Source organism: Adiantum capillus-veneris, chromosome 22 (assembly GCF_014529385.1).
Source record: "Adiantum capillus-veneris isolate H3 chromosome 22, ASM1452938v2, whole genome shotgun sequence".
NCBI lineage: Eukaryota > Viridiplantae > Streptophyta > Polypodiopsida > Polypodiales > Pteridaceae > Adiantum > Adiantum capillus-veneris.
Genome location: NC_140952.1, coordinates 135,386,503 through 135,458,591, shown reverse-complemented (window position 1 = coordinate 135,458,591; position 72,089 = coordinate 135,386,503). Strand labels below are relative to the sequence as shown.

The following is a 72,089-nucleotide window of genomic DNA, read 5'->3' as shown; positions in this document are numbered from 1 at the left end:
TTATGGTTGAGATGAGGACATCTCAAATTTTTCATGTTGGGAGGATGTAAGATCTCCACAACCCTAGCAGAGGGGGTCTCCATGCAAAATAAAATTATCAAGCCATTTCGGTCATAAATAGAAAGTTTCTATTTTTAGCAACTTTTCACCTCTGATAAGCTATCGATGTATGTATTACTGTAGGCTTCTCAAAAAGGAATTTAACTTTTTGGTCACTTAGTCCAAAAATAGTAAGTTTCAAGATGCTTGCACCTATCTAGACATGATCATCTCATCTAAAGCTGCCCCACTCTTAATTTCCATTAAAATAGTTGTCTACTCTAAAAACTGCTAATTATAGTAGGTGTGTGCATCTGACGCTTTAGCTGGTCATCCTCAAGCTCGTCTTTAAAAAGAAAATTTTAAAATTAAATTTTGATCAGCTAAACTCACCCTATTTAATTAGTCCTTATTCTAAATCTAATAGATTTAATTCGCAATTCTAAGGTATGCATGTGTATGCACATGCATGTGCATCTGAATGGGCATGTATATGCATGTGTATGGATGTTTATGGATGCCCATGGGATGACCCATAGTCATGGACCTATCTATTTTGGAAGGAATGACTCTAAACATGGGGTTACATGAGATGTAGCGCCCAAAGCTGGCATGGCAGGCTTAGGTAATGGGTACTTTTGACCTTTCTTGGCAAGAAAGTGATTTTATGACACCTCTACATGTGAGAATAACAAGAGGGGGAACCCTATGAAGCTAGGGGCTAGCTTGGGAAGCAAGGGACCAGCTTAAGTAGGGCCCCAACTTACTAGAATCAACTCCGAAGTCTTGTGAGACTTATGACTCCTAGGCACCTTACAATAATATATTTGGTTGCATCTATTCACTTTTACGTCTAATTTCTCTTCTCTTCTCAAGAAACTCCCAAAATGCTACTTTCATCTCTTATTCTTATTTATCTAAAGCCAGTTGGAAACAACAAAAAATCTACTTATTATAATCTTATACTATGATTTCTTTATATGCATGCAAGATGGCATCAATTCAAAGCAAGATTTTTACTTGTGCAATCAAGGTTGTGTTGCTCTATCTATATGCACTCCTTTGTGTTGGTATACACACGCGTCTTGTTCATTTTCCGTTGAAAATTGAGGAAGGAATTCAAAACAAAATAAGCAACTACTTATATAGAATGATAGTGTAATTCATAATGTGAGGTCCCCAACCTCGAAAGATTGGGACGACTTGATAGTTGGCCTTCCTTTATTCTCAAGTTCCGTTGACGACACCCTACTCCGTTTCCACAAAGTAGAGATATGAGCAAGAGAAGAGAGGAAGTCCTCTATCCATTGTGATCATGGACATAAGGCTCATACACCACAGGCCAGATCAATAATCAAAGAGTTTGAATGGAACTCAATTCCTATATGTGACAAAGATGAAATCCCATTGACATATTTAGAATCCATAAACAACGCCTTTTTCCCCATGTTTAAGAGGCACGTCCGCCATTCATAAACCCTAAATATGATGTGAGACTTAGTCAACACTAACTAGTAATCTTGTGAAAAGTACCCGACTAATCGGGTCCAACCGTCTGTAGACATAGATCCATTAGGATATAATCTCCCATTTTCCACACCACACTCACCCATTCCTGTTGTTTTTTAATTACTACCACATTGTTTTACATATACAAGGAGGGTTCCTTTATTAGTTCCAAACACAGGTTCGTTCATACAACCCTTCAAACATCACCAAAACAATTCAAACAAAGCCTAAGTTTGCCGCTACCCGCGGACTTTCTTTGTCTTACCAACAGAGCCTTTGTAAAGGATTTATTTATTCGCAAACCACAAATTGTGCAACCTTCCCATCTTGCTAACTGCGAGACACCTTGCTAACCTCTAGGAATATCACGAACTGCAAGGGATAAAAAGAGAGTTGATAATTTCAGCTTAATATCCGCTAACCGTAGGATCATTTCGATAACTGTGAGGCATCTTGCTATGTGCAAGGAACAAAAGATATTCTTTCAACAATTCGTCTCTTTAAATGATTCTTCAAGTATGATCAAGTAACTCTTTATATCAAACAGTTAGAACTTATCAAACAATGATAATTTATCAAACAATTCTTTCACTATTCTACGAAAACATATGTTTGTTTCTTGTGATAGAATCACGTTTCTTGGAAATTTTAAGGGAATATGTATGCTTGTCTTCCTAGGTCAACTTGAATAACAATGAAAAATTATAAATGTATCTTACCGCATTAATGACATGTTCAATTACCTCCCATGTTGGAGGTTGGATAGCTGCAACTTCTTTCGTAGCCGATACATTTGCTTGAGCTACAATTGGGTTAGATGATACCTTCTTTTGAACCTCTCTTGGAGATGGAACGGCAGGAGCATCCTTGGAGCTTTGAGTCACTTGCTTTGGGGCCATCGTATCACGAAAGAGAGGAGGGAAAACTTTGCCTAGGAAAGTAGAGTTATGGCTTCCTTGCTTTCCAAAAAGATGGCAAGAGAGAGAGCAAGAGAGCTCAACAATCTGAGGGACAACACGATGGTGGTAAAGATGGAGTTGGAGATGGAGATGGATTGAGAGTGAGAGGTTCAAGGAGAGAGGTTGAGGGAGAGAAGGTAACTCCAACATCAAGGCGAGAGAGCTTCTACTTCAGAGGACTTCTGGGTATTTGCGTTTTTAAAGGGAAGGGAGAGGGGTCTTTATATACACTCTCAAGAGCCAAAATCACAAGCTAAAAATAGCAAAAATCAGAGAGATAAGTTCGCGTGCATTTGCGGTTGGTTTTTTTTTTTACAAATACGCATTTTATTGTACGATTTTGAGTCTCTAATTTTAGGAGAAGCTTGTCTTCCAAGAAAAGAAGTTCTAAACTTGACTTACTTCTCTTTCTTCTCCAAAAATACTCCTTCTTTCTTAAAAATACTCATTCTTTCCTAAAAATACTCTTCCTTTCCTAAAATTACTCTCTCTTTCCTAAAATTGTTCCTTCATTCTTAAGGGTCAACTCTTATCGTTTGATGCTTAAGTTTTCCATATCGACCTATTGCTTCCAAGTGAATAATAAATAGTTTCAAAATCTGATTTCGGATCAGATCGTTCCATTGAAAGGCTCTATGACTTAACAAAAATTCGGATCTTAAAAACTTTTGCAAAGTAAATGAAATAGTCTTTATTCAAAAAATGTTGGGTACATTATTATCATCCCAACTTAGGGACTTAAGGTGTCCTCATCTCGAGAATACTATCTCGACAATCATTATGTCCAGAAGGGTGGTGTCCTTAGTTTGTTTCAATTGCTACTACTGCTCCATTAGTGAGACATGGACAAGTGCTCCGATAATGTCCCATCTCTCCATCTCTCAACATTCAAAGCATCACAAAAATTCAAGAGTGGAGGATCTTGTGCATTAGCGGCATAAGCTCCTTGTGGTTGTCTATCATTGAACATCTGATTCTATTCAATTTGTCTTGTAATCCCTTGCTCTTTTATTAAAGGTTTACCTCGTACTAAAGCATCTTGTACAGTGGTAGGTTTCAGGGCTTCCAATTGTGAGCTAGTTGGATCTCTTAAACCTTGACAAAAGCGAGATACATGCAGCTCTATGGTCATTGGTGGTGCATAATGTGTAAGCCTTACAAAATTTGAGTAGCACTCTTCTAAGGATAAGCTGTATTGTTTTAAGCTAAAGAATTCATTCATCTTTAATGCTTGATGGGTAGGAGGTAAGTATCTTTCCATCACTCCTTGTTTAATTTCCCACCAACTCTAGAAGTTCTCCAACACTTTCATGTCACGATAATGTTGTTTCCACCATAATTTCGCTTCTCCTAAGAGGCGAAACATCCATAGCATTGCTTGATTTTCAGGTGTGGTCCTTGCATCAGAAAAATAATCATCCATAGCTTCAATCCATACTTCTGCATCTTTCTCAATATCAGAAGGTGGTTGCATTTGTTTGAGCAACAATTTATTCTCCCAATTTTTTGTGTAAAAAGAATCATTCTCAGGGTTCTCCAATATAGGAGTGTATTGAGGGTTCCCCTGAGTGTACGCATATATTAATACCAATGTTTATGATAACCCAAAACACTAAGGTAATTTCCAAACTTAAACTTATCTAGTCCACTAAAAGCTCAATTGTATGACTTAACCAGTCATGACTTATCCAGTCCATCAAAACTCAATCACATGACATAATCAGTCATGATTTATCTAGTCCATCAAAACTCAATCACATGACTTAATCACAAGATTCAACTTGTCATGGCTTATCCAATCCACCAAAAACTCACTTACTAGTCTTAACTAGTCAAACAATTTTTTTCAAGAAAAACAACTCAATCTTCTATTCAGAAAGACATTGAAATGTTATATGGGATCCTACAAAAGATCTCTCTATGAGAAAACCTAATAAAGGTTTCAATCATAACTATGATACACATCAACTATCTTGTCATAATATTTCAATGGGTTTATGCCCTGGGTTTAGAAAATGGTGCACATGAGGAAGCTCGGGGTAATCAATGAAAACTTTTAACCTAAAGCTCTAATACCAATTGTGAGGTCCCCAACCCCGAAAGATTGGGCTACTTGATAGATGACCTACCGTGTTAATCTTAAGCTCCATTGATGACACCGTACTCCATTTCCACGAAGTAGAGATACGAGCAACAAAAGAGAGGAATTCCTCTATCCATCGTGATCATGGACATAAGGGTCATACACTACAGGCGAAGTCGATAATCAAGGAGTTTCAATGGAACCTAATTCCTATATCATAAAGATGAAATCCCATTGACATATTTAGAATCCTTAAACAATGCCTTTTTCTCCATGTTTAAGAGGCACCATCACCATTCATAAACCCTAAATATGATATGAGATTTAATCTAAACTAACTAACATAGATCTGTTAGGATATTGGCTTCCCACTTTCCACACCACACTCACCCATTCCTCTTTTTCTTAATTACTACCACACTATTCCTCTTTTTCTTAATTACTACCACACTCACCCATTCCTCTTTTTCTTAATTACTACCACACTATTTTACATGTACAAATAGGGTTCCTTTTTTAGTTCCAAACACATGTTCATTCATGCAGCCCTTCATACATCACCAAAACAATTCAAACAAGCCCTAATTAAAATAGTTCTATATTTCAACAAAAAAGAACTTTTCTAATTTCTTATGAGTTTGCCGCTACTCGCGAACTTTCTTTGTCTAACCAACAGAGACTTTGCAAAGGATTTATCTATTGTTGGGGTTTAACAACACATGTATATCTCTCACACACATGCTCTCAACAGAGAATGGGTACTCACTCCATGATCAGACTCAGTAAAACACATAATAGATAACTTCAGACAAAGCAAAACATCATAGATAGAGCTTAATACATCTCGTGTGTGTTATTCCTTCATACCTATGACTTCTACTCTTAAACACAGCCAGGAGCAAGTTTAGACACAGCAAGAAAACTTCATAGATAGAGCTTAATACATCTCGTGTGTGTTGTTCCTTCATACCCATGACTTCTACTCTTAAAGAGAGTTACAAATGTTCTAACTAAATATTTTTGGCATATACATCCGAGTCGGCCAAGTCCGACCTGGCAACATCCGACTAAGTATAATTTTGACTCAGTAGAATCCGATTCAGCATTAATCCAATTGAGTACCATTTTGGCTAATCAATTACCCTTTCAATACATGGCACATCCTAGTGGTGGATTTCATAGAAATCCAACCCAAATTTACATATCTCTTGATCCAGAATACAATGTGACCACAAAACAAGTTCAAAAAGATACATATGCTACTCAATCTGAAAATGCTAAAGCAGTATTTCATTTCTCCATAGCTTCAGAAATAGCACCACCTTCAGCTTCAGGAAAAGGAATGTCCACTTGCTCAGAAGCATTAACAGTTGGTACCGTAAAATCTACTAAGACACCTCCATCTATCTCCATTTCTGGCTCAGCACTCACCTTCTGTTCTAATTCTTGGTTTTCTATCTCTTGCAATGACTTTTCTAAACACTCAGCCTGCTCTGCATACTATTGCTCCTCTTCAATTACCAGATTCTCCTTTTGTTTTGCTTTAAGTTCCTGTACTTGCTTAATCCAATACTCTCTTTCCTTCTTGAGTTGATCTACCTCCATCAAAAAATCAGCCTCATGGGCACTGACAAAACCAGTTTTCACTGTTTCATATGGGTGCTTCAACACAATAGTCAACCTGTCTCTCATTGATTTCCATGTCTCCTGCATTCCATTCTTGAGTTGTTGCCTAAGCACCAGCACATCCCCTTCTGACATTAACACCCCATTAACATCTAACTCTTCTTGACTTAGTACCTGCTTTTCCATATCCAACAAGGGTTTAAGTCTTTAGTCAAACATCATATTCTGCACCTGCAATTCTACATTTTTGCTAGCCAACTGCTCCAACTCATTGTTCACTTTCCCTTCCAACATCATGGTCCACTCTTTGAACATCCCTAGAGACATTTTAACCTTTGCCAATTCACTTTTATGTTGCATCAAAACATCCTGCATCTCATCTTTATGCTTGCTCTTCAAATCCTCCATCTCCAAACTCAAATTCTTCACAGTGTGAGCCTACTCTTCACAATGTCAGTCTTCTCGTGCAATAACATATGTGCTTCCCATGTTTTAGACATTGACTGCATTTGATTGTCCAACTGCATCTGTTTCCTGCTCATAAATTTTTGAACCTCAGCTAACATCTATATAGCCATCCCTACATCCTCAATGGCAACATTCCCCTGAGCCTTCTTAACAGTTCCAGGTTCACAGTCTCACTGCTTTGCACACTTGAGTGTCTACCTTTCTTTCTTTGACAAAGTAAAGACCTTTCCCAATTTGGTTGGTGTTTGTAGCTTTTCTTAGAGTTAATGATTGGAATATCCAACTTCTTCACGGAGTCAACCATTTCTAAGTTCTCGACAGCCTTCAATGCCTCCTCCTCTGAATATCCAGCCTATACCAGAAATCTAAAAGATGATATCTTTTCTTGATCCTCCTGCATACCTGCTAGCAGCTCCTTTTTTTGACTTGAAGTCTGATCCATATACAACACTTCTGTTCTTCCCAACAAACTTGTGCATGCTTGCTCATCTCCATCCTTATCTTCAATGAGTACTTTGTGAGAAAAATTAAACAAAGCTGCTAAGAATGTAGATAACCTGTTATAATTATGAGCTTTCCACTTATCTAACATATAAACCCAGCAGAGATCTTGTCATATAGCCAATTAGCCCAATTCACCTTACCTCTTTGCTCTGCAAAACACAATGGACCATAGTTCTCCTTTAACATATAGTCAAACTTTATCAAGAAGCACAATCTCTCCAAGTACCACTTTAATTGCTCTATTCTCACATAGTTCACATTCTTTAGCATATAGTATTTCCTACCACCCTCAGTAGGACCAAACTCTTTCTTCAACAAGGCTTCAGAACATTTAGGAATTGTAATGATACCTTTTAATGGAAGTTTAAAAACCTATGCTACCAATTCAGGGGTGAAAGATAATGTGCTTGAGATCATACCCTTGGTCTTTTTGAGAATGTCCAGCTATGACTTTGCATAATAATTGTTCCTCCATTCATCCCATGGCAAAGATGAAAATGCCTATAATCCAATGCTTTGTAACCACACTACATTAGCATGTGTCTTGATATCTAGGGATACCTTGAAATCTGTACATGGACCATGAGGGACTGTTGCAGCTTTGCTGTGTTGAGGGGAGTTTCTACAGTAGCATCTTCTTCACCCGAGGCTTCTTCTTCCTTTGGGCTACTACGTCGATGCTCACCATCTGTCCCTTGCGCCACAATTGTCTTGGTGGTTCATCAACCTCTAACTCTGGCCGCATAGCACTAGTCGGCTTCCTTCTCATCATGGCTGAAGGTAAGTGTATAGCGGGTGTGTATGTGAAGAAATCGGGTGACAACATATGGTGAGGTTGAGCGCGACAGTGTTGATGGCTCATACCTTTGATTAGTGCACCTTGATTTGCACTCTCCATTACAAGTACCCGTTGCACAATGATTTCATTTAATGGGGAATCAACAAGTTTATTTTCAAATTTCCTTCATTGAAAAATCCAACCCACCAAAATTTGATCTACAAAAATCTGATGCCAGGTACTTTAAAAAACCAACTTGTCAATTCTAGACTCTGGTTCCTCCGACCTACTATTGAACTGTTCTATATTGCATAATTAGATCCAACACTATGGTTGACCATATCCTTCTGAAAATATTGAATAGCTCCAAACGTTCTACCCATAATACTTTCTGCAAACTGTTCTAATTGAATCAATCCTACTAAGGGCCATTCTAAATGGGGTGGTTTCCCTTGAAACTTTTTCAACTTGAAACCATTAATAGGTTTCTCAACTCTGGTGCCAAAAACATTAGCAACTATGAATGTTCCCTATCCCAAATCCTGGACAATCTTATAGGGACCAATATATCTCAAAATCAACTTGCCTGGATGTGGCCCTAATCTAGAGTTATACAACATTACCCAGTCTCCAACCTGAAAAACTTTAAACTTAACATTCATACTCACCCAAGCTTTCCTCCTTCTTTGAATCACTTCACATTTATAGGAGCTAATCAACTTGTCCTCTTCTAGTTGTATCAAATATCTGCTTCTGTACCTAACTGACAACTTAGGACTCATTTTCTCTGTAGTAACTCTAAGGCTTGGAACCACAAATTCCATAGGGACCACAACTTCCAGACCATAAACCAATTTGAATGGAGTCATACCTGTGGTGACCTTGAAAGTTGTCCTAAAATAATGCCAAATCAAGCTTCTGATTCCAATCTTTCTTGTTGTCTTGAACAATTTTCTTTAGTATCCTCACCAAGTGGCAAGGTCTTATTTTTGTTTTCAGCCTCTCCATTAGCTTGGGGATGATAAGATGTGGATTTTTTATGCATAATCATATGAGTTTTTGTTAACTCAGCAATTACCTCATTGAGAAAATGACTTCCTCTATCACTCATCAACTCCACAGGACATCCAAACCTAGTCATGATGTTATGATAGAGAAATCTAGCTACACTCTGAGCCTTATTATCTTTGAGAGCTACAGCTTCAACCCACTTAGTACAATAATCTATAGCAACCAAAATGTACTTGCATCCTTTATTAGTAGTGGGCTTCACAGGCCCCACAAAGTCCATTTCCCACTTCTAAAAAGGTTCTAGAGATAATATAGGATGATCAGACATTCTATCTCCAGAATGTGATTGACCCAGCTTCTGGCAAATAACACAGCTTCTGGCATGCTCATGAGAATTATTCAACACAGTGGGCCACCACAATCCAGCTTGCAACACTTTCTTACATGTTATATCACCTTAAAAATGTCATCCTACTGTTCCTGAATGAGCTTCATGCAAAACAGCTTTCTGTTCAAAATTTGGAACACACCTTCTAATTACTTGATCAATCCCTTTCCTGTACAATGATCCTCCTATATCACCAAAAATGGTCTAATTTTTAAATAAAACTTCCTTCTGTTATCACTTGAAAATCCCATTGGTATTGTACTATCTGTCAGAAATATTAGCATCTGGTCATACCATGATTCAGAGACTATATTCTGAACTTCAAACAAATCAGCATCATCTTTCTGTTCAAAATTTGGAACACACCTTCTAATTACTTGATCAATCCCTTTCCTGTACAATGCTCCTTCTATCACCAAAAATGGTCTAATTTTTAAAGAAAACTTCCTTCTATGATCACTTGAAAATCCCATTGGTATTGTACTATCTGTCAAAAATATTAGCATCTGGTCATACCATGATTTAGAGACTATATTCTGAACTTCAAACAATTCAGCATTAGGTAGATCATCTTGAACACCTATTGGTTCCTCACCAATATCAATTCTACTTAAATAATCAGCTATGGTATGCTCTTTCCAGGAGCATGAACAATTACAAAGTCAAACTCCTGGAACAACAACATCCATCTAGCTAATCTCCCTAGCAACAATGGCTTCTTAATCAGGTATAGCAATGCTTGATGGTCCACATGAAAAATGACTCTATTGCTTAAAAAATAATGCATGAATTTGTTTAAAGCATATACCATGCCAAGAGCTTCTCTTTTTGTCACAGCATAATTCCTCTCAATTGATGTTAACACCCTACTTGCATAGTAAACAGGTTTGAACCATCCCCTAACTTTTTCCTACATAAGGATAGCACCAATAGCCATATCCGATGCATCAACAAATTCATGAAAAGGTAATGAACAATCTGGAGGTTGTAATATTGGTGATACTGACAACATTTTTTAAAACATCTCAAATGAGCTCTCTTAAGGCTCACCCCATATAAAAGGTACATTCTTCTTTGTTAGGTGAGTAAGAGGCAGACAAACATTTGCTAAATATCTGACATACCTAGCATGCCATTTCACCTGACCAACAAACCTGCTAACTTTCTTTACATTCTCCGGAGCTTTTGTTGCTTTAATAACTTCACTCTTCTTCTCATCAATGGACATCCCTTTGTAAGAAACCACATGACCTAAAAGTACTCCACTTATGGCAGCAATGACACTCTTGAAAGGATTAAGGCACATTTTGAATTGTCTACACCTTTCAAAACACAACTTCAAATGTTGTAGATGTAGTTCCTTCTTCCCCAATACTGAAAAATCATCCACAAAGACTCTCATGAAATCCTGCAAATAAGGTTCAAATGTTTTGTATGCTGTAAAATTGAATGATGGTGGTCCATATTTTAGTCCAAAATTCATAACTATAGATGCAAAAACACCCCAATCTGTTATAAAAGTTGTTTTGTGTTGATCCTCTTCAGGTAGCTGGATCTGATTGTACCCTAAAAAACCATCCAAAAAGCTATACATTTCTTTCCATGCTACAGCATCCAATATGGCATCACAAAATGGCATTGGAGAAGGATCTGTAATAGTGGTTGCATTCAACTTTTTGTAGTCAGCACAAACTCTGATTTTTTCATTTTTCTTGGACACCACAATGATTGGTGACAACCATGTAACCTCATGAATTGGTTTGATAAACCCAACAGCTAGTAGCTTGTCAAGCTCCTGCTTAACGTGTTCTACAAAGTTTGGATTCATTCTATACCTCTGTTGCACAATCAAAACTGCATCCTCCTTCATATTAATATGATGCTGATGCAAATCGGGATCTATACCCTTCACCTTAGAATAGTCCCACGCAAAACATCTTTGTACTCCTTCAACAACTGAAACAACTCATGTAAAAACTATCCATCTATATGAGTACTGACTTTGACAATCTTGGAATCCTCTTTAGTACCCAAATTGAGGTCCTTTAGCTCATCTTACTTGACTCTAGTTGATCCTCCAAATCTTTTATTGTAAATCTTTTCAGCCAAATCTCTTGCTTCCTTTGGATTAGGAATTGAATTTTGATCCACCATCTGCACCAATTCTGATCCTTGAATTGTCTGTCTAGGTACTAAGTTGGAATGTTCCTATTCTACCTCTTCATCCTTATGCAAGATACCTTCAACATTAACTTCAAATATTGATACAATGGTTGGATTTTCTTTTAAGAATGCTTCTTCATCATCATCCTCCACTTATTCTGCCGAATTAATTGTTTGAGCATACATTGGTCTTTCCTTAAAAGAATGTTCTTTCTCCCTAGCTTAGCGATTGTAATTTCCTGCTTCCCTTTCTTTATAACAACTTCATTCTCACCCCAATTATGCTTGACTTTAGCTTGACTTTAGCCAATCCGAATCAGGGCCTCACCAACAACATATAATAGGAGGTATCACCCTTCTCCATCTTCAACACAACAAAATTCACATGAAATTGAATACCTACAATATAAATAGATTGGTGCCTCAAAATTCTTGATGGTTAAACTCTCCTCTGATCTGCCATCTTCACCTAAAATGGTGTTGGCTCCGATTTTCCCAACTTCATTTTATAATTTTGGCTCAGCTAGTATGTTGACTCCAGATCCTACATCCAACAACACTTCATCAACAAAGTGCTCTAAAATACAACCTTTATGACTGGAACTACAAAGTCCACATCTGTTGGATCAAATCGCTCACTACTGGCTCAAGTATGCTATTTGTCTGAATTGGATACTCCCTTAATAACAATCTATTCAACAATTTTTCTTTGAAGGTTGGAACCATACATAATAACCGATCCAAAGACATTTGCAATGGAGAATTTATTAATACTTCAAACCAATCCTTGTCATCCTTTTTCATTAAGGGTCTCTCATAGTGCTATTGCAATTGATCCTCCTGAATATCTGAAGTAATGTCATCTACATTCTGATTCTTTTGGTCCTTCTAAACCTGTTTCTGAACTTGGTCTCTGATTCCTTTTTTCTCCTTTCAATCAATAGGACCTTTAGTCTTAGACCTAGTAATAGCCATTACATCTATCTCCTAGTTTTCCCAACATTGCTTACAATCACACGCCCACTCATCACAATGCTCTTGAGATTGAAGCTCCCGATTTTCTCCAAGTAACTCCTCTGTTGTTTGTTGCTCATCAATGTCAATTATGATTACATTTGCTTGAGCTGGTGGTGATTTTTCTGTTGCTGCTATGGGTTAGCTTGCTGATTATCTTGATTGTAGGGTGCAATTAGTATTCCTCTCTCCTCTCTATGCTTAACCCACAAAGCACAATTCAGACCAACCCAATGATCTGGTGCGCCACAATACACACATGGCATTATACCTGGTGGTCTTCTCTGATTATTTTTCTGATTTCTTCAAGGTGGTCTTGGAGGTCTAGGAGGTCTCTAAAATGGTGGTCTCCCTCTAAATGGAGCTATTTGATTAGTTTTAGCATCATTTCTCCCTCTTCCTACATTTCGAGTTGACCTACTTCTATTGTTAGAGTTGTACCAACATTGAGATGTGTTATGTCCTTCCCTTTCACAAAACTGACAATACTGCTTTTCCTTTGGAGCTACAGCAAAATATCCAATTTTCTTCAACTGACTAATCAAACCTTTCTCTTTATCCTTCTTATCCTTTTTCTTCTTACCACTGTCCTTCTTCTTTTTATGCTTTCCTTTGCTACGTTCAACCTCACTATCAGATGACACCTCTGAATCACTATCTACATCAATTTCAGATTCAACATCTGACTCGGCTTGTGATTCAGAGCTATGCTTGCTTCTAGTTTTTGTCCTGGTCATACCAAGTCTTTTTTCAACTCTTTCTACAGTTGTGACCAAGTTGTTGAAGTCATTTGCAATGTCAATGCTAGCCACAACATTTTTCAATCCCTTTCTCAAACCTTTCAAAAAGTAACCTTCCAGCATCTCATCTGTGGATCTCTTATTATCATGTAATCATTCCACCAAAATTCTAAATTTTTGAGCATAATCTTCCACCAACATACTTCCTTGTCTGTTGTCCCTGATTTTCTTTAAAATACCTGTCAGAGTCTTCTACTTTCTGAATCATTGCAAAAATGCTACTCTGAGTGCAACATATGTTGCAAAATGTGCAATTCCATATTGGCTAGACCAACTCATGGCCTTGCCCTCTAGTGTTGCTGCAAATTTCTGCAATTTTATATCATCACCATATACAGTATGATGCCCACTAGCTTGCCATTTGGTCTCAAATTGAGCCACGTGACAATCTGCATCTTCACCGGGCTTGCCTCTAAATTTAGCTGCTTTAACCTTAGGGTTAAGAGGTGGTGAATTCATTGGGATAGGCTGAGGTACTCTCCTAGGTCTTTGCCTGATAGATACCTGTAGTGGGTCAAAGAGGAGTCTTCTTCTACTTCTTGTAGATCTTGTTGTCAAGAATAAAGCTCCTACTAATTGCCTCACTTGCCTTCCTTCTAGTGCTCTTGAACTCTCCCCTACCTGATTCCCTGGTTGCACTTTAGAGACATCATCTTCTCCTTCTTCTTCTATAATTTCATCATACAGAAAAGGATCAATATTCTCCACTTGAGCCTATGCCCTTGTGTAATAGACCCTAGATACCCTTCGTGGTCTCTTTGACATATATCATCAGTCAATGAAACACAGAAAACAACAGCAAATGTTGACACCCAGGATAATTAGACATAGTAGATAGGCACTTGCACCAGGATTTCCAAATGTGTTGGGCTTCAACAACACATGAATCTCTCTCACACACATGCTCTCAAACAGAGAATAGATACTCACTTCATGATCAAAATCGGAAAAACACTAAATAGACAACTTCAAACAGAACAAAACAGAGCCAAGAGCAAGTTCAGACACAACAAGAAAACTTCATAGATAGAGCTTAATACATCTTGTGTGTGTTGTTCCTTCATACCCACAACTTCTACTCTTAAAGAGAGTCACAATTGTTCTAACTAAATATTCTTGGCATATACATCCGAGTCGTCAAAGTCCAACCTAGCAACATCCGACTAAGTATAATTTTGACACAGCAAAATCCGATTCAACATTAATCTGACTGAGCAACATTTTGGCTAATCAATTACCCTTTCAACATTTATTTGCTAACCACAAATTTCACAACCTTCCCATCTCCCTAATCGAGAGGCATCTTGCTAACCGAAAGCCATCTCGTAATCGCAACAAGGGATAAAAAGAAAGCCAATAAACTCAACTTAAACTCTGCTAACCGCGGGATCATCTCACTAACCACAAGGCATCTGGCTAACTGCAAGGCATCTTGCTACTCTCACAAGGAACAAAAGATATTCTTTCAACAATTCTTTTCTTTAAATGATTCTTCAAGTATGATCAACTGACTCTTTATATCAAACAGTAACAAATTATCACAATAACAATTTTTCAAGCAATAACAATTTATCAAATAATTCTTTCACTATTCTACGAAAACATATGATTGTTACTTGTGGTAGAATCACGTTTCTTGGATAAACCAAGGGTTTATCATGCTTGGCTTCTCGGGTCAACATGAATAACAATGTGGAATTATAAATTTATCTTACCGAATTAATGACATGTTCGATTACGTCCCGTGTTGGAGGTTTGACAGCTGCAACTTATTTTGCAGCCGATACATCTTCTTGAGCTACAATTGGAGTAGATGATACCTTCTTTTGCACCTTTCTTGGAGATGGAATGGCAGGAGCATCCTTGGAGCGTCGAGCCACTTGCTTTGGGGCCATCGTATCACAAAAAAGAAGAGGAAAAACTTTGTCTCTGAAAGTAAAGTTATGGCTTCCTTGCTTGCCGAGAAGATGGCAAGAGAGAGAGAAAGAGAACTCAACAATCCAACAACACGATGGTGGTAAAGATGGAGTTGGAGATGGAAATGGATTGAGAATGAGAGCTTGAGAAAGGGAGGTTGAGGGAGAGAAGGTAACTCAGACGTCAAGGCGAGAGAGCTTTGGCTTCTAAGGACTTTTGTGTGTATGTGTTTTGAAAGTGAGGGGAGAGGGGTCATTATATAGGTTCTCAAGATCCAAAATCACAAGCTAATAAAAGTAAAAAGTAGAGAAAAAAGTTCACGCGCGTTTGTGGATGTTTAATTTTTTTATTAAAAAAATCGAACAAGCATCTCGATGCGCAATTTTAAGTCTCTAATTTGAGAAGAATCTTGGCTTCTAAGATAAGAAGTTTTAAAATTGACTTCTCTTTCTTCTCTAAAAATACTCAGTTTACTCCTTTCCTAAAATTGCTCCTTCATTCTTGAGGGTCAACTCTTATCTTTTGATGCTTAAGTTTTCCATATCAACCTATTGTTTCCATGTGAATAAGAGCCATAATTAATAGTTTTGGAATCCAATTTCTGATCTGATCGTTCCGTTGAAAGGCTCTATGACTTGACAAAATTCTAACCTTAAACACTGCAAAAAAAAAAAAAAAATAGTTTTTATTGAAAAAATATTAGATACATTACAATCTCCCCAACTTAGGGACTTGAGATGTCCTCATCTCGAGAAAAAGTGAGGATACTCCTACTCTAATTACTATCTCGACCGTCATTATGTCCAAAAGGGTGAAGTCCTTAGTCTGTTTTAGTTGCTACTGATGCTCCATTAGTCAGACGCAAACAAGTGTTCCGATAATGCCCCATCTCTCCATATTCAAATCATCTCAAACATTCAAGCGTGGAGGATCCTGCACATTAGCGGAATAAGCTCCTTGTGGTTGTCTATCATTGAAGCTCTAATTTTGTTCAATCCCTCTTGTAATCCCTTGCTCTTTTATTAAAGGTTTACCTCGTACTAAATCATCTTGTACAGTGGTAGGTTTCAGGGCTTTATTTGGTTCTCTTAAACCTCGACAAAAGCAAGCTACATGCTTCTCTATGGTAATTGGTTGTGCATAACGTGTAAGACTTACAAACTTTGAGTAGCACTCTTCCAAGGATAAGCTAAAGAACTCATTCATCTTTAACGCTTCATGGGTAGGGGTAAGTATCTTTCCTTCACTCCTTGTTTAATTTTCCACCAACTCTGGGAGTTCTTCAACACTCCCATGTCATGATAATGTTGTTTCCACCATAATTTTGCTTCTCTCAAGAGGAAAAGCATCCCTAGCATTGCTTGATTTCTAGGTGTGTTCCTTGCAGCAAAAAAGTAAACATCCATAGCTTCAATCCATACTTTTTCATCTTTCTCAATATCAGCACCCTTTCCTTTAAACGAAGGTGGTTGCATTTGTTTAAGCAACAATTTATTCTCCCAAACTTCTGTGTTAAAAGCATCGTTCTCAGGGTTCTCCAATATAGGAGTGTTTTGAGGGTTCCCCTGAGTGTACGCATATATTAATATCAATGTTTATGATAACCTAAAACACTAAGGTAATTTCCAAACTTAGACTTATCTAGTCAACTAGAAGCTCAATCGTATGACTTAACCAATCATGACTTATCCAATCCATCAAAACTCAGTCACATGACTTAACCAAATTCGATTTATCCAGTCCATCAAAATTCAATTACATGACTTAACCAGCCATGACTTATCTCAATAACATGACTTAACCTGTCATGGCTTATCCAATCCACCAAAAACTCACAATTCTTAACCAATCAAACAATGTTTTTGAAGAAAAACAACACAATCTTCTATTCATAAAGACATCAAAATGTTATATGGGGTCTACAAAAGATCTCTCCATGAGAAAACATAATAGAGGTTTCAATCATAAATGTGACACATATCAGCTTCCTTGTTGTAATATTTCAATGGGTTTATGCCTTGGGTTTAGAAAACGATGCACATGAGGAAGCTCGGGGTAACCAATGAAAACTTTAAACCTAAATCTTTGATACCAATTGTGAGGTCCCTAACCCCGGAGGATTGGAGCGACTTGGTAGATAGCATGCCTTTAACCTCAAGTTCCATTGACGACATCCTACTCCATTTTCACAAAGTAGAGATATGAGCAACAAAAGAGAGGAAGTCCTCTATCCATCGTGATCGTGGACATAAGGGTCATACACTACAAGACATGTCGATAATCAAGGTATTTCAATGAGACCTAATTCCTATATCATAAAGATAAAATCCAATTCACATATTTAGAATCCATAAACAACACCTTTTTTCTCATGTTTAAGAAGCACGGCCGCCATTCATAAACCCTAAATATGATATGAGACTTAATCTAAACTAATTGACATAAATTCGCTAGGATACATGTCTCCCACTTTCCACATGACACTCAACCATTCCTCTTGTTTCTTAATTACTACCACATTGTTTTACATATACAAATAGGGTTTCTTTATTAGTTCCAAACACATGTTCGTTCATAAAGCCCTTCAAACATCACCAAAACAATTCAGACAAGGCCTAATAAAAATAGTTCTAGATTTCAACAAAAAGAACTTTTTAAAATTCTTGTGAGTTTGCCGCTACTCGTGAGCTTTCAAAGACTTTCCAAAGGATTTATTTATTTGCTAACCACAAATTGGGAAACCTTCCCATCTCACTAATTGAGAGGCATCTTGCTAACCACCAGGAATATCACTAATTGCAAGGGATAAAAAGAGAGCCGATAACCTCAGCTTAAGCTCCGCTAACCACGAGATCATCTTCCTAATCAAGAGGCATCTTGCTACCGTAAAGAACAAAAGATATTTTTTCAACAATTCTTCTCTTTAAATAATTCTTCAGGTATGATCAAGAAACTCCTTATATCAAACAATAACGACTTATTAAACAATAACAACTTATCAAACAAAATTTTCACTATTCTGCGAAAAAATTTGCTTACTTTTTATTATAGAATCACATTTCTTGGACGGTTTAAGGGAATATGTATGCTTGGCTTCCCACATCAACATGAATAACAATGGAGAATTATAAATTTATCTTACCAGAATAACGACATATTTGATTACCTCCCGTGTTGGAGGTTGGACAGCTTCAACTTCTTCCACAGCCGATACATCTTCTTGAGCTACAATTGGAGGAAATGATACCTTCTTTTTTACCTTTCTTGAAGATGGAATAATAGGAGCATCCTTGGAACTTGGAGTCTCTTGCTTTGGGACCATCGTATCACAAAAGAGAAGAGGAAAAACATAAAGCATCGTCCTCAAGGTTCTCCAATATAAGAGTGTTTTGAGGATTCCCTTGAGTGTACTATATATTAATATCAATGTTTATGATAACCCAAAACACTAAGGTAATTTCCAAACTTAGACTTATCTAGTCAACTAGAAGCTCAATCGTATGACTTAACCAATCATGACTTATCCAATCCATCAAAACTCAGTCACATGACTTAACCAGAATCGATTTATCCAGTCCATCAAAACTCAATTACATGACTTAACCAACCATGACTTATCTCAATCACATGACTTAACCTATCATGGCTTACCCAATCCACCAAAAACTCACTTACAACTCTTAACCAGTCAAACAATGTTTTTAAAGAAAAACAACACAATCTTCTATTCATAAAGACATCAAAATGTTATATGGGGGCTACAAAAGATCTCTCCATGAGAAAACATAATAGAGGTTTCAATCATAACTGCGATACACATCAACTGCCATTTTGTAATATTTCAATGGATTTACGCCCTGGGTTTAGAAAACGATCCCCATGCGGAAGCTCGCAGTAACCAATGAAAACTTTTAACCTAAAGCTTTGATACCAATTGTGAGGTCCCCAACCCTAAAAGATTGGGGCAACTTGATAGATGGTTTTCCTTTAATCTCAAGTTCCATGAAGGACACCCTACTCCGTTCCACAAAGTAGAGAACGAGCAACACAAGAGAGGAAGTCCTCTATCCATCATGATCGACATAAGGGTCATTCACCACAGACCAGGTCAATAACCAAGGAATTTCAATGGGACCTAATTCTTATATTATGAAGATAAAATCCCATTGAAAGATTTAGAATCCATCAATAACATCTTTTTCCCCGCGTTTAAGAGGCACGGCCGCCATTCATAAATGCTAAATATGATATGAGACTTAATCTAAACTAATTGACATAGATCCGTTAGGATACTGGTCTTCCACTTTTCACATCACACTCACCCATTCTTCTTATTTCTTGATTACTACCACACTGTTTTACATATACAAGAAGGATTCCTTTGTTAGTTCCGAACAGAGGTTTGTTCATATAGCCCTTCAAACATCACCAAAACAATTTAAACAAGGCCTAATGAAAATAGAACAATATTTCAACAAAAAGAACTTTTTCATTGTGAGGCATCTTGCTAATCGCCAGGCATCTCCCTAACCGCGAGGGATAAAAAGAGAGTCAATAACCTCAGCTTAATCTCTCTGCTAATTGTGGGATCATCTCGCTAACCGCAAGGCATCTCGCTACTCTCGCAAGGAACAAAAGAGATTCTTTTAGGAATTCTTCTCTTTAAGTAATCCTTCAAGTATAATCAACTAACTCTTTATATCAAACCGTAACAACTTATCAAAGAATAACAATTTTTCAAGCAATAACAATTTATCAAACAGTGATAATTTATCAAACAATTTTTTCGCTATTCTACAAAAACATATGATTGTTTCTTGTGGTAGAATCATGTTTCTTGGATGGTTTAAGGGAATCCCTATGCTTGGCTTCTCAGGTCAACATGAATAAAAATATGAAAGTATAAATTTATCCTACCAAACTAATGACATGTTCAATTACCTCCCGTGTTGGAGGTTCGACAGCTGCAACTTCTTTCGCAGCCGATACATTTGCTTGAGCTACGATTGGAGTAGATGATACCTTTTTTGTACCTTTCTTGGAGATAGAACAGAAGAAGCATCCTTGGAGCGTCGAGTCAGTCGCTTTGGGGCCATCATATCACAAAATAGAACAAGGAAAACTTCGCCTTTGAAAGTGGAGTTATGGATTTCTTTCTTTTCAAGAAGATGGCAAGAGAGAGAGAAAGAGAGCTCAACAATCCGGCACCATGATGGTGGTAAAGATGGAGTTGGAGATGGAGATGGATTGAGAGTGAGAGCTTCAGAAAGAGAGGTTGAGGAAGAGAAGGTAACTCCGACGTCAAGGCAAGAGAGCTTCGATTTCTGAGAACTTTCGTGTGTTTGTGTTTTGAAAATGAGGGGAGAGGGGTCTTTATATAGGTTCTCAAGAGCCAAAATCACAAGCTAAAAATAGCAAAAAGCATAGAGATAAGTTCGCGGGCATTTATGGATGTTTTTTTTAAAAAAAAAATCGAACACGAATCTCGATGCATGCTTTTGAGTCTCTAATTTTAGGAGAATCTTGGCTTCTAAGAAAAGAAGCTCTAAACTTGACTTACTTCTCTTTCTACTCTAAAAATACTCCTTCTTTCCTAAAAATACTCATTCTAGTCCTTCTTTCCTAAAAATACTCTTCCTTTCTTAAAATTACTCTCTTTTTCTTAAAATTACTCCTTCTTTCTTAAGTGTCAACTCTTATCTTTAGATATAGTCTTGATGCTTAAGTTTCTCATATCAACCTATTGTTTTCAAGTGAATAAGAGCCATAGTTAATAGTTCCAGAATCCAATTTACAATCCGATTGTTTCATTGAAACGCTCTATGGTTTAACAAAATTCTGACCTTAAACACTTTTGCAAAGTAAATAAAACAGTTTTTATTTTATAAAAAAATTGGGTACATTACAATCTCCCCAACTTAGGGATTTGAGATGTCCTCATCTCATGAAAAAGTGAGGATACTCCTACTCTAATTACTATCTCGACCATCATTATGTCCAAAAGGGTGGTGTCCTTAGTCTGCTTCAATTGTTATTGTTGCTCCATTAGTGAGACGTAGATAAGTGTTCCGATAATGTCCCATCTCCACATTCAAAGCATCACAAGCATTCACGCGTGGAGGATCTTGCGCATTAGCGTCATAAGCTCCTTGTGGTTCTCTATCATTGAAGCTTTGATTTTGTTCAATTCTTCTTGTAATCCCTTGCTCTTTTACTAAAGGTTTACCTCGTTGTAAAGCATCTTGTATAGTGGTAGATTTCAAAGCTTTTAATCGTGAGCTAATTGGTTCTCTTAGACCTTGATAAAAGCGAGCTTCTTGCTTCTCTATGGTCATTGGTGGTGTGTACCGTCTAACCCTTACAGACTTTGAGTAATACTCTTCCAAGGATAAGTTGTATTGGTTTAAGCTAAAGAACTCATTCATTGTTAACGCTTCATGGGAAGGGGGTAAGTATCTTTCCTTCATTCCTTGTTTAATTTCCCACCAACTCTAGGAGTTCTCCAATAGTTCATGTCATGACCATGTTGTTTCCACCATAATTTCGCTTCTCTTGAGAGACAAAATATCCCTACTTGATTTGTAGGTGTGGTCCTTGTAGAAGAAAAGTAATCATCCATAGCTTCAATCCATACTTTTGCATCTTTCTCAATATCAGCACCCTCTCTTTTAAAAGAAGGTGGTTGCATTTGTTTGAGCAACAATTTCTTCTCTCAAACTTCTGCGTAAAAAGCATCCTTCTCAGATTTCTCCAATATAAGAGTGTTATGAGGATTCCCCTGAGTGTACGCATATATTAATATCAATGTTTATGATAACCCAAAATATTAAGGTAATTTCCAAACTTAGACTTATATAGTACATTAAAATCTCAATCGTATGACTTATCCAGTCCATCAAAACTCAGTCACGTGACTTAACTAGTCATGGCTTATCCAGTCCATCAAAACTCAATCACATGACTTAACGAGCCATAAATTATCTCAATCACATGACTTAACCAGTCATGGCTTATCCAATCCACCAAAAACTCACTTACAAGTCTTAACCAGTCAAACAATTTTTTCAAAGAAAAAAAACTCAATCTTCTATTCATAAAGACATCAAAATGTTATATGGGGGTCTACAAAAGTTATTTCCATGAGAAAACATAATAGAGGTTTCAATCATAACTCTGATACACATCAACTGCCTTGTTGTAATATTTCAATGGATTTACACCCTAGGTTTAGAAAACAATGTATATGAGGAAGCTCCGGGTAACCAATGAAAACTTTTAACCTAAATCTCTGATACCAATTGTGATGTCTCCAGCCCCAGAAGATTGGGATGACTTGAAAGATGGACTTCCTTTAATCTCAAGTTCCATTGATGACATCCTACTCTATTTTTAGAAAGTAGAGATACGAGAAACAGAAGAGAGTAAGTCCTCTATCCATCATAATTGTGGACATAAGGGTCATGCACCACAAGCCAGGTCGATAATCAAGGAATTTCAATGGGACCTAATTTCTATATCATAAAGATGAAATCTCATTGACACATTTAGAATCCATAAACAACACCCTTTTTCTTACATTCAATAGGCACGACCGCCATTCATAAACCCTAAATATGATATGAGACTTACTTTAAACTAACTTGTAATCTTGTGAAAAGTACCCTACTAATCGTGTCCATCCGTTCATAGACATAGATCCGTTAGGATACTAGTCAAAGCACACTTTCCACACTACACTCACCCATTCCTCTTGTTTCTTAATTACTACCACACTATTTTACATACACAAACAGGGTTCCTTTATTAGTTCCAAACACAGATTTGTTCATACAAACCTTCAAACATCAGCAAAACAATTCAAAGAATGCCTAATGAAAACAGTCTTATATTTCAACGAAATGAATTTTCCAATTTCTTATGAGTTTGCCGCTACCCACGGACTTTCTCTATCTAACCAGCAAAGCCTTTTCAAAGTATTTGTTTATTCGCTAATCGCAAATTGCACAACCTTCCCATCTCGCTAACAATGAGACATCTTGCTAACCACCAGGCATCTCGCTAACCACCGCGAGAGATAAAAAGAGCCCCAATAACCTCAGCTTAATCTTCACTAACCGTGGGATCAACTCGCTAATTATCGTGAGATATCTCGCTAACTGCAAATCATCTTGCTATCTGCAAGGAACAAAAGATATTCTTTCAACATCTCTTCTCTTTAAATGATTCTTCAAGTATGATCAACTAACTCTTTATATCAAACAGTAACAATTTATCAAACAATAAGAATTTATCAAGCGATACAATTTATCAAACAATTTTTCCACTATTGTATGAAAACATATTCTTGTTTGTTGTGATAGTATCAAGTTTTTTGGACGGTTTGAGGGAATCCTTATACTTAGCCAAAATCCAATTTCTGATCCGATCATTCCGTTGGAATGCTCTATGACTTAACAAAATTCAAACCTTAAACACTTTTGCAAAGTAAATGAAATAGTTTTTATTGAAAAAGTGTTGGGTACATTACACATAATCTTAACTTAATTGTATATGCATCAAGCTTGGTGAAGATACGCCATGGTCATCCATGGATGTGAGGAAATGAGATTAGTATATAAGTAATAGTTTAGATGTATCATAAGTCTATGGCAAGATTAAGCACACTATATGTTTGAGCAATGTGTGACATGACCATATATTGTTGGTATCAAAAAATTTGCATCTACTCACCTAACTTCCATTGGTTTCTTTACACATTAGCTTACATCTTCTCAAGTTAATTAAATACTTAGAAGTGAGATGGATTCCAAGAGAACTCATTTTGGTGGTTCTTCACAATTACAAAGCTGAAAACAGTGATGGAAAAGGCAAAGGGAAGGCCTTTATGAATGAAGAAGTGTCAATCGTATCACAAAGCAATGCTATCACTCATGAGAAGGTAAGAAAACTTTTCAATCATTTAATATTCATTTATCGTGAGTAATTAGGAAGGAAAAACTACCCTAAAATTATTGGCTCATTCCCACTTGGTAACTACATCATTTGAACTTGTTATTTTCCTAAGTTTGAGTTATGAGAAATGAGTTGTTTGATGATATATTGTCTGAACTAGGAAAGAATTTTTGCTTAGGAAGGACTCTCTCAATCTTTCTTTGGTGTCCATTTTAACCCTTGGTTTTTGCTTTTGTGTTTGGTTTTGGATATTTTGGTTGATGCTTCAGCTCGCGGGGGGGGGGGGGGGGGGGGTTGTTCACCTCTTAGACATGTAAGTTACGATGTGAGTCCAAATGAATGAGTTTTTTAATTGTTAAAATTGTAAAATTTTAACACGATTATATTAATAGAATGGGTTTTTAAATTGATTTTAGAGAAAAACCCGTAAGTACGTAAGTAAAGGGGTTTTTAAATACTCTTTGAGCACATGTTATATGAATGGTTTGTTAAAGGTGCACCCACCGAGTGCTTCGGCTGTGTCCTTGGTTTTCTTTTGCTTTGCTTCTTTGGATTCGTGCAAAAAGTTGTCAGTTTCAAGGGTTTTCTGGTGATTTTGTATTGGACACATTTGTCTGCTCCCACAAGCATGAGATATTGTGTTTTGGTCCTCAATCTCGGCATTGGCTTCTCATATGTTTTGTTGTTTTCTCGATTATCTCATTTGGTATCTCTTTTTTCTCCTCATTTTTTGGTTTAGGAAACACGTAGAATATTGGCTCACCTTGTTTTGGTGCATTTTCATTTTTAGAGCCACTGGAGAGCTCGTCTTCAGACTCGTTCCCAAAGTCATCGTTGCACAAATCATGGAATTTGGTCATCATCATTGTCACTAAGATCTTGAACAAAAACTTCCTCCACTATTTGTTTCTAATCGATTGTTTCATTAGTTTCTGTTGTTTCCATTTTCTCTTTTGGTTCCAAGATATTATTCACCATCCAAGATGGCATTATGTCATATCCATCTTTGTCTCAAAAGGTCATGGTGGTTACCTCCTTTATGCAGACATCTAGAGTCGCCAGTATTTGCTTCCATTCAAAGGGTTCAAATAACTCCTTTGAAAATGGCTCTTTCACATAGTGATTGTTTTCTATCGGGTGCTCTAGGATGCAATCCTCCTTGTTCAGGCTTGCACACTCTAAAATAAGTGTGTCCTTCATCAACCAAGCAGGAAATTGTGTTCCATATTTTGTAGCTACACCAAAGTCTTTTACTAGGGTTTGGTTTACATATCTATAACTATGGTCCTTTGTGCTGACCCTGGTTGTGATACCCTTATGCCATAGGTAGAGATGGGACCAAATTCTAAACCATTTTGAGTTGATGCATGACTTGTCGTCCCAAAATAACCTCAAAGTTTTTTCCTTTTTCAAAGTCAACTATAGCAAAAGTATGCTCGTACTCTATTCCACATGAGGACATAATAACTTGTCTTAGCATCCCCAAGGGTCGTTTGCTAGTTGAAATTTCATGTGCTCTTTTTTTTAGTTCTGGTCTTTTCCATTTCTCCCAGATTTCTTTTGTAGCAATGGCTACTCCAGCCCCACTATCAAGTATTTCTATTGTCTTTACTCCATTGTACTCTAGCAGTAAGGTTGTGTTCACTTATTTGCCTTTGCAATAGTCACCTACCTTATTCACTGGTGCAGGCTCAACTTTTGGTCTCTCTGGTTGATTTGTTTCCATGATTTCATCTACAATTTTGTCCTGTGAATGGATTTTCAACCCCTTTTTTCCAGGTTTTTGCTCATTTGTCCCTATAGATGTGGTCTAATTTTCAAAATTTTGGCAAGATTAATAGTGCATCTTATAGTAGAAGACATCAGATTGAGCAAGCTCTTTGTGTCCATCATGTCTAGAATCGAATTCCATTAAGATGCAATCCTCACTTTGGATTTTAATGTGGCACTTCTTTTTTTTTTTTAATTCTCCTTTAATGATTATGGCCATGGCTCGTACACTTTGGGAATTGAGGCATCTTGTGAGATTTGGCCTCATCCATCGTATTTGCAATAACCCTTGTATCTAAAGGTTCTTCTTTTTCCACTATGGTTGTTTTGTTCGTGTTGTTTTCCTTGAGTGCGCTTGCGTTTTCATTTTTTGGAATATGCACTACTTACTCAAGGGCTTCCAATGTTTCTGGCTGCATTAGAGCTTGGCTTCTTCTTGTGCTTGAGCTCTTGTCGCCACTTTGACAGGAACTATCAGCTGTGACTCGGATCTACTTGAAGAAGGTAAAACTCCAATGACATTCATAGTTTCTTTTCTAATGTTTTTTGGATTTTTAGCACAGTGCTGAAGTAGGTGATCCTTTCCACACCCCTCATAGAATCCAAAGATTTTATTTTGTTGACCCTTGTGTGGACAACCTCGTAACCAATGGTCATCTCCACATTGATAGAATGGACCTTCCGGTTGGGCAACTAACGGTGCTCCCATTGTCTATCCTATCCTATGCAGATATCCTCTATGTTTATAATTTTGATTTGCTATGAATATGAACATATTTTCATCCATCATGAATTGGTTTCTAGTTGTTTGAGCCACATATGAAGGTTTTGTAACTTCATCTACGCTTGCCCAGAATGGACTATCCTCGGTAGAATATGCTACATCCTTCAGTTCTCTCACATGGGTTTCTACATGCTCCTTGTAATAAACTGTCAGTGGCATCATTGGTTGACTTATGAGTGGTTTTGATGGTAGTGCATACTGAAAAATGGCTCAATTTTCATGAGGCAGAAGCTGTTGTTGGGCCAACACAAGTTGCGATTTGTCTCCGGCTTGTGCTACGTTATTGGATCCAATCTGGTATCTCAAAGGTGGTGGAAATGGCTGCACTTCTAGAGGTCCATATTTCCTTTCCCTCATATAATTATGGTTGTAAAAGCACTAATTTGTATCATGATTAGTGTATTTCTTCTCAATGGCTTTTGCTGCTTATGGCAACTGCGGTCTCAGACTGGGATTTTGTCTTTATATTTGGTTCATTTTACGAATCACTTCTTTGACCACTTGATCCATGTTTTGTGTAATTGAAGTAGGAGCACCATATTTTATATCTAACTCGCTAGCTATATAAGAGGAATTTCTGGTGTTTGTGTCTACATCCTCCATTACCTCTCCGTACATCTTAAAGTTGTCAGATACACCGCTTCATTAAAGACTTATTCAAATGTGGTGCATGCCTTCAAGTGCAAGTCCTTTTTGAGACTTTCATTTCTCAGGCCCTTTATAAAGAGAACTGATAGTTGATCATCTTGCTATAACTCATGCTGGACATCTCTCAATGTCAGTGTTGTGCTTGATTCCTCTCTTAGAGTATTCCTCGGCAAACTCTCGCAAGAGTTGATCGATATTTAGGAGATCTCGGCTTCTCAGTGATGTGAATCCAAATACTTTGTATTGGGTATGGAAATCCGCAACTTGTTCTACTCTTAAGACTTGCTTAAATATGAAAACATGTGCGTATGGATCTCCCGATCCATTATACACATTTTTCCACTTGAGAACGTCGCATTCTTCTCTTTTTTGCTACCATTCTCTCATTCTTGGCTCTCCTACCATAACATCTCTCATCTCATACCCACTGATAGGTGCTCTATAGGGAGTGTGCTCGGTGACTCTCTCCTCAGGTCGCATATCTCTATCCTCAGTTCTAGTATCAAGAACCGTTGTATTGACAATTGTTTCTGGAATATCACTACCTCGATGCATGGACATAGGACCCTTGAAGAGGTATCAGAAAAAATTCTCTCTAAAATTAGCTCTAAGGTTGGTAAGGTTCCTTGATTGACACCCTTTTCAGTGGAAATACAACTAACTTGGTCTCTAGCGGTAGGGTTTCTATTCTGATACCAATTGCTTGATCGCAAATACATCAAGAAAATTACGCTTGCAAAACCCTGACATGTTACCTCTTATGGTGCATCCAATGTTCCGATCAATAGCAATTTGAGATGTAACCCTGATTTCTAGAGTTTGTACAAAAATCACTTGGTGGCTATAAGTCTACAGGCGCTCGATTAGTCAAAATCTGCTTGAATAAAAATTTTAATTGCACTTTCGACACAAAATCAGCTCGGTTAGTCAAAATCCGCTCGAATTAAAATTTGATTGCACTTTCGATACAAATTCCTATTTTTCTTGCAATATGCACAAATCAAATGCAAATTGAATTTTGAAAAGACCACTGTGCTTCTAGGGTCTTGTCCTAGCTATGGTATGAATATGGGCTCAATCTATGACAAAGGGACATGGATCGCGATCCATGTACCCCAGTGTCAGAATGTACTAAAACTTGGTGCGCAGGTCCTTAACAATTTCTTGATCCCTGCTATGTGGTTTTTATATGGTTTGGATAACTTCAAATCATCCAAAAGTCAATTCCTAGGTCTGTTTGGTGTTTTTTGGCCTTGAATGACTCTTGCCCTATTTTGACCCACTTCTTGAAGTTTTTTGATACCCTTCCTTTGAGATTTTTTAATGTTGGTCTTTGCTACAAGATTGTATGGTTTCTGTCCAAAAAATCAATAGGGGAACATGGAGCGTAATCCATGCATGTTCCATAATACCTAAACCCCAAACATGGCTAGTTGATTACCTGCAGTCTAAGGAGTCTAGTCCACCACTTATTTTTGGATTTGAAAAACTTTTTTTTATCAAAAGCAATTTTTTGTGTCTACCTTGTGGTTTTTGACTTGCAACTGGTCTTTTAGCGATTTGGTCAACTTTTTGTTATTTTTTTCTGTGGTGCTCTTTACAAAAGTTTCCCCAAATGTTTTCAGCTACTCACTGCTCAAATCTCAACTCCAGATCATCAAGAGGGCCATGGATTGCAATCCATGTTTGATCACATCTGAACATGAAATTTGATTAGCTATATGCTTGCACCCTGTAGATGTTAGTTTTTAACTTATTTTTGGATTTGGATTCCAAAAACTTAAAAAGCCCCAAATCTTAGTCAATTTCCAAGGTCTTGTGTCCTTTACCCAATTTGTTAATTTGAAAGAGTTTTATGTGTCAATTCTTCACCAAAAGTGTATATTCAGTGATCTGGAATCACCCTGGACCAAATGGTGTCAGTTTCTGCTCAAAATGCCACAGTGGGTCGTGGATCGTGATCCATGTTCCTGCACCAATTGACATGAAACATTCCAGATCATCTCTTCTTGGCTTGGTTTACTCCAAATCACTCACCACCAAAGGATCACTATTCCCGACAACGGCACCAATGTTAGCGGGTCGCGTGACCGACATCTGTAGCATAGCTATCTGGCACTAACATAATGCCAATACTCAAGGAAGTGACTTGGATGGAACATGGAGACTCTTTGAGGGTGTCAACCTCAAGATGTGAACCTATGTAACTAAGACATCCCTCACACTAGTAAATTTATTACTCTCAAATATGGGAAAGTGTCTATGTCCTATGTTACCTCACTCGGTCTCATGCCATTTTGGCATTCAAACAAAGTCCAAATGAAACAAAACTTTAGGAGGAGGTCTAAGACACCTAGGGACACTATCCTACCAAGTTTGGTCACAATCCAACAAGGTACCAAAATCACAATCCATCATGATCAAGGTCCTAAAAACTGCAATAGAGCCTACCAGAAAGGTCACCCTATGGTCTAGGAACACTCTTCTATGGTCGAAACACCAAAAAACAACCATTAAAAGCACTCAAGACAGACAATTTATCTTGCTACATGTAGTTATGAACCACAACAAAATTGACAATGAATACACTTAAAATAAGGAGCAATAGACAAGGAACACAATGCAAATTTCAGAATCAAAATCAAATTACTAGAGCTCAAGATAAATCGATTCCAAAGTGCGTGAGAGTAGCCGCTCTAAGTTGTCTGCTCCAAAACTCATAAAACCTTGTCATAGTGATAGTGTGCATCCTTTTCCTCTTATAAAAAATGAGCTTCATATCTACCTAGGGCTTCCTTGGCGAGTGGTGGCAGACTTTACAAGGCTCAAACTCAATTTCAGACTTTACAACTCGAATTTTTCACAAACTTGCTAAAAACTTCTCTGACTAAAATCAAAGACTCTCATATAATTACAAAGTTTTTCCAAAAAAACAATGGTGGGATATCAAAATTTTAGGGCTCATGATGAAAGGGTCGACTTAGGAGGGTGCCCGTCTAGTCCATCTGCCAACAATTGCACCAAAGCTTTTGAACGTAGATGCTAGAGGAGGCACAAAATGCACTTGTAAAAGAAATTTTTTTCACTAGGAGTGCATTAGTCATGGTTGAGAGCCATCATTGGAAACATACATGAAAGAAAATTGGTGAGTACAGTCCAAAATTTTCAGCCCCTTTGTATGACACGATACATAATAATCTCTTGGATAAATGTTACGTCTAAGTAAAAGGGCATGTATGCAAAATAATTATTGTAAATATGATGCTTTTAGAATGCACAATTGTCTGTGATGATTGGCCAAGTGTTCAACGAACACCATTGATCAATGTTATGTTGGTTTATCCAAGGAGAGAGATGTTCATAAAGTCTATTGATTTCAATGCTATTAAAAGTGACAAATATATTACTGAGGTCTTGATTAATGTAGTTAAAAAAATCAGTGCTAAACATGTCATTTAAGTAGTCATAGAAAATGCAAAGAATTGTAAAAATGCTTATAACATAATCAAAAAGTTCTTTTCACACATTTATGTCAATGCAATACGCACAATCTAAACTTGGTACTAAAAGATTGGCATACTAGTGAAGAAGCTACATGGTTTGTCACAAATCATTGACGTAGTGTAGAAAGTTCTAAACTTTATCTTGAAACGACGAAGAGTGCTTAATTTATACACGATGTGTATATCAGTTATGTTGAAATTTCCTATTGATACTCGATTTGTATGCACTATTACACATTGGAATCACTTTACACAATAAGTGTGCTTTGATTGATACTTTCAGTTCCACGATATTTGACACGAATGGAAGCTGACCAATATGAATGAGTGGAAGAGAAAATTAAAAGTTTACGTGGATCCATAAACAAGCCTACTTTGGTGGAGGAGTGTAATAAATACATACCATGTAACGATGCCCGCTATGTTTGCGATTTGCAACCTTGATCAAACAGCACAAAATATGGGTAAAGTGTGGATGACATGGTTGGATAGTCCAACAAAGTTTAGAAAATTTTGAGGAATTCAAAGAGTCTGTAGTACGGAAGGAGCGCGAATATCATTCTCTGCAAAGCAATAAAAGGTTATGTCTAAATACTTTCATGCAAGGTGGAAGAGTGCTCATAGTCCACTCCATACTATGGCTTACATGCTTGATCCCGACCTATTGGAATTTAGACTTGATGTCAAATATAGAGGTGGTCAACAATATGTTCTACTCCAATATTCAGGATCATATTAGTTGCATCAAAGAAATAAGTGCATTCAGACTAGAGGAAGGACCTTTTATGAATGATTTTGCCTAGTCGATGGCAAAAGAGCAACCTGCATGGAAATGGTGGATGGTGAATAGTGGGGAGCATTACTCAACTCTATGTCCACTTGCAATGAAAGTTTGGGCACAATATGCAAAAAGTTTGAGCTCTAAGAGAAATTGGAGTATGTACAAGAATGTTCATAGCACAATTTGCAATAGATTATTATAGCAGAAAAAGCTAAAAAATTATTTACATGTTCTATAATGAAAATATATTGCATCATATCAAAAGTGTTGGCTACGAGGAAGAAATGCCTAGTTGGGTGTATGGTTGTCAAATCAAAGATGAAGGTGAGTTCAATGTCGGTGTATCTTAGTGCACAATAGTCAAGATCAAACAGAATCTCATGATAGATGTAGATGATTCAACATAGGAAAACAAATAATGCTTAAACTCAGAACAAAACAATGAATGCACAAATTCAACATAAGATGAGCTAAGATTGCAAATACAAAATGCAATTGGAGCTCAACATCTTTTGATTGTATACAATGCTGCTTTGAGGCCAAATTTCAATGTCTATTGTTGTCAAGTGTGGTGGTCTAAGTGTGCTTCTTCAGTATAAATAGATTTCTAATTACACTAGAGGTGTCTTGTTGAGCTTGCTTGAATTTATACTCATTTTCCATTCCAAACATAAAATATACTCCTTGTGGAATTTCTTGAGAATAGATTCCAAGTTGGCTATTGTTTTGCATTAATAGAATTAAGAAAATTATGTGATAATAATGGCCACATTCCACATCTGTGTCCCTAGAACAAGTGGGGGATTCACTCGGTGTGTCAAGTTTTGAACATCTTGGCTTAGAGGATCAAGAATTTTTTCCATTATAGCTTATGACGCTTGAGGTGTTTGGCAGCCATGTTATTTTTGCATCCTTCTCTTCCAACTATGTTTTCAAGATATCTTTTTTCTTTTTTAAATTTAGATCGGCACCTTAAACTATTAGTACCATCTCTTCTCGTGTGAATGTCACACAGCTCTCCCTTATATCATGTTTGGCCACAATTTTTGCCTTTCAGGAGAAGTCTACTAGATTTTGCTGGAAAATTTGTATCTAATATGTTTTTCCAAAGCACAATGCACAATCTGCATTGTGTAATGCCGATGTTCAAAAACTTCCAAGTGCATCCTCTCGGAATTTTCCCTGATCTCTTGGTGCTAGCACTTCAATACTTTCCATTGACCTTTCTTCATCTCTACGTCTTCACATGGCATATTGTCTTAATCATTTCCTTGGTCACTTCTTTGCTGATGTCTTTCCATTGCGCACTGTTTGGATTTGTCCTGTTCGATAGTTCAAAAGCTGTGCATATTGCTTTTTGCGTAGACATGCCATGTGCTAGAGACTTCATGCATTGAAAAGCATTAAAAACCAATTGGTGTTGATCTGCTGGCACCATTTGTGCATCACATGCCTGATCTTCCTCAACCATGGTGTCTCAGAATTGCAATTGCCAAATAGACAAATATTAAATATCTTGGGCAAACATTTTTTCTCTCGATCCACTACTCTGGAACTGTTTGGTTCAAGGTGTTTATAAACCATGATAAGACCATGTCAAACCAAAGATATCAGAATGCTTACAACAATCAATGTTGTATAGTAGACAACGTGATTGACTATAGATAATTGATCCCAATATACTTCTTCAACTCATGTGAACAACAATATCACGATTGATTATACATGGATGGTTTTTATATAAAAAAACCCAAATGAAAAATCATTTACAATAATTGATAGTAATTTTCAAAATGTTTAAGACAAATAAAAAGATGACGTAAGTTCAATGAGTGGTCATTGAACATGATTAGGGTATGTCTTTAAATGCTCTTTAAAGAATAGAAAAATATCAAAAGCATTTCTTCTAGCTTCATGCTCTCCAAACTTCATCCAATTATCCAACTTTTGTTGAATAACTTTGAGAGTATCTTGGTCGGGGTGACAAAACACTTCCTCTAGGAAGTATACTTTTCTAGCTGCACTCCAAAAGTTTATCAACATCTTGTACAAAAATCTTAATGCATATATATTTTTAGCCTTTGTGTATGCATTTGAACACTGCGGATCCTATATCTCTAGAGAAATCCATGGCCGCTTTGACAACTCATGTTCTCCTGCTTTCTTTGCCTCCAAAATTGCAAATGAAGATTGAGCCGCATTATGTACAAAATTATTGTACACCCGCTTGGCTAGGGTTTTGAGCATCATACCCCAATCAATAATGGCAATGCAAGGTTTATTCACATGGGTAAAACCCAACATTACATTATAGGGATGCAAATTGCAATGCACTATGCCAGCAGAGTGAGCAGTCGCAACACCATTAGTCAAAACGTGTAAAATGGTTGGCATTTGCCCAATCACTGCTCAGTCTCTATCACTGCATTTTCAAATTTTCTTTGCTCAAGCATTGTTTTTGCAATAGACAATGAAAAAATACAACTGCATACATAGTGCACCGATGGTCTCACACCTGTAAAACTATCAAAATGTTAGGTTAAAGACATATAACACTTCAAAAAACTATCTCAATTCATAAGACATTGATTCTAAGTTCACATTTTGTGCGTTTACACTTCAAAAAACAAGGTTACAAGAGAAGACATTTGCATCATTTTCTCAATTATGAGGTGAAGAACAAAGAAACACAAAAAGAAAAGAAAATTGTTCAAGATAAGTTAAAATCTAATTTTCTCATTAAAAGGCTGCAACTCGAGGCTCTGCCCATGGGTAAGGAATTGAGAGCATCATTGAGCTAGTAGATCCACTATTTTCATAGACAAGGAAGGCATAGACCTTCCTTTCAGCTTAAAAGGTCATTCTAGTTCTCATTCAGTTTTGTATGCAAGATGGAACCATTATATATATATCAAGGAATTCTAAGGATGGAGTGGTTGACAAAAAAAAAATCAAGTTATTGCAATCTAGGGAATGTAACATTTACATACAATTAAAGGGAACGCGCTACAAGTACAAGGCAAAACGGACAAAGCTCCTCTAAGAATAGTTAAGGTTAATCACTCGGTGAAAAGACTTAGGAAAGGTTTATTCAAGTATTTCATCAACTTAAATAAACCCAAGAAGGAATCACCAAGCTTAGAATCCCCAAAAAAAGGATGTCAAGATATATTTTCAAAAAAAAAGAAATGAAAAAAAACTCTTGTTAAATTTTATTCGAGTCTATAATATTGTATTTTTATCACTGTTAGCCCTAGGGTTTTAAGGACGGACCTCTCAAAAGCATGAAATTGAAGAACTTAGAATTTACAAAATACTAAAGAAGTGTTTTTCTTGATCGTTAATTATTTTCCCAAATGTAGCTTTGGACATGGTAAAGAGAATCCATCTTTTGAAATTTTTGAATTTTTAAGAGACCCTTGTGTATTTGTGAGATTTATGAACCTATCACTGAGAGAGAGAGTTTTCTTTTTCTACAGCCATAAAATTAGAGCTGCTCAAAAATTGCATGTAGCTAACACTTCAGATTCGGTGCTTCTTGATACATGAGTGCCACCAGCACCGCAAGTTGTCCCTATACCAAATTAGATATCGCTTGCTATAACATTCATAAAGGATTTTGAACGTGACAAGGATCTAAAGGCGTTGCTCATATCTGTGCAACCACGTTCATGTTTAGGTACGAGTGATGATGTGCATACTCAACTAGAAGAATGACTAATTCAATTGAATGAATACTTTTCTCTTGCCGACTACAATGCAGTTGCTCAAGATATAATGGGGGAGAGCTTAACTAGAAGGACCAGAAAAAACATGGTGGAAGCTCAACTACCAATCTCGCCAAAGTAGCAGAGGTGACCTAAAGTTGGGTTGAGTTAAAGCATCATCTCAAGGAGAGATATCTTTCCCTAGCCTACTCCACCACTAAGATTAATGAGTTTCTTTCTTGCAAGCTGGGGAATAGGTCTGTTGAAGCTTACTATGAGGATTTTGTCTGACTTTCATGATATGCTCCTCTCATGACAAAGGAGCAAAATCTAAGTTGCTTCATCCTTGGGCTTGGAGAAGATTTGTTTTTGAAGTAGAATACCTTCGACCTGCCTCACCAGCGGATGCTCTAATCTGGGCCAAGTCAAAACACAAGAGTATTTTTTAGGGGGTACTACAACAAGTAGGAAGCATGATCTCCCTTCCTGTCCCAATCAGCCCTCCAAAGCACCGAAAAGTGCCATTTATATCAAATCCAATTGTCCAACCCTAGTCTCCCCGGCATTTTGTTCATGTGGGTCCTAGCCATTGTGGCTCATGATGATCTTCCTTGTTTGTTTGTTTCCTAGTGATTGTTTTAGTCTCCATGGTCCCATTCAAATCAAAATCCTTTTCAGCATCATTCATATACACGGGGTTGTCTCACCAAGCCCTATGTTGGTCTTTGAATTGGGGTCTGACTTTGCTGCTTTTTTGAATCTCTTACTTCGTGTTTTCTTCTTCTTCTAAGATTGGGCAATTGATGCTATGCCTCTTCTTCAAGAATATAATCTTGGTTTTGGAGCATCGATCGTGTGAGTACATTTATTGGTACCATAGGTGTACTTTTTGATGGATCCTCGGTAGCCTCAATTAAGTTCAATGGTGTGATCTTTGGCACATTTGGATTATTAGGACATTGGGAAATCAAATGATCTATGCCACATCGATTACACATGAGTATCAGCATTGTAGTTGTACTCGCTTGATTGGTTTTCATTAGTGTGGCATTGTTTTGTAGTCTAATAGGACACTTGGCTACATGATGTGGACCCCCACACTTGTAGCATTGAAGAGGTGGTCTCTTGGCAGTGAAATTGATATTTTGGGCATTGAAGAGGTGGTCTCTTAGCAGTGAAATTGATATTTTGGCCTCTTGCCGCAAGAGCAGCCACAAGCGCAAGACAGGTTTGACTTGTCCCCAATAGTCCTCCATGTAGTATTGTGGAATTTCTTCAAGTGCATCAATCCCATAGGCAATATTAGGGTCTAACTCATCCTCGCAATCCACACAAGCAATAGATGACTCACAATCCACTTGATTGACAAAAGTGATTCTGGGGTTGCGGTCCTAATATAGGAGGTGGTAATGGTGCTGTTTGAACAACATTTTGGGCCCTAGGGACCATGTGTTGTGACGGTTGTTCAAAAGGTGAGGCTAGCATCAATGCAAGCACTCAAGGTGTATTCGTCCATGCTAAGATTTGTCTATTGGCCATCGTGCATTTAAATGCTATGCAAATCTTGGCTTGATGACCATATCTCCCACATGCATTGCAATTCCCATTAAATTTTACTCTAAATGTAGGGCATTCACTGATACTATGTGGATCAAAGCAAACTGAGCACCATTGTTGTTCCCTTCTTGGATACATATGATTGTTTTGTGAGGCACGATTATCTCTAATACTTTCTTGAATGGCCTTGGTGAGATATGCTAAAGTCATCTCAGATATCTTTGGCTCTTTAGCAATAGGTTATGGTCATTGACACGTGCCCCCATGCTTGTGAGCTAGTAGATTTAGGATCAATAGACACTCTTCCTCCTTGAATCATTAAATTGTCCTCCAATTAGATTGCATTGGTGGTGACTGCTTCCCAAGTGGTGATACCTTTAATGACTAGGCCATTGTAGATATCCTCATGTCATAGTCCCCTAATGAATCTATTGAGAAATTGGTTATTATTGAAGTGCTCAATTGGATTACAAAGAGAATTCAAATGCTTCAAGCGACTAATAAAGTCTATCATGGACTCCCCTTCCTCTCATTGGGCTTTCTAGAGTTGGGATGCTACACCCCAAAGCACTCCCTTTCGTATGTACTCTTTCAAGAATAGTCTCCTAAGAGTCGGGTAAATCATTTTCTCTTCCATCCTTAGGGTTCTATACCAATCCCCATCCTTCCCACTCAAAGTCATGCTTAAAGCATTTCTCTTATGTAGTTTGTTGTGTTCTCCTAGGGAATCGCATATTTGTTCAAATACTTCAATATGCTTTCTAGCATCCTCGTTTCACTTTAGTTTTGTGTGAGCTTGGCCACTTGTACTGCCTTACTTGTAGACTCTCTATCAGGAGTTCCACGCATATTTTCAACAATAGAGCAACCAATAACTTGGGCAAATGTTGCCAAGTCACCTAAGTGAGTAGGCATAGTGGATAGAGGTGCTTCAACAGTAGAGCAACCAATAACTTGGGCAAATGTTGCCAAGTCACCTAAGTGAGTAGGCATAGTGGATAGAGGTGCTTCAAAGACTACATGTGGAGTAGGGATTGGCATTGCGTTTGGTGTATAGGCAGCCATTGGATTCCAAGTTTGGTACTATGTTGCACCTTGCAGTGGCCCGAGGTTCATATGTGGCCCTGATCATAGCAAACGTGGGATGTGACATGCTAATGCTAGCTGGTATGGTCTCATTGAAATAAGGACTTGGATGTTGTGGTCGTGGAGCATAAGTTGTCAAAACAATGGGAGGGGTAGAAGATACATCAGCATGAGGGCCCATAGGGGCATATGATTGATAGAAACTTGTAGGTACTATTGTAGGCATTGGGCCACCATGTAGCAGTGCTTTACTAATAAATGAGGTCCATGGCTTGTTTTTTGTCATGCCCATCGCTAGAGTAGGCATGGTAGCCGTGGTTTCATCAAGAGAAATATGAGCTAAACTTGGAAAGGTAAAGCTATTGTTTGTGGGCTCAGATTGTACTGAGACCCTGGCAAAACAACATATGGAGGATCCATCGGGCTTTGAGGGAGTCTCCATTTGTGATAAAGTTGGTTGCTTAGCCTTCCCTGTATGTTACCATATACATGTGGTAGTGATGTGTGTGAACACACTAGGACCGCTAGGGCATTTTTTCCCTCTTTAGGAGGTTTTTTCCCCCGTGCATTGTATATACGCCCATCACTCTAGGGCTATCTATCTTTCCATTGCACACTAAGTAATACACTCTCTATTGTGTGCCTTGAGCTTCCTTCGTCTTCTCCAAGCTGTGTGTGTTTCTCTGCAACCCTAATTCCAACAATTGGTATCATAGCAAGTTGCGTCCTCTCGGGCTTACTCGCCAGCTGCTCCAGTGCACGCCTGCTCACTTTCTCGGATTTCAGTGAGCTTTGGCGAGCGTTTGCAAGTTGACAAATACTACGGGAGAGATCGTAGAGATCGATCTGCTCAGATTTTTGATTTGGGCTCATTTCGGCCTTCATTTCCACTACAGGCAGTATTGCACATGCTATTTCATCATTTTGTGCAGAATTTTTGTCAGTTCCGTTTTCTGCATAATAGGTGCCTTATAGTCTTCTACGGTTTGTGCTATATAGCACGTGTTGTTCCCGCTCTATTTCTCCTATTTTCGAGCAGTTTTCACATCAGGTGCATCATTTACCATGGCTGACAACAACAACACAGATGTGTTCAAGATGTTTGCTGCTGAGGATAGGTTGGATGGGGACAACTACCCTATGTGGGCTTATATGATGCAACATGTTCTTGTGTCAAAGGGCGTCTGGAACATTGTGCAGGGCATTGATGTACGTCCTGGTTCTTAGGATGTAGGCGATGTTGAGGATGTTGCAGGTCTTGCTGCAAGGATTGCTGTTGTTAGAGTTGTTTTGCTACGGCAGAACAAGTTCGTTGGGATGTTAAGGATGCGTAGGCTCATGCATTCATTGCGTTGTCTGTGAACCACACCATTGTTCCTCACATCCGTTCAGCGAAATTTGCAAAACAGGCTTGGGATATTCTAGCAGGTCTTTATGCAAGCCGCAATGAGGCTAAAATTGCTTTGCTGCGTAAAGAGTTGGAGTCAAAGATTATGCATGAGGAAGATGATATGGACACTTTCCTTGCTAGTGTCAAGGATATCAATGAGCAGCTTATCTTTGTAGGTGAAGTCATTTCAGACAGTTCCCTTATGTAGACTGTTCTTGATGCCTTACCAGATTCCTACCAGACTTTTGCTAGTACTTGATGCCTTACCAGATTCCTACCATATTTTTGCTACTACTTGGAGACTTATGACCCAAGGAAATCCAGCAGTTGTCAAATTTGATGCATTATGCACATTGCTGTTGCAAGAGTCACTTTCTAGAAAAAACAGGACTAGACAGCATGCAGTTGAGCAGGCTTTTATTGCTTCTCAAAGAAAGGGTGGTAATAGCAATGCAGCCACTTCTTATGGTTCTGCTGCGAGTGGTAAAACTTCTGTTCCTAATGCTTCTGCTGGCAGCACTTCGTCTGGCAATTCTAGCGATAAGGGCAAAAAGAAGATGCGTTGCCATTATTGTAAAGCTAATGATCACTTGATCAAGTCGTGTCCTAAGTTGAAGGCCAAAGAGGCTAAGAAGAAAGAGAGTGGTTCCACTGCAAATGCTGGTTCCACTACAAATGCAGCCATTGTTGAGTCTTCTGTGAAAGGAGACTGTGTTGTTGATGATGATGCAGAATGGGCTTTTAGCGTAGAGTGCACTTACAATCTTGTTGTCCATGAAGCATGCTTGTCAGTTGCTACAGATTCACATGTGTGGTATTTTGACAGTGGTGCTACAAAGAACATTACCTCACATCGTGAATTGTTTACCTCTCTCGAGTCTGTCCCTCATGGAAATTCAGTCACTTGTGCCAAAAATGCCTCTTATCCAGTTCAGGGAGTTGGAAAGATTGTGCTTACTGCTGCAAATGGCAGTTCCTTCACACTTGTTGATGCACTTTATGTATCTGGGATCAAGAAGAATCTCTTGTCTATATCCGCACTTGCTAGACTTGGACTTGTAGTCAAATTTGTGGATGACAAATGTACAGTTCACGATCTCAGTTTTGGTGATGAAATTGTTGCATCTGGCCTTTTGTGTCGTGGGCTGTATAAGCTCACTTTGTATGACAAGTGTGGACAAAATTTTGCAAATGCTGTTGCAGATTCAAGGGCTATTTCAGATGCAAAACATTGGCATGCACGTTTTGGTCATCTGAATTTTGCCAGTTTGCTGCGTTTGTAAAAATTTGATATGGTTGCTTCTTTGCCGCCTCTTGAAGCACCTGTCAAACATGTTTGTGAAGGCTGTATTTTGGGTAAGATGCAGCGTTCTAAGTTTCCAAAGGATGGTTCAGTTCGAGCCACATGCAGGTTGCAGCTTGTGCATAGTGATGGTTGTGGGCCCATGCAAACACCGTCCTTGGGCAATTACCTTTACTTCGTGACTTTCATTGATGATTACTCCAGGCAAGCATGAGTATTTTCGCTTAAAGCGAAGTCTGAAAAATTCAAGTGCTTCAAATAATTTCTGGCTATGGCTGAAAATGTCTCGAAATGTACTATGGGCACCCTCCGTTCCGATCGAGGGGGGGAGTATATGTCTCATGAATTTAATGCATTTCTGGCTAGTCATGGGATAAAACACCAATGTACAGTGCCTTATACACCTCAGCAAAATGGTGTTGCTGAGAGAAAAAACAGGTCACTGATGGAAATGGCACGATGTATGGTCAAGTCAAGCTTTGCCGCATTCTTTTTGGCTTGAGGCCATCATGTGTGCCACTTATGTACTTAACAGGTGTCCTAAAAAAGCTTTGCAGTCTATTACTCCATATGAAGCATGGCATGATAGAAAGCCTTCTATTGAGCACATGCGTGTTTTTGGCTGTTTGGCATATGCTTTGGTGCCACAAGTGCAGCGCAGAAAATTGGATGATAAGGCTGTCAAAATTATTTTTGTTGGTTATGCTGAAAGCAAAGGTTACAGGTTGTATCATCCACAAATAAAATGTATTCTGGTTTCACGGGATTTAGTGTTTGTGGAAGATTCTGTTCAGCCCTTGCTGTCATGTACTAGAGACAGTAATGTAAGCTCACACGACATTTATGACACTTTGTTGCCTCTTTTCAGTGGTGGAAATACGAATGTAAGTTCCAATGAGGCAAATGTACAACCTATGGGGGTTTCTGAAAATGTTATAGATCAGCCTATTACTGATGCAGATGTACATGATGTACTTGATGAGGAAAGGGCTGAAAATGAGCAGGCTAGAGGTATGCCAAAATGGCTGGTGCACACTTTGCGTGACAGTAAATTGGATGCACCTTTGTCTAGTCGTACTCGTTCAGGCTCTCGCCATGCATCTTACGCATCAGATTGTTATGCTTTGGCTGTGTCTAGCTTACATGATGTTGAGGAGCCTTTGTCTTTTGATGAAGCACAGAATTCATAAAATAGGATGGTGTGCCATGCAATCAGAATATGATGCACTCCTAGAAAATGACACATGGACTTTATGTGATTTGCCTCCTGGCAAAAAGGCCATTGGTACGAAGTGGGTTTACAAGTTGAAATGCAAGCCGGATGGTGAGATTGATCGCCATAAGGCTAGACTTGTTGCAAAGGGTTATGCACAGCAAAAAGGCATAGATTATGAAGAGACTTTTGCTCCCCCTTGTCGTATGACTACTATGCATTTTCTATGTGCATTGGCAGCTCATTTTGGTTGGGATGTACATCAATCAGACATTGTTACTGCTTTCTTGAATGGTGACATATTTGAGGAAGTTTATGTAACGCAACCTCGCGGTTTTGTCATAAAAGGACAAGAGGACAAAGTGTGCAGATGTAAGAAGGCTTTGTATGGGTTGAAGCAATCTCCTCGTGCTTGGTATGAGAAAGCTGACACTCATTTGGTCAAACAAGCAATAGTCCAACAGAAAGCACATTGTATGTAAAGCGTGAGGGTGATGTACTTCTCATTGTGGTTCTTTATGTTGATGATTTATTGATCACTGGACCAAATGAGACACATATTGTTGAATTTAAGGCTGATTTGAATGCCACTTTCAAGATGAAATATATGGGGTTGTTGCATCATTACTTGGGTATACAGCTTAAGCAGTGTGATGGTGGTATTGCCTTATGTCAGAAAAGTTACATAGAGACATTTCTACGTAAGTTTGGACTTGAGGATTGCAAACCTATTGCCACTCCCATGGAAACAGGTTTGAATTTGAGTCTACATGATGCTGGCGATCCTGCTAATGTCACTCTTTATCAAAGTGTTGTTGGCTGCCTCATTTATGTATGCAACACGAGGCCAGATATTCAGTTTGCAGTCTCACAGGTTAGCATATTTATGCATAGCCCAGGGTCTAAGCATTGGCAGGCTGTCAAGAGGATTTTCTGCTACCTTAGTGGCACTTTATATCTTGGCTTGTTTTATCCCAAGGGGGGATCATTGCCGCCAGACTTACATGCTTTTTCGGACTCAGATTGGGCTGGTTGTTTTGACACGAGAGTGTCCACAAGTGGTTTTTGTTTCATGCGTGGCAGTTCATGTATATCATGGTTGAGCAAGAAGCAACCTACTGTGGCCACTTCGAGTTGTGAGGCTGAGTACACGGCAGTCTTCACAACGACGGTTGAGTGTGTATGGCTCAGACGCCTTATGGCTGATTTGGGTGTTGGACATGACACTGCCAACACTATCTACACTGACAGTCAGAGCGCATTGGTAGTTGCGAGGAACCCAGTTTTTCATGCTCGCACAAAGCACATTGAGGTGCATTACCACTATGTCAGGGAGAGGCTCTCAGCAGGAGAGATCAGCTTGGATTATGTGCCAACACAGGAAAATCTTGCAGATCTTTTCACAAAGGCATTGTCTCGTGAGAAGCTTGAAGCTTTCCGCAAAGCTTTGGGCTTACTCCCCTTTGTGGACTGATCATGTTCTTAGGGCATGGCACTTCCCTTTACTCATTTGCCAGCTCTCGTTCACCGCATCACTCCAGGGGGGATTTGTACCATATACATGTGATAGTGATGTGTGTGAACACACTAGGACCGTCGGGGCATTTTTTCCCTCTTTAGGAGTTTTTTTCCCCCATGCATTGTATATACGCCCATCACTCTAGGGCTATCTATCTTTCCATTGCACACTAAGTAATACACTCTCTATTGTGTGCCTTGAGCTTCCTTCGTCTTCTCCAAGCTGTGTGTGTTTCTCTGCAACCCTAATTCCAACATTGTATCCAAGAATCTCATGAGACCCATTGAAGGCATGTGGATCCCTTTGTTCTATCTCTCCAGCTCAATAACCCTATGGATGACATCACAAACTCTTTATTGTTGATCCTCCACGCTAGTAGCACATGATGTGGATTGTAGGACATCTAACTAACCCACGTGATAGGTGTGACCTGTGTATAGGTCGGTTAAAGTCTCCGTTTGTAGTTAATACTCCAAATTTTCATTTAAAAACGCTCCATTTAGAATTGAGGCGCTAGGGATGTCCATTGAACTAGATGTAATGTGGCTCTCTATGGTTTGATCCTTAGTGGTTGCTAATTTAGGAGCACTCGATTGCTCGACTAGCATAGATGTTGACATAGGAATCTTTGCCTTTATCTCTCTCCGTTTCTCTGCCTTGCATAAACTTTCCAGTTCCTTTTCCCTAGCTGGAAGGATATATCGCTCAACCTCTTGCACTTCGACAAGGCTTCTACCATCAGGTAATATAACCTCGGAGGGGAATAGCTCTGAAGAGTCATGGAGTGCAGTGAATGGAGTATTCACATGCACACTCTCCAGGATCATGGGGTCTACATTGGCCATGAATGGTGAATTTACTTCCCCACCCCCTTCATTTACATCGCTAGCTCCATATTCGGAGCGAGTGGCTCTACTAAAAGTCTCTTTCAAGCGGCTAAACACGCTCGGTCCAGACCGTGGACCCATGGCATGCATGTCTTGGTTTGAACTATCAAGATTGGGCGTTGGGTAACCTTCCATGATGTCGTAGTCATAGGAAGAGTCACTAGATGCAATATGTGGGTTCTAAGTGGTACTACCTTGCGTTCCTGTTGAGGGCCTAGAGCCTAATTTGGAGAAATAATGGATGCCCGCGTAAACGGAGACACTCTCTATATGATCGTCCTGTAGCACACGACCAGAGCGTAGGTGCATGTGACCTCAACACCCTAGAAGTGTTGATGAGTGCCCGTGAGGTGAAGGACGCTCACCTAGTTAGTTTTCTGGGTGTTTTACAACCCAAATTTACTCTCAACTTTTTATTTTTTTGTCCTTATTTTTTACCAAGCCGCAGAATATGGCATGTAATGGCTCAAAACAAACGTCTTGGTTAGAGGGATGTGTCGTGCTTTATGGCCCCCGTTTCGGTTACTTGAAGCCCTTGAAATCTTAAAAAACTGTCTTTTTCTAGTCGAAAAGAATGCTAAAATTAGTAAGTCCAAGGGTGTAAGTGTGAAGGAAAGGGTGGAGGACTTGAAGGACTTGTCCCACATGCCCTCCCTTCCTCTTGAGGGGCTGGTCTATATATATATAGTAGTGTCTACACTATATCATAAGACTGAGGACTTAGGCATGGGCATGAGCTTGGGCTTGGGCTTGAGGAATGATCCCGATCCCTTCTTTTAGTATAAGCTTTTTTTTGACGTATTTTATTTCTTGTTATTTTTTTAATTTAAAAAAATTTAAAATCTTTTTTTGGATAAGGTTGTGATGCGTGGGCATCGAGCTCACGCTCACAAAGTCTGCCGAACACGCACATTTGCACCTTGCAGAACTAATTAACAATGCACATTACAACACTAACAGAACTAACAACCTGCTCAACACTGTCCACTGCAAAAAATCTGCACATTACAGAGCTACTAACACTAACAGACATGCTCAAACCTGCACATTATAGAGCTTAAACGAATCTAACAAAACCTGCACAAAGAGCACTAACAAATCTAATCAAAACTCAAAAAAAATAAAAAAGACAGAAGTGAATGGCTTCATGAGGCAGCACTAAGTGCTCCTTGAGCTTGGTGTAGGGCAATCCCCGGCACCGGCGCCAAAAATGTGCGCTTCTACCGCACATGCCGGAGGCTAGGGACTTACCAAACACTGTGTGCGAGCCACAAATGACTGCAAGCACACAACCAAACTATCCTAGTAAATTCAAAGGGGCCAATGGTGTGTCACTCGTGGCTCTACGCTTGCCGTCGTGAAGAATTCCGTGCCGCGAAGAAGGAGAGCCGCCGCCGCAATGCTCGATCTCACACTCTCTCACTCTCTCACTCTCTCAAGCATAGACACACACACACATACTCGTGAGCACACGATGGAGAAGAAGAGAGAGGCAGAGCAAGAGCACTGCTTTAGCATGCACCTCCAGAATGAGGATTTTAGGTCAAAATGGACGTTTTATATGAATCTGACTGATTCCCACATGGGCACCCATAGTGGCCGGTCGTAGCAAAATAATGTAAAAATGAGATAAGTGGTGTGCCTCATCGGCGATCACCTACGCACCTATAGGACCAACAAGCCCAATCCATGACTCAAATAAAGTGATAAGACGTCCGTCAAAGGTGATAGGGTGTCTCTAAGTGGTTAACACCATGCTAGAAATAGGGGAGTGATATCTTCCTGAAGGACATCGTGGTGTGGGACTCTCTGCGTATGACATGCTAGAGTGGAAAAAGGATGCATTTGGTAAGGCACCCACATTTGGCCAGTGGTCAAAGCTATCAATAAAAGAGTAAAGACAAAGTTCTTAACAAGTTTTCTATCTGAAGGGTAGTCTCTTGAAACATGTTGACTATAGGATATCTCCACCATGGCTATGGCAAGGATTAGAATACACAGTTACATCATATGGCCATGGATTTGAATCTCAAATTATCATAGAGAAATTTAGATTTGTTATCTTGTACTTGAATACCATGACTTTGTAGTAGAAAATGGACTACGAGGCATGGTACGGCTTTTGTTTCCTATAAATTTGGGAGAAACACTATGTCGACTCTCCACTATACTTTAGTATGACAGTCACGTAGACTATACACTATTTACTTTTTTTATTTTTAAAAGAAAAATATCTTAGTATGAAAAGTTTAAGGTGCGTTTTGCTTTTTCTTTTGTAGCTCCTCAAAGGCAAGTTTATTGTCAGATAAATGAGGACATTACTCATAAGTTCGTGCCATGTCTTCGGACAGACAAATTACATGTTTGCTTTACAATAAGGTTTTGATTTCACAACTGTGTTTTACAAAATCTTCTATATTTGCTTTGAATAACCTTTTTGTTTAGAAAAAAACTTTATTGAATAGTTTACCTATAATATCCTTTTTTATTTTAATTTTTAGCCGTTCAAAGCTTCGCTTCAACTAGTTTTACGAGATTGCTTACGCCCACTCATCCACACCCACAGGTCTAAAGGGTTGAACCATAGTTGGTGCGCTTAAAGTCCTTCACCTTTGTCACTAGGCCAACTCCCCTCGACTACCTATAGTATCCTATTTACACAGTTGCTACTATGACTATTATTTAAAGAGTAACCACAAAAGATTGCCTGTGCACTGCCTGCGAGAGCTTACTAGAAGTGGTTTCATAAGATTTTAAATGATGATGAACAATCGAGGCTTTAAATACTAGATTGACATACCCCAAAGGGTTGGTCTCTGGCAAGGCTTTGGCCTCTCATTCTACGTGTCGTGGGTTCAAATCCCCCGTTGGGTCACACTCTAGAGGGACACCTTGTGCTCACCTGGTGTTCACGTTGCTAGGGCTCTTGCCCTTGGACACTCGAGTGCGTCCTCCTCCTGGAGTGGGTCACCCGAGGAGGAGGTTCCTAGCTCGTTGCTACGAGTTCTCTCCATCTTTCCCAGCTCGTGGTGCATCAATTAGGTGGCCATGGTTATGCCTGTGGGTGACTCTTGCCCGATGAAGCACCTCCCCCCCGGTGGGCCCTCTAGTGTGTCGGAAAAAAAAAATTGTAGAATGACGAGCAGAATGCATTACTTACCTCAAAAGTAAAATTAACTCAAAAGTACAAGGGTATATAGCTCTCTGTTGTAGGCTGTGGTGGATATTCTTCCAAAAAAGAAGGCCCTTTATAGATGAGCTTTGGTTTCATACCTAGAGTTGAAGTTAAGGTTTTGTAGGCCAAAACCATTACAATCTAGAAGCTTATGGCCCCAATACAAGCAATTGCAATTGGATTATTGCAATAATCCATGAGGAGATGAAATAATAGAGATTAGGCAATCGTCAAAAAGCTTAATAATTGTTGTCGTAATTGCCCAAGTAGTTGTATTGAAAAATAATTCACTTAATATGCAAGAATTTGCTCCAAAAGTGCTCAACAATCTTGTGAGCAATAGCATCTACTCACACACTTATCCCCACCTGAGGAGACCTTATTGCTCATAAGATTCTTAACCAGCTTTGGAGTAATTTCTTGCATCTTTGGTGAACTATTTGTGTACTTATCACCAATATTTTGAAGATGACAGCCTAGGTAATGGTGGTGAAGACTTTTGGGACCGAAGAGTTCGTCTTTCGAACCTTGGTGCCAAGATTGCACCATTTTTTAATGTTTGAACTGGTTTTTAGAAGCAATACAACCAAAATGTAAACCCTAGTGGAGGATGCACTATTTGGATAAAAGGGCTAGTCATGTCGAGAAATAAGCTTTTGAAAGATCACTTTTAGATAAGGGCATTTGGACAAGGCTCTTCTAGTATCAGGTCTTGAGTTACAGGTCTTGAGTTCAAGACTCATCGGATAGATCTTTGAGGTCTCTGGGGATTGTTCCCACAACATCTCCTGCCAATTGACAAATACACTTTGTAAGTCTTGCTCTTTCAAAGCTCCTCCATGCTTTTGATGTTTTCCATTACTAAAAGCTTCTCTTTGAATCATTATTCTATTTGCTCTCTCTAAGTTACTTTGAATGCATGCTTGTTGATCTGCCTGTTTTAATGACATGCTGAGCACTTATCAATTTGGGCTTGAGGTTTGGCAGAACAGCTTGGAATTGAATGGGCATAACATTAGGGCAAGTGTCTCATTTCTGACTAAGAGAACATCGCCGCATCCATTGGGGGAAAGAGCAACATGTCTCTGTAGGGAGAGGGTTATAATGGCAATGTGCATGGTCGAGTGGTGTGGGAAGCTCTTGATGTCATCCTTGATGGAAGGTCATTTCCTTGTTTCCCGTCATCCTCCATTTAAGTGGGCATTAGGAACTCGTCATAGCTAGCTAGGTTCTACCCCATAGATAACCAGTGGCAGAGGTTCACCCAGTCTAGAATGCTTTAGTACTAACACCCATCTTTTGGTGCTACTGCTTGGGTGAGAGGAAGGCTTTTGGTACAATTAGAAGTACAAAGAAAAAGGTGTCGTATGTAAGTTTGCATGCATGAATAGCAATACATCACCAGCATACTCCCCGCCTGATCCCATGCATCTGGTTTGCATCTCTTGCCTGTATTTCGCGCTCCTCCAATTTTGAAATAAGAGCTGCTACCACGTGGCCATCCGCAATTATAGGCATAATTCCCACAAAGTAAATGCATATTTATTGTTAAGCACACTCGCATGGCTCATTTTTCACCAGTTGCACAGAAAACATTCTTCTTCACATCATCAGAAATGTCTTTATAGAGCCATTCCAGACTTGGGGAATACCTTTCTTGACATAATTTTTGAGTGCTGTCTCTAGCTGGGCATAACTTTGTTCGCGGTGTGCATGTCTTGTTGTCCAGTATTAAAGTTCCCGTTTTGTCAGTCCAAGTTCAGCCTGGCTCCTTCCAAGCTCCCTGTTTTCAAGTTTCAAGGCTTCTAGCTCCTCAGCTTCCTCTTTCATGCCAGCAGACCTATAAATATTGCTCATGCTAACATAAGCCGAGGCATTTGTTCTATCGAGCTGTACGGCATGGTCAAAGGCCCATCTTCCAAGACTTACATTTTGCCATTTCCCACAAGCGCCTAGCAATGCAGACCACACAAGAAGATAGTCAGAACAAGGCATCTTTTGGATGACTTCTACCGCCTCGTCAAAATACCCTGCACGGCCCAAAAGATCAACCATGCAAGTATGATGGTCTGAATCAGGCATGATACCATAGTCTGTACTCATTTTGGTAAAATACATCCAGCCAACTGCTACCAAACCTGCATGGCTACAGGCATTAAGCACACAAGCAAACGTGACTTTATTGGGAGCAACACCATGAAATTGCATCTGCTCAAAACAACTTAGCGCCTCTTCCACTCGACCCTGTTGCGCATACCCTGCAACCAGTGCCGTCCATGAGACTACATTCCTTTCTGGAAGCTCATTGAGCATTTCTTCAGCCTTTTCAAGTGCTCCACATTTGGCATACATGTCCACCAAAGCATTACCAATTGCCATATCTTTTGACACAAGCCCTCGACTCTTAAGTTCATTATGTATGTGTTCACCTTTTTCGGCTGCTCCAATGCTACCACAGGCCTTTAATAAGCAAACCATAGAAACTGCATCTGGGGACAGGCCCTCTCGTTGCATGAGTTCAAAACATTCCACTGCTTCCTCGCAATGCCTACTTTGTGCATATCCTGCAATAAGTGCAGACCAGCAAACAACATCTCGCAAGGAAAGGCTCTCAAGTACTTCATGAGCAATTGTAAGTGCACCACATTTGGCATACATGTCGACCAAAGCACCACCAAGGACAACACATCTTTGAAGCAAATCATGTCTAAAAATTTCACGATGAAACTGTTTTCCTTTATCCAAAGCTCCAAGAGCACCACAGGCTTTCAAAAGACACGAAAAAGTGATGGCATCAGGAGACAGGCCATCATGTCGCATCTTATCAAAGCAATTTAGTGCCTCTTTACCACGATCATGTTGTACGTATCCAGCAATCAATGCACTCCAAGAGACTGCATCTCGAACAGGCAGGTTGCCAAGAACTTGTTCTGCTTCTGCAAGTGCTCCACACTTTGAATACATATCAACCAGAGCACCACCAAGAGCAGTTTTTGTTGCGAAAGACCCTCGCTTAACAATCTCAGCATGTATGACGTTACCTTCTTCACTAGCTCCAGCGTTACCACAGGCTTTTAGGATGGAGATAAAAGAGACAGCATCTGGACTGAGGCCATCATGTTGCATCTGTACAAGACACTGTAAAGCTTTGTCAACACATCCATTTTGAGCATATCCTGCGAGTAGCGATGACCAAGAAATCACATCCCGTACAAGAAGCCCCTTCAGTACCTGTTCCGCTTTTGCAAGCGCACCGCACTTGGCATACATGTCCACCAAAGCTCCACCAAGAACTATATTGTCTTTGAGGAACCCATGTCTCAAAATCTCATCATGCATTTTCTCACCCTTGTCAAGTGCACGAGTCGTGCCACAAGCTTTGAGGATGCTAACACAGATGACTGCATTCAGTGCAACACCCTCATCTTTCATACTTGCATAACATCGCAAGGCCTCCTGGCCCTGGCCTTGCTGAGCATACCCTGCAATAAGAGCAGACCAAGAAACAACATCTCTCGCAGGAAGCCTCTCAAGCACTTCTCTTGCTCTCAAAAATTCCCCACATTTGGCGTACATGCTAATCAGTGCATTCCCTACAAAAGCATTGGTTTCAAGCAGCGTGGTCTTGAGAAGATCTATATGTGCAGTAGCCCCCATCCTGAGATCCTTTTGCTTGGCGCACGTTTTAAGCAAAGCAACAAAGTCCTTGGCCTTCCCTTCATGAATATCCCGGTGATCGCCATGTCCATGATTCTCACAGTGGCCATTTCTTTTAAAATATGGGTCACACAAGCCTCTGCTCAATTGGGCTTCTACGCTCCTACATCTTCCTGTATGGACATGGTAGGAGGCCATCTCTCTCTCTCTCTCTCTCTCTCTCTCTCTCTCTCTCTCTCTCTCTCTCTCTCTCTCTCTCTCTCTCTCTCTCTCTCTCTCTCTCTCTCTCTCTCTCTCTCTCTCTGATTTTAAAGGCCACTCTGTGTGTGTGATTTCAAGGTCCAGTACTCTGTTCGTTCCAGGATCCTTTCATTCGTATGCCCAAAACTTTGCTAAAGCGAGGCTAGCCTCTGTTCAATTGGGCTCCTCCTCCTCCTCTCAATCGTTTCTACGCCATGAAAATTTATCTTCTTCTTCTTCTTCTTCTTCTTCTCTCTCTCTCTCTCTCTCTCTCTCTCAAGGGCCAGTATTGTTCGTTCCAGAGGCCTTTAGGCAAGACCATCTCCACACGTATACAGGCTTGGCAACCCAAAACTCCGTCCAAAGGTGGGTCGTCCACGCCCAGGACTGCCATTATGCCTTCTCGCCTCCGACAATCTTGTGAGACAAAGTTTGAAACTTTGATTTTGAATAAATGCTTTCAAATTAACGCTGACAGAAGGTCGGTAGATATGACGGACAGAGATCAACATTTGCAGAGGTGACGAGGGTATGATGAAGCTCAGCAAGTGGATCCAAGAGGACAACATTTCGTGGCCAGAATGTTGTGTACAGCTAGACACAGCAATTCCTAGCTGAAGCGAAAGGAAGCACAACTTTTACAGGCTACAAGGCCCACGACGATAAGCACACCAGTCCGTAGGAAGAGCGGATGCTTCAAAGCTTCCGCTGTCTCCTCCGAAAGACCTTGGAGGAGGAAGAGCGAAAAAGTGAGAAGTTGAGAGAGGCGAGCAATTGAGAATTTGAGATAGTCTATGTGCATTGAAAAAGTGTGAGAAATTGAGAGAGGCGAGCAATTGAGATAATGTGGAATAAGTCAGTGGCCCCTTTATCCCAACATTCTCACAGTTAAAGGTCAATGTTTTTTTAAGCAAGTTATGGACATATATACAAGGTATGTGAAGTATGAATATATACCTAATGCCTGTTAGCATTGGTCTACATTGTGCAAAATTCTCGGAAGGTAGACCTTTGGTTATGAATCTTGACAAGCTTTATGTGCTCATCCTCAAGAACCTCACAAATGAAGTGGTATCTTGTTCCCATGAAACATTAGATTTCGTGCTAGTTGGAATAGCACTTTGATTATCGCAATGCAAAACTTGAACTTCGGCATTGATGCCTAATCTCCCACTAGATGAATAAGATATATAGCTTCCTTGCTAGCATATAACATAGCAACATACTCCACTTTCATGGTAGACTGAGAAATACAATCTTGCAAACAAGATCGCCATGAAACTGCACCACCACTAAATGTAAATACATAACCTATCATAGATCTTCTATTGTCCACATTCCTTGCATAATCTACATCCTTGGAGCCAAGTACACATGCATCTTTGCGATTAAAGAAAATCCACAACTCTTTCATACCATTTAAATATCTCAGCATATCTTTCACTATGGGCCAATGCTTCTTGCCAGGATTCAACATATATCTCCTAACGACTCCACGAGAAACACAAATTTTGGACGAGTCTCAATCATGGCATATATTAAAGAATTAATCGTCGATGTATAATGAATCTTGGCTATCTGAGCCCTTTCCTCATCAAATTTGGGACAATACTTATATAATTTGTGGCTTTTTTCAAAAGTTTTGGCTTGGTCTCTTGCCAGAGTGTCATTGATTGGGACATTAATGCTAATAGTGACGACTAAGACATGGAGTTTCTTGCCATAGACAATCATAAAAGGAGCTCGATTTATCATAGATTGAGAAAGCATAGGGAGGTGTTGGTCCCAGTATGTAGTATTCTAAGTCGTGTGAATCTAGATTGGAAGAGGTCCATGATGGCTATTGGTCACTTGTGTTTGACCTTTACTTTCAGGGTGAAAGGTTGAAGTGAAATCCATCTTAGAACCAAAGTTCTTAACAACTTCAACCCAAAAGTGATTGGAAAAATAGCCATTTTGATTAGAGAGAATGACTTTGAAGAAGCCATGGTACGGGGCAATGGTCTTAACAAAGAGCTTAGTAGCCTAAAGTGCAGATAAGGTCTTCTTGCAAGGTACAAAGTATGCTTGCTAAAAACGGTCAACTATGGTCCAGATCGTGTCATTTTGAGAGGAAGTGGTGGGGAGACGTGTAGTGAAGTCCATGGAATTTTTTCCTAGGGACTTCTAGGCATGGAGAGGGGCATCAAAAGACCATAAGACGCTTAACAAATTCAACTACATCATGCTTCATGTTATGCCAAAAAATTTGACCTTTACATATAGAAAGAGTAGATTGAATTTTCTGATGACCCATGTAGACTAGGGCATGCATTTCATGTTAACTTTTATAGAATATCAAGTGAATATCCCAATATTTATTTTGTCTTTAGGTATTTACCTTTTTTATTTTTCAAATCTTGGGTAGGGCAATTTGCAAAGGGGGGTACTTACGGCCTCTAAAGCTAGTATATAAGGAGTTTTACATGATGTACAAAAGAGAATTTTAATTTATGCCCATACTGCCATTGAAGAGATGTAGGAGGTTCATGACATGAAACCCAATCATCTAGCTTGCCTTGGAAAGAGTAAAGGCTTCTTGTACTAACTGATGTGCAAGTTGACATTGAAGAGATTCCCTTGGATAATGACTTAGCAGCCATCTCTCTAGAGACAATAAAGATTGCAATAAATACATTTGATATATAATTTAATTTGCAAAAAAGTATGTTTTACAAGTATTTTACTTCAATTTTTAGTGAAATATAAACTAACAATAGAATATTATGACATTGATCTCACTTGTTTATTCCTTCGATACGCTTTGTTCCGACACTTAACAAAAGAAATGTGGATGTGACCTAATACCTCACAAGGTATTTTGTATATAACGATAGAGTCTTCATTATCATAGTATTATGTGTGTGAGACAAATATTGATAATTTTGATTCATCATTGCATTTGAGATGCCCATCAATTCTAGAAACGACCATTGCATTGAGATGTCTTGAAAACCCTGAAAGTAAATATCTATATGTCGTATTATGAAGTAAGAAGCTTCAAAAAAGCTTTGAATTGGTGTAAATTTATATAGTTGTTAGGATTTGATAATTTTGACTGCATTGTTGCATTTGAAACACCCCAAAATCCTAGAAATGATTGTCTTTATGTCTCATTTTGACACTGAGAGATAGGTTTTGTACCAAAAAAGGGCCCGAAAGGGTCTCGTGCTAACGTGGGACCGTTTTGGAAACTTTTAAGATGGAATTTCATAATTTTGGCCACATGGCCAAAAACCCTAGAAACAACTATCCGTACGCAATGTCTACCAATGCGTAAGGATAGTTGTGTTGGAATTAGGGTTGCAAGGAAATGCACATACCTTGGAGAAGATGAAGGAAGCTCAAAACACACAACAGAGAGTGTATTACTTAGTGTGCAGTGGAAAGATGAGATAGCCCTAGAGTGATGGGCGTATATACAATGCACGGGGGAAAAACCCTCTTAGTGAGGAAAAAAATGCACGTATGATCCTAAGTCTGTTCACACACATCACTACCACATGTATATGGTAAACAATCCTCCCTAGGAGTTATGCGATGAAAGAGATCTAGCACATAGAGTATAGGGAAGTGCCATGCCTTGAGGACAAGATCAATCCACAAAGGGGAGCAATCCCAAAGCTTTGTGGAAAGCTTCAACCTTCTCACGAGACAATGCCTTTGTGAAAAGATCTGCAAGGTTGTCCTATGTTGGCACATAAGCCAAGCTGATCTTTGTTGCCCATAGTCTCTCCCTGGCATAGTGATAATGCACCTCAATTACTTTGTGTGAGCATGAAAAACTGGGTTCCTCGCAACTACCAATGCACTCTGACTGTCAGTGTAGATGATGTTGGCATTTGAGGAAGTTTATGTTACGGAGCCTCGCGGTTTTGTCAAGAAAGGACAAGAGGATAAAGTGTGCAAATGTAAGAAAGCGTTGTATGGGTTAAAGTAGTATCCTCATGCTTGGATATGAGAAAGCTGACACTCATTTGGTCAAACGAGGCTTTCCTAACAGTCCAACAAAAAGCACTTTGTATGTGAAGCGTGAGGGGATGTACTTCTCATCGTTGTCCTATATGTGGATGATTCGTTGATCACTGTTGTGAATGACGCATATATTGTTGAATTTAAGGCTGATTTGAATGCTACTCTCAAGATGAAAGATTTGGGGCTATTGCATCATTACTTGGGCATACAGCTTAAGCAGTGTGATGATGGTATTACCTTGTGTCAGACAGCTTTCATAGAGACAAACCCCCATAGGCTATACATTTTCCTCATTGGAATTTACATTCAAACTTCCACCAATGAAAAGAGACAATAAACTGTCATAAATGTCCTGTGAGCTTACATTATTGTCTCTAGTACATGACAGCAAGGAATGAACAGAATCTTCCACAAACAAACATCCAATGAAACCAAGATACGTTTTTTTGCGAATGGTACAACTTATAACCTTTGCTTTCATCACTATAACCAAAAAAAATACACTTGACAGCCTTATCATCCAATTTTTTGCGTTGCATTTGTGGCACCAAAGCATAAGCCAAACACCCACAAATGTAATGTGATCAAAAGATGGCTTTCCATCATACCATGCTTCCTATGGAGTCATAGACTACAAAGCTTTTGTAGGACACCTCTTGAGTACATAAGTGGCACACATGATGGCCTCAAGCCGAAACGAATGTGGAAAATCTTGACTTTTGACCATACATCTTGCCATCTCTGTAAGCGACTTGTTCTTTCTTTCAGCAACTATAATGGAAATGGCCTATGAACTTTGAGAAAGCGGAATTAAGAGAATTAAAGTGAGCATTTTTGTGAGATCACTTTGAGAATATAGAGAGTGAGCTTAATTGATGGTAACAACATAAACATAGTACTTAATTAACTTGGCATGAACAATACTTTTGCAAGAGAGAGAGTATTAGAGAACATGAAAATAGTTGAGGACTGGATTTACGTGGAGCCGGTCCCCCCTCCAAAAGCCGTTTGTATTATAGATTCTCCCATCAAGAGAGACTTGGTACAATACAATCTTTGTGTTCCTTGTGACCTTGGTGATGCTATGAAGATGGAAAGCTTCATGCATCACGAGAATAACATAAACTTTGCAGAAAACATTATCCGAAGCCTCAGTCCCAAGGCTACCTTCGAAAGTGGAGAGAGCTAGCGGGGCATGAAGAGGAAGAAGAATCATCCATAGGAGAGAGACATAGTTCCTCACTTATCATCACTCTTCTTGCTTAGCATAGCATAATAGCATAGTAATGAATATGAAGAAAATGGCAAGCTTAAGCATTGAAGCATGGCTCTTGGTTGGATTTGCTTTCCATAGCCAACAGTGTTGGTGTAGGATCTCCACTTCTCAACAACTTGGAGAAGGAGATGGAGCTCTTGCACTTTGCACTCCACACCATGATAGAATGTGTGTGTGTGTGTGTGTGTGTGTGTGTGTGGGAGAGTATACCCCCCCTCAATCTTGGTCCACATCTCTCTCTCTCTCTCTCTCTCTCTCTCTCTCTCTCTCTCTCTCTCTCTCTCTCTCTCTTGTATTATTTAATTATATCATTTGGAGATGTGTCCTCTTCCTCCTCTTTGAGAGAAAGAAATTAATTGTTTATTTTCATGCATCTAAATTCTCATTAGACCCTTTTATAGCCTATCCAATAGGATTCAAGCACATCATGAGGGCCACATGTGGAGGATTTTGACATGTGTCTTTTATGCTTCTTAAGTCAATTGGTTTGAATTGAACACTTCAATCACTTAGTCAATTAAGCATGGAAACCTTTTATGCCTCTTGAGAGTTTATCTTTGAATGGAACACTTCAAGAACCTTAGTCAATAAAGCATGAGAGTCACCTCAAGCTTTGGGCAAGGTTCCCACAAACACTTTAAGCACTTTAGTTAGCAAGCTGACAAGCACCTCATGCTTGGGTAGGATTCCCACCTCAAGGTCAGCCCTAGCTTGCCTAAGGTCTAAGGTCAAAGGACTTTTTAACACTAACTTTTGGAGGTCTTTAATGAAACTAACCCTAAGGTCTTTTAATCTCCATTAGAGACACATTGCTCTTTGATAGACTGCCTCCTTTTGGACCCCTATTGAGATGTAACCATCTCTCCTCTTGGTCCCTTCCTGAGGTAAATCTAGAAGCACTTATTGCACATTGCTCTTTGGTAGACCGTCTTTCTTTTGGACCCCTACTGAGATGCAACCATTTATCTTTTTGGTCCCCTGTTGAGATAGGTCTAAAAGCACATATCTATACCTAACTCTTGTTCCCCTTTTATCTTCCCATATTAAATGATCAATTTAATATGAGAAAATCATTTGGTAAAGTTAGATATTATATTTTATGACATTACCTCTCTCTTAGTCATTAGTCCATGTTTCTTAGAGGGTAGAGGATCCCTTTTTACCCTACGACATCATTCCAAAATGGATGACTAATCCATTTGGTGCTTGAGAGACTTAGATTCCACAAGCATGTCTGCTCTTTAGTCCATGCCATACTTCCAAAGTAGAAAGACAAGTTCTACTTGGTGTTTGGGAGACGTCGTCACCACAAACATGATCCTAAGCATGCATACCTCATAAATTTTGTGCACAATAAAAGAAAGAGAATGAGTCTTATAAGACAAAAACATTGTTCTTTTAAAATGCATTTTCATTTGCTTACTTTAGTGTTGTCGAGAAATTTGCGATCTTGCTAGGAAAGCACCGGGCTTATGGCTGTGAGAGTTTGTGAGAGAATTCAACAAAAACTATATGAAGGAGTTAAACCATAGATGCCATGAAGACTAGGGTTTGGAAATAAGTGCAATCAAAGAAGACCCACTCTTTCTCTCTTGCACTCACACACACAAAGAAAGAACACAAAAGAGAATGTCAAAACAACACAAAGATAAAAACATCAAGGCTATGGTCATATCGTATCATGGGTAGTATGAAAGGGTTAATAGATGAGTTAATGGCATTCAATCTTGGCTGACCAAATAGACTACGAATTGTTCTTTGGAATTGTAGTTTTGTGCTTACCATAATATATATATTTTGTCTAGTGATTGGGATTAATTGTGTGTATAAATCCTCTTGGTTCATAGCAAGATAACTACGCTTACATCAAAAGAAAAATTATAGTCTATGAGAGGTAGTATGATAGGATCCGGTGATAGAAGTATTTCATTGAGCCTTTCTGGGCCAAAGAGAAACACTATACGTTGTTGAAAGTGTATTTTACGACTAATCCATACGTTAATTCTTATAGATCGTACAGAGTGAAAGCGATAGAAATTATCATTATGTGGATTATTCATCTAGGATAGTATGTGGGAAATGTAGATATAAGAGAAGTGAAGAGATGAGAAGTTTCGCTCCCAAGCCTTATTCTTGCCCGTAGTCAATAAGGATACTGCGGGGAGAGATGTACATGTAGCAAAGAGAACCTAGAATTTGTAGAAAGGATGAATTACTAAGAGTGAGAGGTATAGATTTGGTTAAGGAGATGAAATTAGATATATATATATATATATATATGTTGGATTAGAGATGAAAAATAAAACAACAAGAAATCAAGAAAACATCAATGTAGAACGCATCTTACTTGATAAACCCTTCGACACCATTATTGATGGAGAGAGAAGAAGAGGGGAGAATTCAACGTTGATTGATACTCCAAGTCTAAGACCTTCTTTGATTAGAGTTGATCTTCCAAGGATAGCGTACAAGAATGGCTAGTCTTCCTCTAGGAGAAAGTGTAGACTTGGGCTTATGTTAATGGCTAAGTACAATTAGGCATTTACTACTCACTCCCTCAATAATTCCTCTCATCAATGGCTTGAATGCTTGAGTGGTTTTCAAGGAAGAAAATGTCCCCTTTTATAGGTGAAGGGAACCCCCAAGGGTTTACACAAGAAGAGAGGAGCCAGTGTGAACAGGAATTGGAAAAGTTGGAAATGAGTTGTCCCTGCATGATGTGGGCAGACTGGGATCCATTATTTTGATCATATCTCCTCAACCGTGGTTCCAAATAAAAAAGTAAAAATATGGGCAGAAAATTCAGCTCATTAGCTACGATTTTCATTTTAAAATTGTTTTCCAATTCGGATTGGAACCTTGTGTAAAAAATTCATCAAAATAGGGTCCATTTTTTACAACAAAAGTCTTCCTGTGGTCCCCTTAGCCTAAACTTTCATTTGATTCCAAAGGACACCTCATGCCATATGAAAGCATGACATTGCTCCTTGACAAAGTTTTGTAATCATGTTTGCAATAATGCATTAAAATAAGTGTATCTTTGAAATCATGCCACCTAGTGTCCCACTAGGATTTGATTCCCTCCTAGTAGCTATTTAAAAAGAAATATAAGAAAAATATGAAAAATACATAGAATATATATATATATATTGGAGTTTACCTTAGATATAGGATCTAACTAGGGTGTGAGATGATAATGAGATAGTAGAAATAAAGAATCAATGCTTTTTGCCCCAAGTTAAAGAGGCGGAGCTATTGATGCTTTTCCCATAGTATTTTCCGATGGTAAAGTAAGAATAGGTTACCCTTTAGAAAAATAATAGGATGAGATAGAAGGCTTATTATTATACTTAAATATGCATATGTACATTATAGGAAAGATAATTATGTATCTAAAAAATTACAAAATAGATCTTGTAGCATGCGTTTCCACTATGTACGTGTCACAGCATGACAGCATAGCATTGTAAGCATGACAAGGTTCATATTATCCTTAAGCTAAGTTCCTTGCATCCATCTAGCATATTTAAAAGGATAATTCTTAAACTTAACAAATTATCATTGGATACCGTTATCGTTTCTTAGTACCTTGTCTTCATGTCGAAGAATCGATTCAGGCTGCCACACCTCTTCTTGATCTTTGATCTCTGGCTTACAATGCTATGCTGTCACAGCATGATAGCATAGCATTGTAAGCATTGACAAGGTTCATATTATCCTTAAGCTAAGTTCCTTGCATCCATCTAGCATATTTAAAAGGATAATTCTTAAACTTAACAAATTATCATTGGACACCATTATCATTTCTTAGTACCTTGTCTTCATGTCGAAGAATCGATTCAGGCTGCCACACCTCTTCTTGATCTTTGATCTCTGGCGAGTCCTCCATTATTGGTTCTTTTGGTGGCTCTCATTTGTAAGTCTTAAGTAGGCTCACATGGTTAGCATTGTGAATGAGCCAATGGTTGGGCAACTTTAACTAATAAGCCATCTTATTGATTGGCTTAAATTTTTTTAAAGAAAGGACCACAATATCTTTTTGCTAGTTTAGCATAATCTCTTGGTGGCTCGTAGGATTCTTGCCCGTAGTATGCCTTAGATGAGCCTTCAGAAACTTTAGCAAGACCCAATCATTTTTCTTAAAGACTAAGGCTATTCTGTGCTTATTACAATAGCCCTTTTTGCCTTTGCTGTGAGATAGATATAACCTTTTTAATCTTTGGAAAAGATTCTTGTAAGTCTTAGCTATATTCATCAACAGCGAAGATCTTCCCATATACTTTAAGTACTAAGGGACTTTTGGATCTTCCCTCTTTAACCTGGAAAGGTGCTTTCCCCATAAAATTATGTACAATGTCATTGTACGCATACTCTATAAGAGGTAGATACTTCTCTCATTGAGGACGTTGATATACTTCCATGACATAGGCTTTTAGTACATTCAAGAATGGTTAGATTGGTTATTTCACTTTGGTCATCCGTTTGTGGATGATAGGCCGAAAGAGAAATTTGATCTACTTCCTAGATTATCAAAGAGACCCTTGATCTTTATCCGACACTATGGATGTTGGCAAGCCATGGTACTTGAAAATTTAATATCTTAAGAGGGTTGCCGTTTGATGTGCCTTAATAGTCTTTTTGACAGGCATAGAGTGTGTTTTCTTGCTAAGCCTATCGATGAAAAAATCAAAGTTGCTTCCCTCGATCAAATTTCAATTTTTGGTATACCCCGCATTTTGAAACATACTCTTGTATGTTTACTTTTCATGGTAGACCAACAGAAATACATTTCTACACCTCGAAGGGTAGATTATGGAATCCTTCTTTGCCCCGCATAATCTCTCTGTGTGTGTGTGTGTGTGTGTGTGTGTGTGTGTGTGTGTGTGTGTGTGTGTGTGTGTGTGTGTGTGCAATGGTCATATTTGTATTACTATGTACAAAAACCCCAAAGATGCTAAAAGTAGCTTGTCTTATGACGTGTACAAAACTATGTACATGGCCATAGAAAAATAGAAGGCTTGGGCTACAATCAAGCTATACATTAAGGTTGTTCATGTGATGTGAGAAGCATGGGATTCATACATGACTTTCTTATTGTATGGGTGAGTAACACATAGCCTATTGCCGTTTGGAAGATAACCATCCTTCAAGGTGAATGGTTCTTTTTTCTTACCTAATGCAAAGGCTGTAATTACCTATTTAAAGTCTTGGTCAGTAGCATACTCATCTATCATAAAAGATAGATCATTGTGAGCTGCTATAGACACCACATTTACCCTTGGCCATTGTGAAATTGTATCGACCACTTGATTGTGCTTGCCAGCAATGTGAACAATATGAAATTTAAATTGCCAAAGAAAATTTTCCCACCTCATTTGTTTGTTGGAGAGCTTGGTTTGCGTCATGAAGTTCTTGAGGCTTTGTGATCCATTTTATGATGAATGGAGCCCCCAAGAGATAGTGCTTCCATGTGTCTAGGGCAGTAGAATAGCTAAAAGCTCTTTTTCGTATATGCCCAAGACCTGTTCATCGGCTTTGAGCCTTTGGCTCTCATATGCTATGGCATGCCCTTCTTGAAGCAAAACTGCTCCAAGGCAATCACCACAAGCATCACATTGGACCTCAAATGGCTTTGAGAGATCCATAAGCATAAGGGCTGGTTGGGAGGTAAGCTTCTCTTTGAGCTTGTCAAAAGCATTTTGTTCTTTAGTTGTCCATGAGTACTTAACATTCTTCTTTGTTAAGTGATGCAATGGTCCTGCTATTTGAGAGAATTTTCCTATGAATCGTCTATAGTATGCACACATACTAATAAAGTTTCTTAGTTCATATAGATTCCTTGTATTAGGTCATCCTTTTATTATCTCCAACTTTGATGGATTCATACATATACCATCTTGAGAGATAATGTGACCTAAATATCAAATCTCTTGTAGGAAAAATTCACTTTTCTTTTATTAATGAAAAGCTTATTCTCTCACACAACTTGAAAGATTACGTGGAGGTGTCACTTGTACTCCTCAAGAGAATTTGAGTGGCCTAAAGATTTTTGTCCATCGTGAGTTTGAATGTGGCTAGAGCATTTGTCAAGCCAAAACTTGTAACTTATCAAATAGACCTTCTACCGACGGCATGGGAAATATTTTCTTTTATGTGATCCTATTTAGTGCTCTATAGTTGAACACGTGATATGTGTCATCTTTCTTTTGCACTAAAAGTATTGGTGAGCAGAATGGAGAGGAGCTAGGCCTCACCATCTCTTTTTCCACCAATTCATCATGATCTCCTCTTGTTGAGCTTGTGAAACTCAATAAGGAGGTTTATTAGGTGGTGAGCTTCCTACTAGAAGCTCTATTGCATGGTCATCATCCCCTCGTTTTGGAGGTAGCTCACTAGGGATGTCATCAAAGAAAACATCTTGGAATCCATTTAGAAAATTAGACAACTCTAATTCCTCTTGATTCCGTTTATTCCTACTTGTAAAAACATTAGAATCATTTATGGATTCTCTAACAAAAATCATATACGCAAAAATAGAGCTTTTCATTGACTTATCAAAAGCAAGCATATTTACTAGGGATATGGTGTTCCCTGAATCATTAGCATTGTACATTCTTTTTTCCCCGTAGGTGAAATAAATTCTCCTTTCAGGGAACTTCATGTTGGCAACCATGCGGTTGAACCATGGTGCCCCTAGGATAACATCCTCATGTTGGAGAGGAGAGATTAAAAAAAAATATTCTTTGTCGACGTAGCTTTGAACATGGAGCCTCAACTTCCTAATCAAGGGAGTAACGGAGGCTTTCTATCCCTTGAAAGCTCCATCGACAATTATAGTATCTCCCATCTCGAAAGCTTGAATGCCCAACTTAGTGGCCAACTCCATTGATATGAAGTTGTGAGTAGAGCGAGGTCAAAGAGAATAAGGGAATCGTGTTTCCTTACTTTTTGCCAAGCATAGGAGAGGTATGAGCCTTTGCAATGAGTATCCTCTTTTGGAGCTTCAACCATAGAATCTCTAGGAGTGTCATTGAGTACATTTCTTTTGGGGCAAGAACGATAACCATGTCCTTGCTCCCCACACTTAAAGCATTTATGGTCTTCACGAAAAGCCTCTAATTCTTCAGGAGAGAGATTATTTTCACCTTTGTAAGCTCCTTTCTCCTTGGCCTTGTTGTTGTTGGTGTTAGTGTTGCCTTGGGAAGAGTTTTGAGCATTGCTCTTCCCTTTAGCTTCATTTTGATCCTTGTTTCCATGGGCTTGAAATTTCTTATTACCCCTTGTTGGAAATTGATCCTTGAAGCAACCATAGTGTGGTGGATGACTTCGGTGATAGTGCTAGGCCATTGTGAGTTGACATACTCGGCCATTTCTTCAGGTAATCCTGCACAAAATTTTTGCTTTTGTTCGACCAAGTCTATCCTTTGAAAGAATGTAGATTGAGATGTAAATCCCAAAACTTGTCTACATATTTATGGCTAGACTTGTTGAAGAGTAGCTTCAAGCTCTGCCATTCGGTAAGCACTTTGTCCTTTGCATCGCTTGCAAGGAATTGCTTCATAATGATGGAAACTCGTAGATTTTTCCATGTCTTTGGGGCCTCGCCATTGTCATGAAGGCTAGCCCACCATTGACGAGCATATTTCTTGAAGTGCATAGCTACATGGTGTAGCTTGGAGGACTCAGTGAAGCCCTCGTCTCCAAAGGCCACATCAAATTGTTGGATGAAGGCCAATACTTTGTCGGTGGCACCAAAGGTGCCATCATAGGTGAGAAAAGAGATACTCTTTCCTCCCTCTTTGAATTTCTTGAGCTTTTGGGACCTTCGCCTTGCAGGGTAAGTTTTGCAATGTCCTCCCCTCTTGTGTTATCTAGGAGAATAGCCATAGCTTTCGTCGAAAGAGGAGGAAGGTGAAGAAGAAGGAGAAGAGGGTGACCTCTTTCTTGCCTTTTTCTTCCTTTGTTTCCTCTCTTCCCTTTCGGAGTGATGAGGAGAAGGACTATGGATTGACCGTTTCCTCTTGGGAGGAGTTGGCGGTAGTCTAGACCGCCAACCACATCTTTAGAGAAACTTAGGGATTCACTTCTTTCTCATTCTTTAATTTCCCCCTCTCTTATGGGAGAGAGTCTTCTTTTGGGAGACTCATCAAGAGGCCTCCTAAACTCTCTCTCCTCTTGGAGAGGAAGAGAAATTCCATAAGCATGAAGTTGTTGGGTAACTTCAGCTTGCAAAGCAGGGTTGCCCATAGCTTGATGCAACCTAGTAACAAGATAATTGATAAACATGCGAGAATCGTCATTAGCACCTTCATGTGCAAAATCAAAGTTATCAATGTTCATTCTACTCTCTTGGTTATTGTCATCCAGGCTAATTATACTTATGTGTTTACTTAGTGTATCCTTTTGCAATCCAAAACCTTAGTTGCTACTCCTCTTAGCCTTTGAAAATAAGCACTTAAGTATCTACATCCACGACTCGAATTGGTTAATTATAGAGAGTAGTGGAGTGGGTCTAACATAGCAGAATTGCCGAGGGATAGCTCCTTTTGGACTTCTTATTTCTCAATAATGGTAAAGCCGTAGACAAGTCTAAAAAGACACCATTAATAAGAACAAAGCTCCTGAGGTGTGCACCATATCCCACATAGTGGGCTCAACAAAACCGATTGTGAGGTCTCCAATCCCGAGAAGATTGGGGCGACTTGATAGATGGCCTTTCTTTATTCTCCTTTTCCATTGATGACACCCTACTCTGTTTCCACAAAGTAGAGATACGAGCAACAGAAGAGAGAAAGTCCTCTATCCATCGTTTACGTGGTTATAAGGGTCATACGTCACAAGCTAGGTCGATAAATCTAGGATTCTAATGAAAGTTGTTTCCTAACATAAAGATGAAATCCCATTGACATATTTAGAATCCATAAAAAACGCTTTTTTCCCCACGTTTAAGAGGCACGGCCGCCATCCATAAACCATAGATATGATATGAGACTTAGTCTAAACTAACTAGTAATCTCGAGACCACCCATCCTTGACTAGCAACCTGAGCCAACCCCCACTTTCCACCCCACACTCACACTTTTTTACTTATTTTTTGATTACTACCACACTGTTTAACATATACAAACAATGTTCCTATTAATTCCAAACACAGGTTCTTTTATATAGCCCTTCAAACAATTCAAACAAGGCATAATGAAGACAACCCTATATCTCAACAAAAAAAAACTTTTCCAATTTCTTATGAGTTTGCCGCTACCCGCAGACATTCTCTGTCTAACCAACAAAGCCTTTGCAAAGGATTTATTCGCTAACCGTGAATTGCGCAATCTTCCCATCTTGCTAACCGCGAGGCATCTTGCTAACCGCCAGGCATCCCTCTACCCGCGAGGCATCTTGCTAACCGCCAGGCATCCCGCTACTTGCGAGGCATCCCGCTAACCGCGAGGAACAAAAGAGAGCCGATAACCTCATCTTAATCTCTGGTAACCGTGGAATCACCTTGCTACCCGCGAGCAACAAGAGATTTTCTTTCAACAATTCTTCTCTTTGAATGATTCTTCAACATGATCAAGCAACTCTTTATATCAACCAGTATCAACTTATCAAACAATAACAATTTATTAAGCAATAACAATTCAACAAAGAGTGATAATTTATCAAACAGTTCTTTCACTAATCTATGAAAACATATGCTTGTTTCTTGTGGTGATAGAATCATGTTTCTTGGACGGTTTAAGGGGTTCCATATGCTTAGCTTCCCAAGTCATCATGAATAGCAATGCAGAATTATAAATTTGTCTTACCGGACTAGCGATATGTTCGATTACGTTCCGGGTTTGAGGTTGGACGGCTTCGACTTCTTCCGTGATCAATACCTCCTCTTCAGCAAAATTTGGAGTAGATGATACCTTCTTTTGCACCTTCCTTGAAGGTGGAACAACATGAGCATCCTTCTAACTTCGAGTCTCTCGCTTCGGGGCCATCATATCGATGTAGAGAAGAGGGAAAGAGAGAAAGAGAACTCAAGAATTCCAAGGGCAACACAATGATGGTAGAGAAATACTTGGAGATGGAGATGGCTTGAAGGTAAGAGCTTGAGGGAGAGAAGGTAGCTCCGACGTCAAGGCAATAAAGCTTCCACTTCTGAGAGTGTGTGCATGTGTCCTCAAAGTGAAGGGAGAGAGGTCTTTATATAGGCTCTCAAGGCCAGCTAAGAATAGAGGAAAGCAAAGAGAGATAAGTTCGCGTACGTTCGCAGCTCTCTATAAAATATTTATAAATAAATATATATATATATATATATATATATATATATATATATATATATATTTGAGACACAGATTCTGATGCGCGATTTTGGTTCTCCAATTTTAAGAGAAGCTTGGCTTCCAAGCCAAGAACTCTAAACTTAACTCCCTCCTCTTTCTTTCCTAAAAATACTCCTTCTTTCCTAAAGTTGCTCTCTCTTTCTTAAAAGTTCAACTCTTATCTTTAGATATAGTCTTGAGGCTTTAGTTTCCCATCAACCTATAGTTTTTAAGTGAATAAGGGTCATAATTAGTAGTTCTAGCATTTCAATCCGATCGTTCCATTTGAAAGCTTGAAGACTTAACAAAATACGAACCTTTAATATTTGCAAAGTAAATGAAATACTTTTATTGAAAAATGTTGGGTACATCACACCGATAATAGATCCCAATCCCACTTACCCTAATATAATTAACAAAATCAACCATTAATAGGCTACTTAAGGACCTCTCTTCTTAAGCAAGAAAGGAGAAATCAAATGCTCTGATACCAATGTAATGGAAATGGCCTATGAACTTTGAGAATAGTGGAATTAAGAGAATTAAAGTGAGCATTTTTGTGACATCACTTTGAAAACAAAGTGGATGAGCTTAATTAATGGTAGCAACATGAACATAGTACTTAATTAACTTGGCATGGACAATACTTTTGCAAGAGAGAGAGTATTAGAGAACATGAAAATAGTTGAGGACCGGATTTACTTGGAGCCGGTCCCCCCTCTTTGGTAGACTGTCTTTCTTTTGGACCCCTATTGAGATGCAACCATTTCTCCTTTTGGTCCCCTGTTGAGATAGGTCTAAAAGCACATATCTATACTTAACTATTGTTCCCCTTTTATCTTCTTATATTAAATGATCAGTTTAATATGAGAAAATCATTTGGTAAAGTTAGATATTATATTTTATGACAGCAACACCATTTTTTTGAAGCATATATGGCATTGTACATTGTTGTTTTATCCCACAACTAGACAGAAATTCATTAAATTCATGAGACATATACTCCCCCTCCTCCCCTTGATCGGAACGGAGGGTGCCCATAGTATAGTTAGAGACATTTTCAGCCATAACCAGAAATTTCTTGAAGCACATAAATACTTTGGACTTTGCCTTAAATGGATACACCCATGCATGCCTGGACTAATCATCAAGGAAAGTCACAAAGTAAAGGTAATTTTCCAAGGACGGAGTTTTCATGGGCCCTCAAACATCACTATCCACAAGCCGCAATTTGCATGTAGCCCTAACTGAACCATCCTTTGGAAACTTTGAATGTTGCATCTTACCCAAAATACAGCCTTCACAAACATGCTTAACAGGTGCTTCAAGAGGTGGCAAAGAGGCAACCATATTAGAGTTTTGCAAACACAGCAAACTGACAACATTCAAATACCTAAAACGCATGTAAAATAGCCTTAAAATGCATAACTGCATTTGCAAATTTTTACCCACACTTGTCATACAAAGAGAGCTTATATAGCCTACGATATAAAATGCCTGATGCAACAATCTCATCACCAAAACAGAGATCCGGCATTGTACATCTATCATCCACAAATTTCACAATAAGACCAAGTCTAGCAAGTGCAGATACAGACAGGGATTTCATTGACGTAATCATGATCGTGTGATTACATTAATAACTCCAGTATTTACACAAGAAAATCACGTGATCACGTTAATTCTTAATGTGACTTTGATTATGGCTTACAAAAACCCATAGAGTCGGTTAGATCGTCGAAGTTTGATTCTTCCCTGCAGATCCCGCCGGGCTTTTTCATTTCCCCGGTGGGAAATGAAAAAGCCTGGTAATTATATATAGTAAATAGTGTGCTTACCGCGGTCCTTTAGCTAGACAAATCCTTGGGGAGTGTAATCGAGTGCCGGGTATAGTTATCTCCTTGTGAATTGACCTAAGGTTATAGAGTCATAGGTCCTTTTTTTGGGCCAAACATGATTCTTAATTTGGTAACCACTTCTAAAAAAATTTAATTCCTTTACCGAACATAAAGGTACGAAACCAAAACAATTGTAAATTTGGAGAGTTGTGCTCATTGTGACGAAGCCATTGGTCCAAATGAGGGTTGTAATTGGTTTTAGAAGATGAGCATATGTAAATGACGAGTCGATAGTCAAGGGTTGGATGTCCTGTTTTAGTGTAATGGGCATATAAAGATCCTTGAAGTCTTTCATTTTTCACCATCATAGATTTGAGTTGATATACACTGTCACTTCACAATATAAGAGCTATAATCATTAATTGGGTGAAAATAGCTTTTATATATTGAATTGGTCGAATAAGGGGGCTACAATCCTTCACTGGGTACAAGTAGTCCTCAATTGTGTGATTATATTGAAGATTTATTTGTTGTAGTTCATGCATTGGTTTATACAAAGAGTGCATTATGTATTATGATAGATTATTAGTGCACGAATGACCAATCATATATTTTATTGCTTTCGTTTGTTTTTTGCAAACAACTGACATCGTTCAGTATAGAAGTTGATTATTCTTTGTAGCATTTGAAATATATGTGTCTGATTGTTTGAAAATCAAAGTGGACATATAAATAATCATCATAATAATAATTGCATTGAAAAATTCATAGCATTGTTGTAGTTATTATGCCGTGCATAGAGTGTATTGCAATGTGTATGTTTTCTCACAACATAGGTGATCGATATGTGGATGACTAGCGTGCATTGAAAATCTCATATTGTGCGCATTTTGTTTACTTTCATAGTGAATAATTTTTTAATATATATTAAAAATTTAAAAAAAATTAAAAACTAAACATCTGGTTCTTTTGTCTTCAATTTTATTTTTAAAGCAATGGAGCAAAATGTGGGCACGAGTGGTACGAAGAAGCCAAAGAATAAAAAAGCTCTTGGCAAAGAGTGGGATTATGCTCACAACATATGCGGCCGGTATATGGAGTGGCAATGTAAATTTTGTCTCAAAACAAAATCAGGTGGTCCACTATGTATTAGGGACCATTTTCTAGGTAGCTTTAAAAAGAGTTGTAAGAAATGTGAACATCCTCAGGTACTTGCAATTGCAAAGAGTTTGAGAGAAGAGCTCGCTAAAAAGGGTGGCAAGAGACAACAGATATATAGCTCTGTGACTGCAAATCAAGAGTTGTCAAAGTCAAATATTAACTCTGTGAGACAGCACGTCAGGTTGTGAAATTTATCTTGAAACGACAAAGAGTGCTCGATTTGAATAGAATACGTATGTCGGTGATGTTGAAACTTCCTTTTGAAACTCGGTTTTGTACGCACTTTTATATATTGGAATCACTTCTCCGCAATAAGTGCAATGTGATTGACACATTCAATTGCGCCTTTGATGAATGGCAGCTTGAGGTGAAATAAAAAGTGAAAGATAAAAGTACATGTCTATGTGGCGACGTAAGCAAGATTGTTTGGTGGAGGAGTGTAATGGATGCATACCATGTAATGATGCCTGTTATGTTTGCGATTCGCAACCTTGATCAAAGGGCACCAAATTTGGGCAAAGTGTGGATGACATGGTGGTCAGTCCAACAGAGTCTTGAAAATCCCGAAGAGCTGAAAGAGTTTGTAGTAGAGAAGGAGTGGCGACTATCATTCTCTGGCAAACAGCAAAGAATTTTGGCCAAGTATTTTCATACAAGGTGGAAGAGCGCTCATAGTCCACTCCATAGCATTGCTTACATGCTTGATTTGGAGTATTGGAATTTAGATATGATGTCCAATACAGAGGTGGTCGGCGATTTCTATCATGTGGTCAACACGTTCTACTCCAATGTTCAAGACCGAATTGATTGGATCAAATAAATGAGTGCATTTAGATTAAAAGAAGGTCCTTTTGCGAATGATTTAGTAAAGGTAATGGCAAAACATCAACCTGCATGGAAGTGGTGGATGATGAATGGTGTAAAGCATTACTCTACCTTACGTCCCCTTGTAATGAAAGTAATGGCACAATGTGCAGCAAACTCAAGTTCAAAGAGAAACTGGAGTATGTACAAGTATGTTCACATCACTATTCGCAACAGACTAGTATCAGACATAACGAAAAAATTAGTGTATATGTTTTGCAACGAAAAGATATTGAATTACATCGAAAGTGTTGGTTACAAGGAGAAAATGCCAACCTAGTTGTATGATTGTCAAAACAAATACAAAGAACACGTCAATTGGTGTATCTTAATGCACTATAGACGAAATAGAAGAGAATCTGATAATAGATGTGGAGGTTGAATTACAAGGAGATCCACGACACTCAGATTTAGAACTAGATAACAACTTCACATATTCAATATAGCTTGAGAGTAGAATGAAGATCGTGTCAAATACCATTGTAAAAGACCTTTTATTCAATGTGTTTTAATCATATACAATGCTTCATATTCGCAATTATACATAGTTTGTCGATCTCAATTGTGTTGCTCTGAAGCAGCATCTTGGTCACCAAATAGATTTCTAATTGTTCTAGGGGTATCTTGGTAGGCTTGCTTGAATTTATACTCATTTGCCATGCCAAACATAATATATATTCATTGTGGAATATCTTGTGAACAGATTGTGCATGGGCTACTATTTTGCATTAATGAAAAGATAGACAAAGTGATAATAATGACCACATGTCAATGTATAATATCCACTCCATCCATCAAAATTCTTGTAGAAAAGTGGACATTGGGAAGATGAGGATGCATCTGAAGTAGATGAGGGGACCATATATGGATGCGGGACAAGGTGGTTTATGTGTGTCCCTTGTGCAGGCGGAGGATTCACTCGCTCTGTCAGATTCTGAACCTCCAGGCTTAAGCGGAGCGGTGAATGCTTTTCTCCATCCGGACCTGTGATGGTTGGGATGTCTGGGTGGCTATAAAAAGCCGTGTTATTTTTGCATCTTTCTCTGGCAGCTGTGTCGTGTAAATATCCTTCTCTCTCTTTAACTGTAGGTCGGCGACTTCCACTATCAATGCCAGCTCATCTCGGATGAAAGTGACACAAACTTTCCCTGATATCATGAGTGGCAACAGTTGTCTCCTTTGACAAAAATTCTAC

General features: G+C 38.7%; 1 protein-coding gene across 1 annotated transcript; it reads right to left on the bottom strand.

Annotated features, from left to right (window-relative positions):
- Positions 1–48,513: 48,513 nt before the first annotated feature.
- On the bottom strand, positions 48,514–52,218 carry LOC147430278 (pentatricopeptide repeat-containing protein At1g06140, mitochondrial-like). The gene has a single exon (XM_086494769.1). It carries the CDS (start codon positions 51,387–51,389, stop codon positions 49,266–49,268), a length of 2,124 nt encoding a protein of 707 aa, XP_086350895.1. The 5' UTR covers positions 51,390–52,218; the 3' UTR covers positions 48,514–49,265.
- Between the last annotated feature and the right edge of the window lie 19,871 nt (positions 52,219–72,089).

Coding starts and splice junctions, on each gene's coding strand:
- LOC147430278 (XM_086494769.1), bottom strand. CDS start 51,389: ATGGCCTCCTACCATGTCCATACAGGAAGATGTAGGAGCGTAGAAGCC.